Source organism: Mesoplodon bidens (assembly GCF_964165515.1).
Source record: "Mesoplodon bidens genome assembly, chromosome: 1".
NCBI classification, from domain to species: domain Eukaryota; kingdom Metazoa; phylum Chordata; class Mammalia; order Artiodactyla; family Ziphiidae; genus Mesoplodon; species Mesoplodon bidens.
Window position 1 is genome coordinate 138,162,213 of NC_138176.1, and position 72,089 is coordinate 138,234,301.

At 36.3% G+C, this 72,089-nt stretch overlaps 1 protein-coding gene across 1 annotated transcript; it reads left to right on the plus strand.

The window, feature by feature from the left end:
- Positions 1-7,846: 7,846 nt before the first annotated feature.
- CHIC2 (cysteine rich hydrophobic domain 2) lies at positions 7,847-56,525 on the plus strand. The gene is made up of 6 exons (XM_081248328.1): positions 7,847-8,246; positions 31,451-31,505; positions 31,647-31,802; positions 51,616-51,672; positions 51,839-51,898; positions 55,110-56,525. Exons 1-6 carry the CDS (start codon positions 8,128-8,130, stop codon positions 55,158-55,160), a joined length of 498 nt encoding a protein of 165 aa, XP_081104454.1. The 5' UTR covers positions 7,847-8,127; the 3' UTR covers positions 55,161-56,525.
- The last annotated feature ends 15,564 nt before the right edge of the window (positions 56,526-72,089 follow it).

Consider the following 72,089-nt stretch of genomic DNA (forward strand, 5'->3'; position numbering starts at 1 on the left):
GGATATGGCAGTTAAGCAAGGTGTAGGCCTGGGGCTTTGATTTTTCACCAGAGATCTTTATCTCCTCAACCCAGAATTCCACGAGAAAAATTTTCCATGTTGCTTCCTTGGCCCATGGGCAGAGTTCTTCTGGTTTCTCTCTTGCCGCCCTTCCTGGTTAGATGCCATGGTCCTGCCTTGAACCTGCCCAGGGCCAGGTCTCCTATCACAGCATATTGAACCTCCTGCCTTTAGCTGCTGGGACCTACTTCTGGTCCAGTGATTCCCCCTAACCCTTCCCCTCTCAGCCCCATGATGTAGTCTATGAGTCTATCACTCAAGCTTTAAGCTTCATCTTTGCTTCTGGCACTAAAAAGCTTTATCTGTCTCTCTTTTAAATTCAGTATGTACTATATTACTAACTTTTAAAACTTAGACTTTATTTTTTAAGAGCCATTTTAGACTTTAAGGAAAATTGAGAAGATAATACAGAATGTTTCCTACACTACTGCATGCAAGTTTTCTCTGTGATTAGCATGTTACAGTATGCTTGCTAAAATTAATGAACCAACATCGATACATTTTTGTTAACGAAAGTCCATAGTTTATTCAGATTTTCTTAGTTTTTATCTCAGTTCCTTTTTCTGTTCCAGAATCCCATCCAGGACGCCACATTACCTTTAGTTGTCAGGTCTTCTTAGGCTCCTCTTGGCTGTGACAGTTTGTCAGTTTCCTTGCTTTTGATGACCTAGGCAGTCTTCAGGAGTACTGTGGAGGTATTTTGTAGGATGCATCACTACTGGAATTTGGCTAATGTTTTTCTTATGATTAGAATGGGCTTATGGGTTTTGGGGAGGAAGATCAGAAAGGTTAAGTGCCATTTTCATCATATCATAACAAAGGTACATACTATCAACATAATTTATGGTCAACGTAATGTTGACTTTGATTAGCTGGCTGCAGCAGTGCTTGTCAGGTGTCACCACTGTAAAGTTAGTCTTCCCCCCTTTGCTTTGGCAGGAAGTCTCTACGTATGGTCCACACTTAAGGAGTGGGGAGTTACGCTGCCCTTTATTACTGTTTTTTTTTAATGGTTATATTTAATCAAGGGGTTCTGTGTTGGCACTGTCTATCAAATTGCTGGTTGTAGAAATTGAGTCCTTCCTCAGGATTTGCTGTTCTCCTTAATACAGTGGACACTGGTTTCTTACATTATCTCTGCAGCATCTCACATGAACAGCTACTACATCCTTCTTTTACTTTTTTCTCTCCCTTTACTTGTAACACCACACTCTCTGAGTTTGCCTCTCACCACTTTGGCTAGTTTCTCTCAATTTCCTTTGTCAGTCCTTCCTCCTGTCTCCATCTCTACTTATTGTAATTCCTTCACCCTACATCATCTTGTCTTCTCACTCTCTCCCGGGGACCTCACCTCTTGGCTTTTGAGCCATCTAGGGCACTTCTATGGCTGCCTTTACCATCTATGAGTTGATGGGTCCCAAATGTTTTTATTTCCTGCCAAGACTTATCTTTTGAGCCTCTCCCTCTCCTCATTCTCTCTTCTCCCTGTCTTATCTATCTCTTCATTCATCTACCCACATATCTATCCATCTGTCTGTCTAATATCCCTGTCTATCTAACTATGTTCTACTGGGCATCTCCACTTGGTGTCCACTAAATCCATTATTCTCTCCTACAAACCAGGGAAATTTTTAGGAGTAGCTGAACTCAGGGGACTCGGGCCATGGTCATCAGGAAAAGTCATGTTTGCTTCATCCCTTGGTTCTGCTTCCCCCAGTGTTGGCATCATTCTTAGACTGTTTCTACTACTGTAAGAGCAACATGGTTCCTAGTAGATTCATAGAAAAAGAGATCCCCCTGTTCCCAATAGTTATGTTAAAAGTTCTGGTATTGAATCTCATTGGTTCTGTCTGAATCATGTATCTGTTCAAACCAATTACTCTGCCCCAAGGTATCCCATGCTCTCTGACTTGCCACCCTAGGTCATATGCACACTCTTGGAATTGGGGATGTGCTCAGCTTAATCCAATCATCTGTACTGAGAGTAGGGGAGATATGATTTACCACAAATTGTCCGGGGAGGGGAGGATGAGTGCTGTTTTCAGAAGAAGTAGAGTATACATGCTGGGTAAGTTGGACTACTGGTCTCCCATTTGGGGATTTTAAAATGCACATCTGATAATGTCATGGCTTGGCTTCACATCCTCAGTGTATCTTCCTTACTTTTAGGATGAACTTCTGGCTCTTTATCAAGGTCTTCAAGTTTCTCTCAAACCTCTTTTATCCCATTGCATTTTGGCTCTGCCTTCCTTGCTATGGTTCAACCACACTTTGGTTTTTACCTGATTTGGGTCATGTGCTTTTCTGCCTCAGAGTCTTTTTTTTTGTTAATGAAAATAAGCTTTATTACATCGAGTAATAAATACAAAGATGCAAACAGTTCCATTTTCTTCCAGATGTTTGGATCAACTTACAGGAAAGGCAGAAGTGAAATCTACATACAGTCTCAGGAAAAATTTCGGGGATCCTTGTTGGGTTTGGTTTGGGAGGTTGCTCTTCTGTATGTATAACTTGTGCATTTTAAAAATCGACTTCAAAGCACTAATAGTCATGCAAATGCTTAAGCAAAAAAGAATTTACGTTAAGCAGAATCTATAGTGTATGGGAAACGAGGGGACCAGCTACTAGTTAAGTGTGCTGTGAAGTCCGCACTACAAAAAAAACCCTTCAAGTTGTATCAGCTTATGAAAAGGAACAAAGAACAATCCGGGTAACATAAATGTATTCAAAAGAGGAGAGCGAGACACTGGTATCTTGGAGGCAAACTAGTTTGCTGTAAGATAGGTAATTTTTACGTGCATCTTTTGAATCAATGCTTTAAAAAAACAACAACAAACACCTGAGTAGTTCCTAAATATTTAAAATGTAACTCCCAATCAACTGCAAAATCTTTCCTCAATCTTACAGGCTGTAGATTCGGAGCCTAGTGAACCATGGGAGGGGTAGGGGGAGGAGAAACCAAACTGTTACCATTTTGAAAACAAAAGTTTCATCTGAACAGGGGAGATGAACTGTAACTTCTTCTCTCCGAAGGAGATGGAAAACCGTCCAGGGTCACAAGGCAGCTAGGACCTGGCATTCCGTTCCGTCTCAGCCAAGCACTCCAGCACCAATCCTCGAGCGTGGATGATGCCTCGTTTTAGTCTCTCCATCGCGCTCTTGCTGCCCGCATAGGTGGGTCTGATCTCTTTCCCCAGCTCTTCGATGATGGCCAACAGCTCAGCGTATTTGCTCTGGGGCACCTACCTGGGTGTTCCCAGTTCCCTGGGTGTAGCCTAGAGATGGCGGCCCGTAGTCACTCAGCAGCTGGCGGAGCTGTGAAGACGTCGCCATACTGGTGGAGGGCGGGTGGACACTCCCAGCGGCGTTGAGGGAGGCGGCGGGCATGTGCGCGGTCAAGTTCGGTTTGTAAGACCTCCCCCCGAGCGGCGGGGTGCGCCAGGGCGCAGCGGGGCCCGGCCCGCGAGGCGGCCCTAGCGTCTGTGCGCCCGTCCGTGCGCCCGCCGAGCTCCCGTGCACTTTTTGTTGTTGACGGCTCGGGCCGCACCGGCAAATATGGCCGTCCCTCACCCTGACACCCGCTGCAGTATATCACCCATACATCGGGCGGGCGCGCGGGCGCAAGGGCCTCAGAGTCTTTAAGTATTGCTATAGATAATGTTTGTGTTCTCCTCAAATTTCTATGTTGAAATCTTACCCCCCAATGTGATGGTATCAGGAGGTGGGGCCTTTGGTAGACGATTAGGTCATGAGGGCGGATAAATAAATCTCTGTTGTTCATAAGCCACCTAGTCTGTGGTATTCTGTGACAGCAAGACAAACATGCCATTTTCACTGCCTTAGAACTTTCTCCTCTTTTCGATTTCCCCACCCTCATACTTTTGCTTAGCTCATTATCTTAAATGTCATTTCCCCAGAGGAGAATTCCTGATTTCTCAGGATAAGTTAGGTCCATTAGCTCTCATGGTCCCCTGTACTTCTCCACAGGATTGATCACAATTCTGATAGTTAATTATTTTTATAGTTGTCTGTCACCCTTCCCACATGGACTTTATGCTTCATGAAGGCAGGGACTGTGTTTCATTCACTACCTTATTGCTAAACCCTAGTTCCTGGTGCAGAGAATGGCACACGGGAGTAATTCAGTGCATATTTGTTTAATGAAGGAATGAGTGAACAAATGAGGGTTTACATGCTGTCTTAGCTCAGGCTGCTGTAACAAAATACCATAGACTGGGTGACTTAAACAACAGAAATTTATTTCTCACAAGTTCTGGAGACACTGGAAGTCTGCAGAAAGATCATAGTCCTCGCCAATTTGGTTCCTGGTGAGAACCAGCTTCCTGGCTTGCAGGTGGAAGTCTTCCTTCTGTGTCCTCACACCAAGGCAAGAGTGGTGGGGAGAGTAAGCTCTCTGGTGACTTCTTATAAGGACACTAATCCTGTCCTGAGGACCCCAGCCTCATGATCTCATCTAAACCTAATTACCTCCCAAAGGCCCTATCTCCAAATACCGTCCCCTTGGGGGTTAGGGCTTCTGTATATAAATTTTGGGGAGACACGATTCAGCTCATAGCACATGCATTATCTCATTTGACCCTTGATAACCCCATGACATAGGTCCGATTTCAGGATGAAGAAAAGGAAGCTTAGAAAGTTGAAACTACCCAAGGCCATTCAGCTAGGTGATGACAGAACTTGGAAGTTTTCAAATCTAGGGATATTTGCCTTAAAAGCAACTGCAGATTTGCTGCCTCATGAGGCCTCTGAGGCATCTTCCTGTTTGGTTTTGAGCCTTTTGGTGTGAGGGTAAATGTGAAAGTGTGTGAAGCAGGAATGTAAAGGGGAGCTCAAATGGAGGGGAGTCCATACTGCAGAGCGCAGGAGAGCACCTGAATGCTGAGGGAAAAGATACTAAGAAGGGAGATTTGTCCCCAGTAAGAGACTGGAAAAGGAGTGTGACAGGAAGCTGGACCCTGGAGGGCTGGAAATGGAGTTTGGGATTATGATGTAAACCATCATCAGGGAAATTTTTTTTTTTTTTTTTTTTTTGTGGTACGCGGGCCTCTCACTGTTGTGGCCTCTCCCGTTGCAGAACACAGGCTCCGGACGTGCAGGCTCAGCGGCCATGGCTCATGGGCCCAGCCGCTCCGTGGCATGTGGGATCTTCCCGGACCGGGGCACGAACCCATGTCCCCTGCATCGGCAGGCAGACTCTCAACCACTGCGCCACCAGGGAAGCCCAATCATCAGGAAAATGTTTGACTCATCTTCCCTTACCCTCTTGGCCTTGTTCCCAGGTCCTACACCCTTTTGCTGGCTCTGACAGGTTTTTCAGAACAGGAAAAAGAAGCGTAAAATAGGAGGAGCAAAAATAAGGCAGCCCCCGCCTTACACTGAGGCAGTGGGAGTTACAAAGTTCTCTCTGTTGAATAGATCTTAGAATAAGAACATTTCTCCCACACAGAACCAGTGTTAAGATAAGGGTGAGATTCTCACAGTCCTCAAAAGCCTAATTAACTCATGATGTTCTGGAAATAGCACCAGGAACAATATATCTCAATTCAGAAAGCATTTATTGAGCTCCTTCTCTGAAGCAGGAGCTATGGAAAGTGCTGGAGATTTAAAGGCCCATGGGTGACTTCCCCTGCCCTTGGGAAATTGTCAGGTGTGTGACGATTTAGAAACTTTGGGGCACCAACCCCTTATCTTTGCCACTATTTCTACAGAAAGGTGAATTCTTAGTCACGGCACACAGGGTGTGGGCCATGTCTGGAACATACTGACCTTTCTTTCTCTGGTTCCCTTCTCTCACCCTCCCATTTGCAGCCATTCCTTTAACTGAGCGCAGCCACTTGGCCTCCTAGTTCCTGCCAAGAAAGAAATTCAGGAGCTTGGCCTACCCAGTGCACTGAATTGAAGCCCTGAGTTTGACTCTTAGATAGCCATTTGGCTGTGGGGCAGTCACATAGCATCTTTGAAACTAAGGAATCAATTACATCCTAGATTACCTCACAGAGTTCTTGGGGAATATTAAATAATATGTATGTGCTTCATAAACAGTAAAGCATTACATAATGCAAAAAATTGTGCTGATCCTCATAGAGTTGATTAGTTGGATGGGGCCTTAGAGATCTCCTATTGCCATCCAATATTTACTGTGTGCCTGGCTTTCTTCTACGCATTTCACATGTAGTAATCTGTTTAATCTGCAGAGCAGCCCAGTGGGGTAGTACTATTATTATCCTCATCTTACACATGAGGAACAGAGAAGTTAAATGACTTGTCCAGTGTCACATTGTAAGTAGCAGAGCTGAGATTCAAAGAGAGGCAGGCAGGCAGGCAGTTAATCACCAAACCAAGCTGCCTCCTGTGTGCTGTATTACCACCCTCTGATACTCCTCTGGGAGCACTCGACAGGATTATGATTGCTTGCCTTAGTGATAAATAAGCTACTGGAAGGCAGGAACTGTACCTCATTACACACACACACACACCCGACAGTGCCTGACACATGGTTGGAGCTCAGTAAATGTTTGTCGAATGAATAAATGTACTCAGGAGAGATACATAGCAAGTCTGATACTATCTACTATGTCTTTCCTTCATCTTTTCTTGGCTAACTATGCTCATTTTCTTCAGCCATTACCAGTAGGAGGTTCTCTGGCATTTCTCACTCACTGTCCTAATTGCCCTCCCCTGCACTTTCTCAACTTTAACAACGACCCACCTAAACTGGTAGAAGTGAACACTGTACTTGGAGAATATTCTCACCAGCACTGGGTATGACTACCCTTTCCTGCCCGCACAGTGTATGTTCCTTGTCCTGGACTCTCTCAGGAGCCCACTCCTGCCCCTGAACTATTTGCCTGGGCAGGTTCTTGACTATGAAGCCAAGTGCCCAGTGTGAACCTTAAGCCTTTACTGGTAGTCTAGACTGGTAAGGGGAATCCATTAAACTGTACCTCCCCTCTCCTTCCTTCACTTTTCCTTTCCTGGGAGGAGCTTAAGAACTTAGGGAATCTCTAAGTTCTTAAGGGAGAAAAGAGGTTATGGCTGGTGAGGAAGTTGGGGCAGGAAACTTCTTCTAATCTGGAATCCAGAGAATTTGTCAATTTTGCTTCATGGCATGACTAAAATGAGTTTTCTTGTAGGAAAAAAAAATCAGCAAAATTGGCCTCATCTACTGGACTATATTTAACGGGATAATGGGATAAGATGTTTGATTTTAGACATTGTTTTGAAAAATCCTGTATTATAGTGGACAAAACATATTTGCAGTGTGTCTGTTGGGTTCCTCAAATTGGAAAAGTACAGACTCTGATTCTCATCACAGACTAAAAAAAACTGACGAAAAGTGAGATTCGATTATTAGATAAACTGGCAACCACATACACAATAAATTCTCTATTCCAACCAGGGTTTTTTGTTGTTGTTGTTTCGGTTAGACATTACTCTGGGGAACTAAGTGCCTCACTGGACACTCAGAGATCTGTTCTTTGAGTCGGGGTCAACGCCACCAGATCCCAGAGACACTCCCCCCTGTGGGTCCGCGACCCCTCTGCTGGGGGGCGGTGCCGCGCCTGCGGGAGCGCGTGTCCGAGGAGCCGTCGGCGGCTGGAAGTGGAGGAACGAAAGCGACCTGAGGGAGCGAGCGAGGCCTCACGTGCGCGCTCCCGCCATCCAGCCCGCGTGCTCGCGCCCCCGCGCGCCCGCCCGCCCTCCCGGGAAGTCTCGCGATGCTGTAGACCGGTGCTCCCGCTGCAGGAGGCGCAGGCTGTTGCTGTGGTTGCCTGAGTTGCTGCTGCTGCGGCGGCGGCGCTGGTGGAGGTGTCGGCTCTTGGGCGGATGTTGACATTGTGTTGTTGTTATTGTTGACGGTAATGGCGGCGACGACGGCCGGGACCCCATCTCCTCTGTAGCCGACGCCGAGACAGCCTAGAGTGAACTCCGCGGCCTCGGAGCCCGCGGCAGCGACTCTCCTCAGCCTCCGCCGCCTTGCCAGCCCGTATCCCGGTCTCAGCCCCTGGACAGGCCCCTTCGGGCAGGGGGCCTCGGAGGCTCAGGATGGCGGATTTCGACGAGATCTATGAGGAGGAGGAGGACGAGGAGCGGGCCTTGGAGGAGCAGCTGCTCAAGTACTCGCCGGACCCGGTGGTGGTCCGCGGCTCCGGTCACGTCACCGTGTAAGGCCCGGAGGAGGGCGAGGGCGAGGACGGGAGGTGCAGGGCTGGGGCGGGCCCCTTACTCCGCGGGGGCCCTCTCGCCCCGGTGTGCGTCTGGGTGTCGGAGGCCTGCGGGAGGAGTAGGCGACCAGGAAGTGAAAACTTGCTTTATTTTCATTGGTTTCGGGCTCTGAAGTGGGGACAGACGCTGCCCTCCCTCCCCCCGCACCCCTCTTAGTAGGCCCTTCGGGCCTGGGCGCCTTGACGGATCCCAGAAGGAAGGTTGTTCTTCAGGGTCTGCCCTTCCGGCCACCCCTTCAGCTTTGGGGTGGAAATACGCATTTCTGAGGTGTCTCCCCCTGTTTTCTTATCCAGTTAACCCTGTGCTTCTGTCTCCTCGTCTGTGCCTTTGAGCCTAGTGACATATGGCTCAGAGAGGCCAGATCTGGGCCGGGTGAGACCCCAGTGATGATCGGTAATGAGTGGTTCCCTGTTCTTGTGTATTTCACACACCCACAGGTCTTCCCAGTTCTTGCAGAGTCAGTTTCTGCGGAACTAGTGCAAGTTCCTGTAATTGTATATGATTAAAAAAAGTATAGATGAACATATATATTTAAGATGCCGAACGATGTATGCTTACACATAATTTTTTAAAAAAATCTATGTGATGGGCACACACCGCTCAGTTTACTGAGGGTTCTCAGTAATCTAAGTCCCTCCTTTGGGCATGAACTCTGGGATGGCTTCTTCATTTGATAAGGGTTCCTGTAAGTCCAACTGGCAACATTTTAAAAGCGCAATATTATTCAAACAATAAGGAAGGAGAGCTTTCTGAAAGGTCATGACTAATAAAGGAATGTGAAGACTTGAACCAAATAATGAGCTGTCCGGAAGCAGGAAGTTTTGTAATGTTTCTCTGAGAAGTCCAGAGTTTTGTACAACTTGAAGTATTTATACTGTTTTTCATTTTAGATCTCTGTTCAAATCCTAGGTCAAACTTCAGGCTTGTCAGATATCTCCCCACTTCACCTTTTTAGTATAATAAAAGGGCCAGCAAGTCTGAGACTGCCTGGAACACTTTTCATTATATTTTTGGTTTAGGGTGAGTGGGTCTTGCAGTGAATAACTTTTAGTGAAACAGTAAGACTTTTCATATAAGATCGTCAGCAAAACCCTTGCATTTCTCAATACATGATGTGACCAGCCATATTGTTGTTTGGGTGTGCTTATGTAATGCTTTGATTTCTTTAGCACCTGTTAGTTTATATTCAGGTGACTTAACCAGGGTGAAAACTCTGCCTAAGTGCTGTCATAGTGCCATAAGAAGACAATGGAATTTATCACCACAGTAACAGTTACTTAGTATTTTAACTGTCATCACCAGCAGAATTAAGAAATATAACCAAATATAGTGGGATATTAAATCTTTTTTTAACATATATCACAAATTTTTAAGTCTTTAGAGCCTGCCATTTAAGATTTGTTTGACTATTAGGCCCTTTTTACATTCTTTTAAACCTAAGGAGTGCTTAAAGAAGAGTTCTCAAACTTTATCATGTTGTCTGGCCACCCTGCCCCTTACCTTCCTCTTGTCAAAAAAAAGCTGGCAATATTTTATTTGAAAAGGTGCAACTATAGTTATAATGTTTCCTCTGTTTAAGGAAAAGAAAACTAAGTACTTTCTTGGGCATGATGGAAAATATAATAGGCGAAGTGCTCAGAACCAAATAGGTGATTAGTAAATTTGATTTTAGTTGGCTGCTTAGAGAGGTTAACAGAGTGGAGAGAATTATTAGTGGTTCTAAATGTTAGTTGCCCATTAGAATCACCTGGGGAGCTTAAAAAAAAAAAAAGCCTTGTCTTTGCCCCAGTTGAAAGCCAGTTATCTGAGTGAGTGTCCCAGGCTTGCATAGCTTGTTTAAAAAGTTCCACAGGTGATTCAAATATGTACCCAGGATTGAAAACCACTATTCCAGAGTATAAGAGGAACTATATGCCACCAGTAAACAGTATGCCTTTCTATGAGGGGAGTTAATTTTTCTGCGATCTCCCTCAGCAACTTCCCTTTCTTTCCTGTTACCTTGGTTCTAGGCTCTGGGTTCAGATCTATCCTCTGCCACTTTTTGGGTAAATTATTTATCTAAGACTCTTCATTTAAGATGGGGATAGCTATAGTCCCTCACTGTTAAAATTATTAAGGATTAATTGAGAAAATACATGCAAAGAATTCATCACATTGTATGGTACTGTGCTCAATAGATATTAGCCTTTATTATCATTCACACACACAGTGTTCCACTTTGAGAAACATAGGTGTAAAACACAGTACTAAGAAATCTGAACTGCCATTTTCAAACCTAATAGTGATTCACTTTAGTCTTGTTTTTCCATTTCTAGACAATTTGTATGAGGTTAGATTATTGTGTGAAATATTTCAGTGAAGATTAATAAGAATCTTTCTGCATTGAAAACCTAATCCTGTTTTGTGGTGCCATATATAAATATAGTAACAGTAATGCAAAACTTTTTTTACATGACTCTGTCATACAGAATTTACAGGCTTACTGTGCCAATAGGAACCCAGTTAACACCTATAAAGATTTTTGAAATTGGTGTTTATGGGTTGCTATACCTGTTGAGCATATTCAGTTTTTCTTGCCTTTAAGTATAAATGGGGGGACTTCTCTGGCGGTCCAGTGGTTAAGACTTCACCTTCCAATGCAGGGGGTGTGGGTTCGATCCCTGGTTGGGGAGCTAAGATCCCATATGCCTCGCGGCCAAAAAACCAAAACATGAAATAGAAGCAATATTGTAACAAATTCAATAAAGACTTGAAAAATGGTCCACATCAAAAAAAAATCTTAAGTATAAATGGGAAGAGCTATTAAACTAGTTATAATAAGACTGGTTAAGCTTATCACTGCAGCTGCCCTACCCCCTACCCATTTATTTAAACTAAGGAACTGTTCAGAGCCCTTTTCCCTTGAAAGTCAATTATAGTGTAATGTATAGAATCATCTGTAATACAGATCAATCTGAAAAGATATAGATCCATCCATATGCGTTTTTCACAGATTTCACTTTTGAGTAGACCCTTATAGTTGAATATTTCTACTCTTTTTCCCCCTATGATTTACTACATCGTATTATAATATTACTCTAATTTTAGACATCACTATATTCTCATATGACGTAATTTGGCACGTCATTGTAGTGACGTGAGAAATTAAGTCACCTTCCGTTTTCTACTACACAGGCAGGTCTTGGTTAGTTTTGTGGCATAATCAGATTTTGGGAACATAAGTATTTAAAATGTATAATTTGCCTAAATGAAACCTGCTTTAATGTAGTTTCTAATAAAATATTTTCATGTTGACCCCAAATCAGGCTTAAACTGTACCTCCATTAAGATCAGTATTCTTTCTTGATATTCTTCTAGGTGAGTATAATAGTTTCCTTCATTTTTGGATTTGCATGTAGCAATATGAAACAAGGTGGCAGCTCCAACAGGAAGAAATCTTGTGCAGAAGCATATTTTGAGGAAAGTGGCATTTGAAGGAAGAGAGAGAAATGATAAGTTCCTGTTATTGCATAATGTTTATGTACATGTAATTTAAAAGACTTGAACTCCCACTTCAATTAAAAGTAGATTTCCTCTGTGTGTGTGTGTGTGTTTGTGTGTGTGTGTGTGTATTTCTCTTTTTATTATGTAATGAAGATGAGGGGAAAAAAGTGATTAACTTATTAGGTGGTATTGGCCAAATTGGTTAATATTTTTAAATTATGATGTTCTTTGCCCCTTAGAATAAATTTGTGTAAAATATAATGATCATTTGTTGAAGAGTTTGGTTTTTCACAATGATGATAGCAATGTGTTAATATAAAAATTAGAATTTAAAACTAGTTTTAGGCCAGTATTTCCTATCTAAACTATCATTATAACTGACATTAGTTCCTGTCTCATTTCATGCCCTCCCATATCAGAATCAAACTTGGAGCTTTCATAGGGCGTGTATAATCTTTGATTTCTAACATAAGCCCTGTCATAGAGCCAACTTACTTTACTGGGGTTTGTTTCTAATTTCACTAAATTATTGTGTCTTCGGGTACTTTCTTCTGAGGTATAATCTTCCTGTCATGTCCACAAATAATTTCTCATCCTTTACCAGTTTTTATCAATGGCTGTGGGACATCACACTTTTTGTCTTCGTCTCAGGTAAGCTGTGGAAAATGGAAAGATTTAGAAATGTGACTTGAAAAAATATGGAAACACTTTGGGATACAATAGGATCTTTGCATAGGAGACATCACAGGAACACTTTAGTGTATACTGACCTTTCAGATGGTAGAGTTAAAAAAAAATTGTCTTGAAATGTATTGGACCAAGACTGCTACTAGATGCTGTGGTTAGCAACAAGAGACCTGAACATGATTTGCCCAAATAACAGATTCACTTTAGTTTAACAGTTTGTTTTAAACTTTATAACTCCCACCTCCTTTCTTCCACCCAACATAATTATTCCATTTTTAAAGATTAAATTTTTTGTTTGGAGATTTTTGAAGATCTTATTGATATTTCTGCACAAAGCTGGATAGTTCTTTGAGGGCAGGAATTATGCTTCTTGTTTTTTATTTCTCCATTGCTTAATATAGTGTCTGGAATGTTATAGGTCCTGAAATGTTCTCTAAATAAATGAGGTGATTGCATACATCTTTGGATCTTGTTAGAATTGTCAAAGGAATAACTGTTTTCTTCTTTTTTCTGTACCTACTAATGAAGGCAAACAATATTTTACAATAGAACTCTTATGAAATCACATTTATAAAATAAGTGGCCTGTCTTATTTTATTTATTTATTTATTGGCTGTGCTGTGCCGCTTGCAGGAGCTTAGTTCCCTGACCAGGGATTGAACCCATGCCCTTGGCAGTGAAAGCACAGAGTCTTAACCACTGGACCGCCAGGAAATTCTCCGGCTCATCTTTTTTTTTTTTTATTGTATATATTCGTTTATTAAAAATCCATGCACAAATATATTAATTTTTGTAAAAACACATACAAATGAAAAGATACATGTTAAATACATTTAATTGATTGCCTAAGAGGAGAGGAAGAAAATAGGAGCAATGTAAATAGGAATAAAAGGAAATTAATTCCCGTGTCATGTACCTATCATTTTAAAATAACAATAAAATAAGAATGCCAGGGAATTGAGAAGCCAGGGTACCAAAGGCAGAGAAGAATAGGGGTTAATGCCTAAGTCTGGGCTTCTGTTTGCTCCACATGATTCACAGGGCAGGCTGATGTCTTTTCTTAAAAAACAAAGTTTGGTGAATGTGAGGAAATTGTCAACTTAAAGTGGATATTTTTTTCCCAGAGAATTTTCTTACTCCTTATAATTTGAGAGGAAATTAGTTTGATTTAGAACATAGCACTGACTAAGGAAATATGAATACAATATGGACTTTAGTTAATGTAACAATGGTTTAATTGTAACAAATGTACTATACTAATGTGACAAATAAAAGGGAAAATCAAGTGTGGGGTAAAAAAAAACAAAAAACATAACATTGAATGTATCTCTGATAATATGAAGAAAAAAAATGCTAAATGTTCTAACTGGATTAACTGCCAAAAATTCTCAATGGGTAAACTTTCTTGAAGAAATGAGAAATATGGTAGTAAACTGAAGTTTCAAAATTTTTACTGTATTTGAATTTGAAATTCACATGATATTCCAGTCCAAACAGTTGAATGTGGGATTTCTGCCTGCCAACAGATGTGAAATTAACTAGTACTTATGATTTTATGTGTCTAGCTAAGTGGAATATAGGAACTAAATAGTGGGATGTAAATGATATGAAATTATTTATGACGGTAAATAATCAAATACTAAATATTATTATTCTAAATAACATTACTCTAAATAATAATGTTATATGAGAGCTGCTCTTGAATTCCAACTTGAGTTTATATTCCTAGCAGGTTAAACACCTAGGATATTAGACTAACTATATACTCAGAAGGGAATCTTTTTTTTTTTAAATTTATCTATTTATTTATTTTTGGCTGCCTTGGGTCTTCGATGCTGCATGTGAGCTTTCTTTTTAGTGGTAGCAAGCGGGGGCTACTCTTCGTTGCAGTGTGCAGGCTTCTCGTTGTGGTGGCTTCTCTTGTGGCAGAGCACAGGCTCTAGGCGTGCAGGCTTCAGTAGTTGTGGCACGTGGGCTCAGTAGTTGTGGCACGCAGGCTCAATAGTTGTGGCACACGGGCTTAGTTGCTCCGCGGCATGTGGGATCTTCCCGGCCTAGGGCTTGAACCCATGTCCCCTGCATTGGCAGGCGGATTCTTAACCACTGCACCACCAGGGAAACCCCAGAAGGGAATCTTTTAAGTCTCTCTAGTATCTATGTCTGGCTTAGCTTTCAAATCTGTTATAAAGCTACTTAAGATTTCATTCTCAATAAAATTAAGCTTTAAAATATAAGAGAAACAGATGCTGTTAGGTATCCTTACTCCAGTACCTTCTGTATAAGATTTGTTGGTGACTTTTCATAATTTGTTTCAGAATCCACTTGTAAAATCAGATCTTATACCAGTGTTTCCATGTTCATTCAGTCTAGCTTAATCCCAGTACAATATTTTTTAAACTTGCCTGATTATCAGAATCACTAAGGACATTTTAAAAAATATACATTTCAGGTTCTTACCCAAGACATCCCCAATCAGAATCTTTAGGGGAAGACTAGGAATTTTTATTTTTAATAAGACCTTGGGTGATTCTTATATCAGATGTATTTGGAAAACAATAGATGGTACTGTGGAAAGAGTGTGGTCTTGGATGTCAGGCAGATTGATTTCAGTTCTCAGAAACTTCCTAACTGTAACCATTAACCTTTCTGAACTTTAGTTTTCTCATCTACAAAAGGGATATCTACCTCAGAGATTAGGTGTGACAGTCAGAAGTAATTTATCTGATTACCTGGACCCATAGTAGGCATTCAGCAAATGATTACCATATATTTTGATATTTATCCCTTCATGCATATTTTTTGGTTAATCTTTACTGTTTTCTTGGAAATCAGTCTAAAATGTGACATATGCTTTCCTGCTTTAAAGCAAGATCCTGAGCATAAATCAGAATTATCTGATTGAGTAGGGGAAACATTTAATCAAAAGAAGATATTAACAGATTGGTACACAGTGATGTTCTTCGAGGCTGTTGAGGTATTTTGGGGTTTGAGGATCTTCTCTAAATGGCACTTACTTTTGAATTTCACATGTGAGAGATTTTGCTTTCTGTTTACGTTCTTCTTTCTAATTGATCAGCTGTAGGTTGGAAATGAGACAACCAACCTTATTAGAGCTATGTGTAAAGTAAGAGAAGTTGGTTCTGAGTGCTAGATTTAGATGCTTGAATTTTAATACTTGTGTTTTAAGATACTTGTTTGCTCAGAGTATTTTTGACTAATCCTTCATTATCAACTGTCTTATTGAGGTTTCCTGATAAGTAATTTAACAAGTATTTATTAAATTTTATGCTAAGTATCATGTGAAGCTCTGGGTATATAGTTACGAATGAAACATGTATAGTTCCTCTGCCCTCCTGGAGCTTACAACTAATAGACAAATTATGTCTGAGAAAATTGCTGTGAAGGAGACCATTAGAGTCTCTGATAGAAAATAATGTGATTAGGGAGAACCCCTCTGAGAAGGAAACATTTAGGAAGGGTGAAAGAGTCCTGTGAAGAGCATTGCAGGTCTGGAGAACAGCAAAATAAGTGGCTTCCCTGAGGAACTGAAAGGATACTACTGTATTGTGGCTAGACTGTAGGAAACAAAGGAGATAGTGTCTTGAAATGAGATTGGAGAACTCAGGTAGGGGCCAGAAAGGATTGCAGAGAGATTAGAGTGGAGCTGGGAAGAGTAGTTAGGAGCTCTTGGAACAGTAAAGATGAGATGCTAGTGGCCTGGTCTAGGGTGATGGACTTTAGCTAAAGGATGTATTTCAGTTCTGGCTGTAAACCATCAAATTTAGCAACTTTCCTATGAGGTATGGCAGAACTTGCATTGGCCACTTTTGCCATCTCATTCCCCAGTTGTGGTATTTTTTGTTTTGTTTTTGGGTTTTGTTTTGGCTTAGTGGAGAGTGAGGTCAAAGAACTGTGGCTGCCCTTACTGTTGCCTGGAGACTGTCTTGATGACATACCTACATTTCCTGTTCTGCTGCCACAGGGCAGCTAGGATGCCAAGAGAACAGCATGCGCCAGAAGTGGAGAGGGGCTTTCCCACAAGATCGTGGATTTTGAAGTGAGGACCTTTGTACACTTTAGCTACAAGATGTGTGATGTTTGACAATGTTCATTAGATTTGAGGAAAACACTGTGCTTTTTACATTTTTACACTTAAAACTGAATTGTCTACATAAGGATTGAAATTTTCTCAAAGATCTGGAAAAATGATTTTCTTCTTCTTGGGCTCTTTTCCATCCTACATCTAGTAAGTGAAGTTTACTTAGGGTAGAGTTGGTTGGACTTTGTGTTAACTTACCTTTGTTCTTTTGATTGATAAGAAGTGAATGTTTGTGTGTATCTCTGTTTGTCTATCTGTCTTGTCTGTCTGTATGCTTCCTGCAAGAGCACCTTGTTTTATTCTCTTTGATCTTGCATTGTATTGATAATTACAATGGAGTCCTTGATTAGTGCAGTGAAGGAGTTCTGTGTATCCAGCCTTCTTTCTCTGCCCTTTCTAAACTATTCAATTATAAATGTTACTTGAAATTGATATGTTGGTAGTCTGTACTATAAACCAATTCAACTATATATTATTTCTTAAATGAACATAATTTATCATTGTATTACTCATAGTATTTATATAAATATGAAGAATATTCTAGAGTGTATATAAATTAGATATATAAAGTCTTTTTTCCTTGGTCTGGTACAGATAATGTAAAGTAGTTGAGTTGGATTAGTTGAATCTCTATATCATCAGACGTTAATACCATGAAGTTTAATCAGTATACATTTACATAACATTATTGCTTAACGTATGTAATTGTCTCTTAATAGTTGAAAATAGCTTAATAATTGAAAATTAGTAAAATTCTAATGCTAGGATATTATAGAATTGTGTATAATTATGAGGTTATGATAGAGTGATTGTAATACATGATTTAAATAAATTTTTGATTTCACTAGTTTATGAATGAGATTATACTTTCACAGAGCTGGTTGAACCCAAATGTATAGAATTTGGTCACACAGTTAAAATTTTTAGAGTTATATTATGAGACATATATATGTCTCCAACTCCAGGGGTTCTGTATCTTTTGGGTAAATATAGTACACTTTCAGTTCTATCCTTCCATGAGCCACATTGATATTCAGATGTGTATTAAGGCAGCCAGATGAATTTAAAGCGTGATTTTTATGCATTGAAATCTGTTAATTTCTTCTATGGTTATGACTTAATCTCCCAAAATAGTGAAAAAGCTGATTCCATTGAGCTCAGAGTTCAGCATTAGGAAATAAGTGTTGTCTTCACTTGCCATTTGTATAACCCATGTGTTCAGGTTGGATCTGAAATTTCTAGTTCATATTTGTTGTCATATCGACAGGAAGATAAAGTTCTCTTAGTCTATAGATTTGTACAGGTCAAGTGTCTCAGAGTCCAAAATATCCAAAACTGAATTTATAATCTTCCCCCCAAATCAGCTTCTAGTGCAGCCTTCCCATTTTCAGTTGATGACAGACCTGGCATCCTATTTGCTTAGACTAAAAAATCTTTGACACATTCTTGATGTCCCTGTTTCTCTTTCACTGCCTCTAATCTGTCAAGAAATCAATCTCTTGGCTCCGTCTTCAAAATATATCCAAAATCTGACCACTTTTTACCATCTGTACTGCTGGTGTGAGTTATCATTTTCTCTCTTCTGCCTCTGCCTCAATACTTTTCTTCCCCCTGCTCCCACCTTTGCTTCTCAACCCTTACAGTCTCTTTGGTATATCTGGCACAGTGATTCTTTTAAAACATAAGTCAGATCACGTCTCTTTTCTGTATCAAGGCTCCCTGAAGCTCCCCATCTTCAGAATTAAAGTTCCTTTTAATGGCCTGTAAGACCCCACCTGGTCTGGCCCACTCCTCTGACTTCTACCATTCTTTCACTTGTTTACCCCAGTCTATACACACAAGCCTCCTCTCCATTCCCTGAGTTATTATAGGCACACTTCTGGCTAGGGCTTTGCACTGGCTGGTTCCACTTTCTGGAATATTCCCCCCCAGGTACCCAAATGGCTAACTCCTTCACCTTCACATCTTTCACAGTTACCTTAATGCATCCTACCCTACTTTCTACTTAAAATGAAAACTCCTCTACTTCCCCTTAACTCGGTGCTTTCTCTTTTTTCATAGTGCTTCCTCTGTCAGAACGTGAGGTGAGTCAGGCTTGGTAGAGTACAAACTTTAGACAACCTTCTCTTGCAAAGAGGAAAACTCTCAAACTTTTTTGACAAGAATAAAGGTTTAAAACTTTCTTCCTTTTTTACAGCAGCTGTTCCACCTATAAAATGTGGACCCAGAAAATATTGCTTTTTTTTTTTTTTTTCTTAAAAACGTTGAGACTGCATTTGACTTTCGGGCCATAAATGACCCTGAGAAGCATGTTGTCTTACCCGAGGCAAATAAAACCAGAAGGTAGATTTGCTTTGTTGAGATAATATACCTAGTTGATACCTGAACCAGGGTTAGAATTCAGGCATTCTGTCTCTGCATTGTGTTGCTCTTATATTTTTACCACAGTAACTTCTTTGTGCTTTTCAAACTTTGTCTCACCTGCCTGGATTCCTGGCCTCATGCTTGCCCATGATGGGTACAACTGTTTAATTTTGCCTGGCTTTCCTGAACCCAGCACCTCTCTATGTACCCTGTTTCCTCCACATTACCCCGACCTTGAAGAGGTTGGCAGAAAGTTGGAATATCTTTGACAGTTAACAGTAGCCAGTTTTATCATTGGCTATTCTATTTGCTAAGCTATTTGAAGAGGATATTTGTGAAGTCATTGAGATCTGGACATTCTCTAATTTAGCATTATCTATAGTGGACATTAAACGATAACATTGTCAACTTTATTAGAAGGATGATAACCGTAATAAAAACTAAGCATACATTTACATTGTTTTATAATAATGAGAGCAGTTAAACATACAGAGTTTATGCTGTGCACTGTTGGTGCTTTATGTATATGAAATCATTTAATGAATTAGGGGTGATTATTATCCCTGGTATATAAATAGGGAAACTGAGGCTCAGAAAAGGTAAACTTGCTCAAAGTGACACATCTAGAAAAGGCAGTATCAAGATTTCTATCAAGGCATTCTGGCTCCAGGGTATTGTTTGCTTAATTGCTTTTATTTTATTGAACCAGAGCAACAAACTTAAGCATTCTCTATATTATTCATCAACAGAAACACTTATAACAAAATCCTATACATTTTGGGATTTTAGATACAAATGTGAAAAGCTCAAAAACAGATTTTTTTCCCCTAGATCCATATGAGAATTTTAACATTTGTTATGTGTTAGTTTTATAATTTCTGTTTGATGGAAAAAGTTTTTTTCCCTCCAATTCTCAAATATTTTCTCAATTTAGAGTTTTAATTCAAGGAGATAAACATTTTCTATGCTTACAGAGAAAGTTATTAGACACATTGTCCTGTAGTAGAAATTGCCCCGGGCTTGGGTTCAGGAGAATAAGGCTCTAGGCTAGATCCTACATATTAATTAGCTATGAGACCCAAGCTGTTTGCCTTTTATGCATCAATTTCTTCATCTGTAAAATTAAACGTTTGGACTAAATGATAGTTGTGGTCCTTTCTAGCTCTCAGATTCTGAGATTCTGTTGTGGAATTAGGAATTATTTTTTTCTATTTAATTTTAAAATTCTTTACAGTATACTTAATATATATTTAAATATACTTTAAAAATCCTTAAAATATACACTAAAATATACTTTTAAACTAGTAGAATTATCTTGAAATCTAGACATGTCAATTGCACATATATTTCCTTAGGCTGAGTTAAAAGTAAAAACAAAACTCCTTTAATCATCTACTTTTTCTTCAGGTTTAATGCTTTTTCTAATTATAATGAAAAACATAAAGATTATTAAAAATTGGAAAGTAGTACTTCCCAGTGAAGCAGAAAATAGACCATCTGTAATCACCAAGAGGAAAAGGTCATTTAATATTTTGGTGTGTTTGTTCCTAGTCCTTATTAAAATATTTTGTTTAGTTTAAAATACTAATATATGTAATTATTGAAAATTTGGAAAACATGAAATTATGAAAATGAAACGTCACCCATAGTATTTTTGCCTAGGGTTAGCCACTATTAGTATTTTGATGGATAAACTTTTTCTGTTTTTCTGTGTATATATAAATATTTTTATTAAAAATTGAGACCATACTTATAAAGTATTTTGTACTCTGCATTTTTCATTTAACATTGGGAGCATTTGCCAATATTATTACAGGTTCTTACATAGTCTGAAACATTAGGCTCTGTTAGATTTCAAAGAACAGAACCACCCAGGGGGCTTTAAGCAGTGCACGTTTTTTGTAAGAATGCATGGAGACTAAAGAAGACAGGAAACTTTGCCATTGTATAGCCAGACTTCAAGGAGACTGGAATATTATTATTTTGGATAATTGAGTGCAGCTCTGGTGATGAAGTTATTCTGTCATTTTTCTCAGCAGCATGTGTCCTTTGGTCTAGTGGTCTGTCACAGTGACTTACCTTCTTTCAGTTCTAGCTTCTGCTGTTGCAGTCGTGAACTGGCAGACTGCTTTTTCCCTCTGTCTCATAGTTTCTGCTTACTGTTGGCTTCAGCTTATTCTTTTTTTTTTTAATTCTTTTTAACCTCTACATATTCATGACTTTACTATATCTCCACTTCCGCTTAAGCTTCATGTTACCAGCTATTGTCTCTTATTCAGATACCTCAAGAAAGAGGATCAGATTGAGTTAGTTAATGTTGTCCAAGTTGGGTAGGCCCTGCCATCCCATCCATATGCTGCTAGCCAGCCCAGTAATTAGCTGTTCTTAAAGCAGATGCCTGTTTGTCGTCTAATTCACCAGAGCTTAGGGAGCTCCTGGTCAGGCATGCAGAGTAACAGGCTACTCTCTAGTGTACATGGTTTTGAGCTGTGTAGTATCTTTCAAATTGGTATATCATAATTAATTTCATACAATTGTAGTCTTTCTATTGTCTTAAAACCTTCACTGTTAAAAATAGCACTGCAACTCAGAAACAAGGAAAATAAACATAGCACAAAACAAAGTTGAAGAAATCAGATTCTTGTACTTTTGTATTTAAAAGACAAAATTTACCATGAGTTCAAAACATATTTTAATTCAAAATAACAATGCATTAGTGAATTGTAAGAGACATTAATATGAGGAGATACAAGGAACACAGAAGAATTAAAAATCGATGTTAAAAAAAAAAAAGGTTTGGGGATTATGTAGACTAGAACTATAGAAAAGGTTGAAATGCATTCAGGAAAGCTATTGATTAGTGAACCCCAAACTTGTTTACTTATGATAACATACCTAGTTAATGCCAAATAAAAGATTCAAGTAGAAAAAAATTATATTGATGTTATTGTATCTTATAAAATGTGTTTGCTTAGCAATTACTGTACATCTGCTGAAAAACAGATCCTATTTTAAGAAACAACAAATGAAACAAAATGTCTTTAATACTCCCTCACCAAAATAACACTGAATACTCGATTATTCGTGAACATATCTGTGCCACTGTAATTATTTTCTTCTAATACATTTCTAGAAGTAGAATTATTAGGTCAAAAGGTATGAATTTTTTTTAAGACTCTTTTTACATACTGTCAAATTGTGTGCTTGAAGGGTCTTTCATTTTGTAAGTTTTTTTCCTTTACATTCTAGATCATACGTTACATGTACGTTTTTGTGTTTTCTTTTTATTTAACAGTATATGTACTAACCATGTTATTAGTTTGCAAACTTCATTTTTAATAGTTGTCTAATATTCTATTATGTTGAGATACTGTAATTTACTTAACATTCCCATTATTTTATTTTATTCTTCTCTATTGTGAATAAAGTTTCAGGGAACTTGTTTATGCATATATTTTTATTCACTTTTCAGATTCGTTTTTAGGCAGGATCCCTAAAGGAGAAATTACTGTGCTAAAGATATAAACATTTTTAATGCCAAATTGATTTCTGGAATGGTTGTAATAATTTATAGTTCCACCGACAGTACATGATATTTTCCATCTTAAGACCTTCTTGCCAACATAAAGTGTTTTTTATTTTTTTATTTTTATTTTTTTTGTGGTACATGGGCCTCTCACTGTTGTGGCCTATCCCATTGCAGAGCACAGGCTCCGGATGCGCAGGCTCAGTGGCCATGGCTCACGGGCCCAGCCGCTCTGCGGCATGTGGGATCTTCCCGGACCGGGGCACGAACCCACGTCCCCTGCATCAGCAGGCGGACTCTCAACCACTGCGCCACCAGGGAAGCCCTGTTTTTTTATTTTTATTTCATTTATTAGTCTTCGTAGATAACTAAGATGCCACCCGTCTTGAATTATATCTTTTAAAATTATTAAGTGCTACTTCTAGTTTTTTGGATTAATAGAATGTTAGGTTATTAGGTTTGAAGGGAGTTTATAATTCCAGCATATCGAATTATTATTTTAAGAAATTTGGCCTTTCCATTACTGTCCAGGGCCAACTGTACTTTGACTTAGAATAAACTAAATTATTATTATTATATTTTAAAACTTTAAACTTGAAGGAACATAATGGTTAAAAGGAGTAATTTATAATGCTGTCCAGTTAAACTGAAACATACCTCTCATTTTCATTGCTAACAAACCCCACCTCCCGCCAAACTTAAAAAAACAAAACCAGCACCACCACCCCCCAAACTGGAACTAAGGTAGTATCAAAACTAAGTAACTTATGTCACATCAAAACCATCAAAGGGCTTCCCTGGTGGCGCAGTGGTCGAGGGTCCGCCTGCCGGTGCAGGGGACGCGGGTTCGTGTCCCGGTCCGGGAAGATCCCACATGCCGCGGAGCAGCTGGGCCCATGAGCCATGGCCGCTGAGCCTGCGCGTCCGGAGCCTGTGCTCCGCAACGGGAGAGGCCACAACAGTGAGAGGCCCGTGTACCGCAAAAAAAAAAACCCATCAAAGATGATATTTTGTAGTTATATCAACAAACATGAAGTGTGTGGCTTTTCTTATCCATTTAATAAAAAAGGATGGTTTTGTTAAAACTTTATCTGACAGTATTGTTTGGTTGGCACAGCAAAGGAGGTATTTGCTGTAGCCAATAACAAGTAAAAGATTTGCCACTCTGGTACTCAAGCTCTTTGCTAGGAGAAAGCATGCTATATGAAGTGGGACTCACTGAAGAGAGTGTTTTCGACTGTTCTGTTGAGAGCAGTCTCATCTGTAAAGAAATGTGAATTAAACCCTGGATTGTAGTGGTTTGAATAATGAATGGGAGGTGAGATAAAGAGGTGAATGTGGAAGACTCTTTCAAGACCCTGGATGAGGAAGGAGAAGAGATGGATGCCATCATACCTTGAGGGAGAAGAAAATAGGGGTTCAGATTCTCAGGCTGGGTAGACGTATGCAGGATTGTAAGCTATGTGTAAGGAGCCAGAGAGAGGGAGAAACGAGTGAATTGCAGAGGAGACTGAAGGAGGTGCAACCAGGAGCAAATGATTAGTTTGCCTCCATTGAGAAAGATGGTAAAGATACTGAAGACATAGGTAAATCTAAAAATGAAAGGGAGAGAAGGCAAAGCAGTTTATGTTCTTGATCTTTTTTCCTCTGGTTGGAGTTAAGGAACCATGGTTATCTGCAAAAAAGTGTGTTGGGAGGATAAGGCTGAACACATAGAGGAGCATTTGTGAAGTATGGAAAAGGGAGTTGATGAGGAATGAATAAAGATTGCTATAGCATTAATCTAAGTGAAGTTGGAAATAATTTGTGTGATTTTTTTTCTATTGTAGCTCCAGGCAGTGGGAATTGAAGAAAGTAAACGTTTCAATTGAATTGGATTGGCAGGAGACACTCTAGAGGTGCAGAAAATAAAGGGTTTTGTTGGAGTATGGTTAAATGATTGTGTAGTTCTGGCAGGTAAAGGAGGAAGTGGAGTCATAGGGAGCAGATTTGGAGTAGAAAAGCAAGGAGGAGTGGTAAGGAGTAGGTTACAACCAGAGACAAAAAAGCAAATTTGATAGGGTGGGAGAAATGAAATGATTGATGGTAGTGGTAAGAGGAGAAATGTACAGTTCAGAATTTCAGAGGTGATACAGTTCCAGATGATGGCGTGGGTTGCTGAATTAAATAGAGGTGAATTTCCTCAGATGAGGTCAGTTAATCAGTTAGGTTTTGGTGCTGAGTATTGAATTATTTGGGATGAAGACAAGAGTTCTTGTAGAAAGAAAAAACTGTGATGTGAATGTCTGTGTCATTAGAGAGTGTGAAGTTGTGCCAAAAAGAGCACAGCAGACTTGAGACTGCTATCCTTAAAAAGCCTTGCTTGCTGTGTCGGCTTTTGGTTGGTTGTCTGAGAACTTGGACTTTGGAAGCGTTCCCAGTATGCCCAGAATTGATAAGAATGGCTCACTGTGCCTAAACTGTTTGTACAAACAGTATGGTGTATACTGAACACCTGCTTTCCTTCTGGGAGTCTGGAATTTTGGTACATGCTAAGTAGAGGGGGCCTACGTGACTAGTCCATGGTAAAAGCTTTGGCACTGACTCTCTAATGAGCTTTCCTGGTAGACAACATTATACACATGTTGTGAAAACTAGTTGCTGGAGGAATTAAGCACATCCTGTGTTCTTCACTGAGAAGAGACTCTTGCATGCTTGCTTCTGATTTCCTCTGGATTTCACCCCATATGCCTTATCCCTTTGCCGATTTTGCTTTGTATCCTTTTGCTGTAGTAAATCTAGCTGTGAGTATAGATTTATACTCACAGAACTGTATGCTGAGTCCTGTGAGTCCTCCTAGTGAATCATCAAACCTGAGGGTGGCCTTGGGGACCCCCAACATGGAGTGACATGGAAAGCTGAAAATGACAGTTGGGCTTGGAACAGTGTGGAAATCATGTGCATCAGAGGAAGAGAGAGCAGTGGTGTGGAAGTTTGCAATGAGGAGGTAGTGGAATGTAGACATTTCTTCTTGCTTGGAAATTATTTAGCAAATATTTCATGAATATTTATCAGGCATTGGACCAGACATTTAGGATATAAAGATTATTAAGATATCGTGCCTACCTATAACCAACTCATTGACTATCAGGGTAGGGAGTTCGGCTTATGACATAATTATAATGAGATATGATAAGGACTATGCAAGAGAGAATATAGTCAAGTATTATGAGGACATGGAAGATGGAGTCTGGCAGATGAACTCCAGGGAATGAGCTATAGTTGAGAATTTCTAAGGAAAGAGTATCATTTCAACAGGATTTTTGGTTAAAGTGAAGGAAAAAAATTTTTTTAAAGAGAAGACGTAAATAGGTATCCAGGTAGCAGATCAATAGATCAGGGGTTCCAAAGTTAAATATTAAAAGAGGTTTGGAAGGGGAAGGATCTATCAGGAAAGGGAGGTTCTGAATTAGATGAAGATGAGAGTGCAGGGTAACAGATTAGCTTACTCTTGGAATTTTGGCTATAGATTTAGGAACGAGGTGACAGTGAAATGGAAGTAAGTGGGATATGAGTAAAACAAGCCTATTTCAAGATTCCATTTAGATTTAGGTGTAAAGTTGCAGTCCCTTTGCCGAGCTTTACCAGGTGTTAGAGCTTTGAAAATTACCTCAATTTATATAAAAGTAAAAATTGGGGGAATTCCCTAGCAGTCCAGTGGTTAGCACTCTGCGCTTTCACTGCTGAGGGCCCAGGTTCAGTCCCCGGTGGGCAAACTAAGATCCTGCAAAAAAAAAAAAAAAAGTAAAAATTGGCCTCGTACGTGCTTGCTTCCTTTCTTTTTTTTTTTTTTTGGCCGCACTGTGCAGCATGTGGGATCCTAGTTCCCTGACCAGGGATTGAACCTGTGCCCCCTGCATTGGAGTGCGGAGTCTTAACCACTGGACTGCCAGGGAAGTCCCATGCTTTCTTTCTTAAAAAAATTTTTTAAAGCTATATAAGCCTTCTGTTGTAGGACTTTGTGATCATGAAATGTTACATAGAAGGTGCTCAATAGTTTGATTTGAATGAATTTCTCTTTTTCTCCAAGTACTAGTAGACTTGTAAACTTGTAATAGGTAAGAGTAAAATAGGTTGTTTAATGTGTTTTATCTTCTTGTCATATATGTCATTCTTTGAAAATAGTTTAAATCGTTTATCAATTATAAAGCCGCAAGTATTTTAAGAGTGATTAAGGACAAGGTCTTTCAGGTCATAGGAATAGATGTAGATGTAGCGCATGTCTACATTTTTCAAGCATCTAATGGACTGACAGTTCATAGGTATTGAATGGTAAATAAGACAGTTGTTGGTAGCACTTTGCCAACCCTCACTTTCTTCTTCATTTCTTCTCTCCCTCTTTCCTTCTACTTCCCCTTTCCAACTTTTCCCTGTATTTTTCCTTCTCCTGCTTTTATTGCTTATGCATACCAAGGACACCTATTAAAATCCACAACCATTGCCTATCTCCATTAGTAACATTCAAAGCTAGGAAAAAAAAGTCATCTATTTTTTTAAAATGTATTTTATTGAAGTATAGTTGATTTACAATGTTTTGTTAATTTCTGCTATACAGCAAAAAGATTCAGTTATACATATATATACATTCTTTTTCATATTTTTTTCCACTATGGTTTATCACAGGATATTGAATATAATTCCCTGTGCTATACAGTAGGACCTTGTTGTTTATCCATTCTATATATTAAAATAATATGCTTTGAAGTTAGTTTTAAGGTATAGGTGGTAGCTCAAATTAACCATTTTTTTTTCTTTTGTTTATATAGTGCCGGTTAGTTATCATTCAGCCTCTTTTTTTTTTTTTTTTAAGTAAAGCAAGACTATCACTTCAAGTAAAACAACTGATAGCATTTGTTGTCAATAATTCCAGCTTTCAGATGAAAATTGGAATTTGGGAAAACTTATATCTGCCTCTGTGAGCTTGACAGGTTCTCAATACTTACGATGAGATCAGTGGTCATATTAATGAATGTGATGATTCTGATATCACACGATGAAGTGTGTCAACATTTGGAAATCTGCATAACTCAATCTACCAGTATTTTCCAAGGGACAAACATATGAAGTTGTAAAATCAGGTATGGGTAAGAAAAAAAATCCATTTAAAATGCAAGGTATACAGTGGATTTTAATTGAACAGAGTATTCAGAGTTCATTGATACAGCTTGTTTCCTCCTTACAAGAAATCCTTAATAAGGTAGCACTTGTCAAGTTTTGTTATAGTATCAAATAATATACACAATTTTCCAACTATATATCTGGTGAAACTCAATTTTCTTTATAAACATTAACCAAAAGAGCATATCAGTACAGATTGAATGCAGAAAGAGATGTGAGAATTCAGCTGTCTTCCATTGTCTGACATTAAAGAGATGTGTGAAAATCTCACTAAAGTTTTTTTGTTTTGAAAAATATTTCTCATAAAAACATTATTTTTGTTAGCGTAAAAATGAGCATTTTGGGCTCATTTATGAATAAAAATTTTAAATGTTTTAGATGTCTCAGTTCTAATGTATAATCTGAAATAGTGATAAATCTAAATCACATAAACTTAAGCTCACTGAGGTCCTCAAGGATTTAAGAGACCAAAGAAGACCTGACACCAAATGTTTGAACACCCCTTGTTCACCCAAATGTTTGAATATAGTAGAGTACTATATTCCAAATGGAAATGAGGAAAGGGTGCCTGGGTACCATGGCTCAATCTGCCTGTAATCATGAAGTACTTGATTTGAATATAAAATGTCTTTAAACATTTTTAAAGTGAAAGCAGATTGCAGTTGGGGTTCACTCCTGTGGGCTGGGAAGACTCCAAGGCCTTCAACAGCAACATCTTCTTGCCCCTCTTTACAGGTATTCTTGTTCAGCAGGTGGGAAACAGAAATGAGGGGAAATGGGGCTTCCTTGGTGGCACAGTGGTTGAGAATCCACCTGCTAATGCAGGGGACACAGGTTTGAGCCCTGGTCCGGGAAGATCCCACGTGCCGTGGAGCAGCTGAGCCCGTGCGCCACAGCTACTGAGGCTGCGCTCTAGAGCCCGCGAGCCACAACCACTGAAGCTCGCACACCTAGAGCCTGTGCTCCGCAACAAGAGAAGCCACCAAAGTGAGACGCCCTTGCACCGCAACAAAGAGTAGCCCCTGCTCGCCGCAACTAGAGAAAGCCCCCGCGCAGCAACGAAGACCCAGCACAGCCATAAATAAATAAAGGAAGAAAGAAAGGAGGGAAGAAGGGAAGGCTGGTGGCAAAGCTTAAGCACACCCATCTATTGTGAACCATGTCATTCTTTTTTTTTTTTTTTTTTTTTTTGCGGTACGCGGGCCTCTCACTGTTGTGGCCTCTCCCCTTGCGGAGCGCAGGCTCCGGACGCGCAGGTCCAGCGGCCATGGCTCACGGGCCCAGCCGCTCCGCGGCATATGGGATCTTCCCAGACTGGGGCACGAACCCATGTCTCCTGCATCGGCAGGCGGACTTTCAACCACTGCACTACCAGGGAAGCCCAACCATGTCATTCTTTTGGGGGTGAGATGAAGAAAGAGAAAGTATTACTGTCTGTTGTTAAGACACAACAAAATTATGACTGAAGAGGAGAGTGCCTAAAGAATGTCCTTGGAACTCCTAGTTCTTACTCAGGAGAATAACGGCTAGCCTGACTTAAAAGGAGCCCTGACTTGCAGGAACAGCAGGGCAATTAGCTGGTAGTGCTCCCTGGGCAAAGCATCAACACTCAGCCTTATTATAAGGAAGTGTTTAGGCTTGGAAAAGAAAGGAAATTAAGGTTTATACTCATACTGGATTGCTCCCTCTAAATTAGCATATTACTGGCAAACTATAGGTATTTGATAAAATCTGCTCCAAATATTTAATGGCTGAAGATGGAAGGGGAAGATACTTATCTTTAGGAGACTTGGAGGTATCTGGTTGTTGCTTTTCTAAAAAACTTTGAGGACCAGTTGGGAGGAGATGGTTAATTGCAATAATAAACATGGTTGAAATGAAACCTATTGCTTGAAGGAGAAGATCTTCAGACCAAGGGAGATAACACAAGAGATGGAAGTGTGTAATCTGGAAGGTCCAGTATTCTATAAACATTTGTTGAATGGTATCTCCTCTAAGTGAAATAGATGAAAAGGGAGTGCATTATCTAGAGACCTCATAGAACTGTCAGCGAGCACTGCATACCTCTTCCTCATGCTAGGGCCTTTACAGTTGTAGGTGAGTTATCTGTAGGGGCATTTTCAAGTAGAACCACATTGCTCTGAGGCCCCCACAGAAAAAAAACAGGTTGGGCCTTTACAGTTGTAGGTGAGTTATCTGTAGGGGCATTTTCAAGTAGAACCACATTGCTCTGAGGCCCCCACAGAAAAAAAACAGGTTGAGCTCAGAGTCTTAGAAAGAGAATATCACCAACGCCAGAATTATATTAAACAGTAATGGTTGCCAGTTTACGTTTAGTGTCAAAACTTTTTTCATAAATAGTATCCATTGTTTATAAAGACATATTGATGTTATTTCAATGCTGCTATTAAGTAATTTTTGAAAGTACTTTAAGATGATGACAAAATGGTCTCAGATGCCACCATCTCCATGTTGTAAGGAAGTCTAGATCATGATGCAAATGACAACCTGACCCACAGAAGTGTTGTGATTGACTTGCACAGTATTATAAAGGTGGGAAATTTTGCAGAGAAATCTGGTTTGCCAGCTCCTCTTAGAAGAAGAAAAATACAACCTGTCAAAGTGGGCCTGCATTCTAGTGTGACAGTAATCAGCTGGTTCTGACTCATTACATTCACACACACACAAATTGTATACCTCTACTTGGCTGGTCTCCACCACTCCTTATTGACTTCACACAGCCTACCTTATTTGATTTCTCTCTCTAGCTCCACTGATGGTTGAGTTAGAAACCCTTGACCTGGCCAGCTGTTTCATACAGAATATCTTAGGGGATCCCTCTTACCAGTGCCAGCTACCCAAGATGCAGTATTGTGTATTCAAGGGTTGCTAAGAGAGTGAATTTTAAGCATTTTCTTCACAGGAAAAAAGAAAATGTAACTGTGAGGTGATGGATGTGAACTAAACTTACTGTGGTAATCATTTCACAATGCATGCATGTATCAGATCATTTAAGGTTGTACACCTTAAGTTAATGCAGTGTTAAATGTCAAGTAGATCTCAATAAAACCAGAAAAAAAATTTGGCTCCAGAGTCCACTAAAAGTCATCATATGTAAGCATCTCAATTTTATTTCCAGGGTGCAATCTGCTATTACCAATGTTGTCTATGAATGTCTTATTCTTTCCCACTAACTTATGCAAAGAAATAGTCAAGTGCCCAGTCAATCCTCATGATCTTTGAAGACACTTAAAAGCTTAAAGATGTTAAAATGCACTACCTTGGTTTCATTTCTTTGGGGGTATGTGTAGCAAATGTCTTGGTATTTGAAAGTTGAAGTAGCTGTTTTGTTCCAGGCGTTTTTAACATTCTGTAGCTGTAATAGCAGTGTAGATATGCTGATCTCAGAAAATGTAATTTGCATTCTTAGACATGTTATCACTTTTTTGAGTTAACAAAATGCTCTTGACCTAAAGAGTAATTAATAGCAGAGATTTTAGCTTTCTGTTACTTAATTGGAAGAATCTTAGTAATTTTGACAAAATTGGACAGTTGTGTTGTTTTCCACATTACTATTTGGCTCACAAAGATAGCTCCAAAGAAGTCATGTCTTTGTATATTCTCAGCCTCTTGTATACAAGTTTTGATTCAGCTGCTAAAATTGCTTGTTACATTTCATAAATTGCTGATGACAGTGTGTCTCAAACTTCCATTGTTATTCTGTGTATAAAGTTACACTCTATTTACTTGACCTTTGATTAAGTTAAATGGTGTATTTGTTGCAACAATGACATGTAATAACATATTTTTCTTTTTTTAAAAAATAGATTTGGACTGAGCAACAAATTTGAATCAGAATTCCCTTCTTCATTAACTGGAAAAGTGAGTGTCATTTATTTAGGTATTATTTATATGCCTTAAAACTAAGGTCTTTTCCTAAAAAATTAGAAAAATTTATGCTAATGAGACATGTTTATTGACATTAATATTGCAGTGTTGTTATTTCTTAAAATTTTTCTTTAGGTAGCTCCTGAAGAATTTAAAGCCAGCATCAACAGAGTTAACAGTTGTCTTAAGAAGAACCTTCCTGTTAATGTACGTTGGCTACTTTGTGGCTGCCTTTGTTGCTGCTGCACACTAGGTTGCAGTATGTGGCCAGTTATTTGCCTCAGTAAAAGAGTAAGTTGAATTATATATTTTAATTTAAATATAGAAGTTGACAAGCCAAATCTTGCATTTACCTAGTTTTTATTTTTTGTATTGAATGCGTCACACTATTCTGAATACTATACAGAAATAATTTGATCCAATAGAGGAGTGATTAAGTTACGTCCACATGCTGTTATATTAAATAGCAATCTAAAAATTATACTTTTTATGACGTAGGACATGACGTTAGAGTAGAATATAGCATTCTCTATGTATACATTGAGGTGGTAATTGAAAATTTGGGTTCAGGTCTGCCACTTATCTCTCACCTTCTAAGCATGTTTCCTAACCTATTTATTTATTTGTTTGTTTGTTTATTTATTGCTGCATTGGGTCTTTGTTGCTGTGTGCAGGCTTTCTCCAGTTGTGGTGAGCGGGGGCTACTCTTTGTTGCAAAGCTCAGGCTTCTCATTGTGGTGGCTTTCTCTTGTTGCAGAGCACGGGCTCTAGGCACGCGGGCTTCAGTAGTTGTGGCACGCGGGCTCAGTAGTTGTGGCTCGCGGGCTCTAGAGCACAGGCTCAGTAGTTGTGGCGCATGGGCTTATTTGCTCTGTGGCATGCGGGATCTTCCCGGACCAGGGCTTGAACCCATGTCCCCTGCATTGGCAGGTGGATTCTTAACCATTGCACCACCAGGAAAGTCCCTTCCTAACCTCTTTAAACTGTAGTTGACATATTTGTAAAATGGAAATATTAACCTCCCTACTTGAATAGGACTGTTATAAGGATAAAATAAAATAGTGTTTGTAAAGCTTTTAGTTGAATAGCTCAGAGTAAGAGTCTAATATATATTAATTAATAGCATTATTACTGATATGTAAGATAGTACCCATAGAAGAAATAAAATGGTAATAGTGCTTATTTTTATTTGGTGAAATTATGGGGAATTCTGTTTTCTTTTTTTATTTAAAGAAATTTTTTTTGTTATTTTACAAGTTTCCTGTGATGAGTACATAGTAATCCTGTAATCTGAAAAAATGATCTAAAGTGTAATAATTTTGACTGCTTATAATAAAAAATTTCCAAGATGTGGGTAGAGATAAGGCAAATTAGTATAGATTGAATGTGTTATATTTTTGTTAAAAAGCTTTAAAAAATTGTGGTAATTAAATGTATAAAAATGAAATACCATTACATTGAAATTGAATGTATAGTTTTGTGTGGCTACATTTCATCTTGTCATCAAATGATAGGAAATATAGAAAAGCAAATTTTATTTGTCCTTTTTTGTTTTACATAATAAGATGTATATTTCTACTGGAAAAATATTTAACTAGTGCATTTTATTAATAGGAAGTAGATATTGCCTTCGTAATAAAATTACTATTGTAATATTTACTGTAATATTTACTTTTTTATATTCCAAGAATATTTCTTTTTCCCCCCCATAGTTCTCACCAGATCATCTTCCTACGATAGATTAAAAGGGAAAAAAAAATATGGTTGTCCCTGCATCCACAGTTGAATTTGTAGCTCTTATAGTTTAGAGCCTCTCACTCCCTCCTACTGTTTAGGCATTTCCATTGTTTAAGTGACTGCTATATCTTACTTGGTTGGCCATTTGCTGTTATTTAACCCAAGGAATCAGAGAGTTTTATTACTGTAGAAACCTTTGTGACCTAGTTATTTTTATTTTTTTGAGGTTTTGAGATTCTGTTTTTTACTTCTTAAATGAGTAAACAAGATATTGCAATGTGCACACAGTGTAGGATTTAGAAAACAAAAGTAAACTTCCTACCCTTCTCCATGAATTCTTAGTAAGAAGATCATATTTCAGATGCTTTCATTAAATTCCTTCCTATTTGAGACATAAGGTAGATTGACTTTTTTAGGTTATTTCAGTCTGTAGTTTCAGAAAGTACATTTCATTCAACTGTGTATTATTACATATAAGGTCTTTCTTGTATTTATATGATTTAATTTTATATGGACTCTACTGTCCAGTGGGCATAAAAAATTTGTCTACTGCTTAAAAAACTGTGCATTTCCCTGTCAAGGGTTTAAACTATTATGTAATTGGAGAGAGGGACCCTTCATGCATGTATGAATAGTATTAGAGGCCCTGAAAAAGGGATGCTTTGTAAGATGGGGGCAGGATGATTTGGAGCAGGGATTTTTAACCTTTTATTTATCATAGACCCCTCTGAGAGTCTGGGGAAGCCTATGAACCCTTTCTTAGAATAATGTTTTATTTGTATTTGGAAAGATTTGATGTATCTTAAATGTGTAAAATCAAATATATTGGATTATTCAGGAAACCAATTACATAGTTATCAAAATACTAAAACCCCTCAAATGTGTGATTTATAAACATTTATTAATGCATGCAAAATAAGATAGCAGGGGACTCATGGTAGTATGATGTGATAGGAAAAATTTGTGATTTCTATGAGTGATAAATATACAGGTCCTATTTAAACTACCACAGTTAGTTGTATGCATTCATAGCCTAAGGAAATACACTACATTTCAGTTAGAGGTTAGTGAAATTAAAGATGAATTTTTGTTCTGTCCACTTTCACAGACTGCTGGAATTCTATCTAGGTATTCCATGTTAAGAACCCTTGATTTAGAGGTACTAGTATAAATAAAAGCTAAAACCCAGCCTGATTGCCAGCCTCTGAACCTCTGCTTTGTCCTCATTTGTGATGTAGAATCGTCTCATACGGTTAGAATTGTCTCACTCTAAGGCAAATCAGGACCAAAGGCACACTCCGCATGCAGCTTAGTGTTTTCACCTTCCTAACATTACTTAATAGTTTGAATAACTAGATTTCTGCCTTGCCTTTGAAACCCACCCCCAAATGAGTGATCCTTTTTATGACCTGGCCATGTTCCAGAGACCTGGTTTTTAATCTGTCCTATTATGATTATTTTTAGATCTTCCAAATTGCCTTTTCCTTTTAATTAATTTTTTTTATTAATTTATTTTTTGGCTGCATTGGGTCTTCGTTGCCGCGTGCAGGCTTTCTCTAGTTGCAGCGAGTGGCGACTACTCTTCATTGTGGTGCACGGACTTCTCGTTGCAGTGGCTTCTCTTGTTGCAGAGCATGGGCTTTAGGTGTGTGGGCTCAGTAGTTGTGGCTTGCGGGCTCTATAGTGTAGGCTCAGTAGTTGTGGTGCACGGGCTTAGTTGCTCCGGGGCATGTGGGATCTTCCTGGACCAGGGCTTGAACCCGTGTCCCCTGCACTGGCAGGCAGATTCTCAACCACTGTACCACCAGGGAAGTCTGCCTTTTCCTTTTAAAAAAACTACCTTAGCTTATTTTTGAAAATTATTTAATATACAGTAAAATTTTCTCTTTTTGATGTACAGTTCTATGATTTTTGACAAATGCATAGAGTTGTGTAACTACTGCCACAATCAAGATACATTACAGTTCTTTCACTTCAAAAAACTTCCTTTTTCTGTCCCACTGCAGTCACACCCTCTTCAGTTCTTAAACCCTGGCAACACTGATCTGTTCTCTATCCCTATGGTTCTGCCTTTTCTAGAATGTTGTATGAATGGAAGTATACAGTGTATATAGCCACTTGAATCTGGCTTCTTTCATTCAGGTAGTGCATTTTAGAGTCATCTATTTTGTTTCATGTATCAATAGTTTATTTTTTTTTATTGCTGAGTAGCATTCTATTGTATGGATGTATCACAAGTTGTTTATCCATTCACCAATTGAAGGACATCCCTTGTCAGATATATAATTTGCAAATATATTTTTGCAGTCTGTAATTGTCTTTTCATCCTCTTATTGTCTTTGGCAGAGCAAAAGTTTTTTATTTTGCTTAAGTCCAATTTGTTAATTTTTTAAAAATTGATTGTGCATTTGGTGTCATATCTAAGAATTCTTTGCCTAAATTAGGGTCACAACATTTTTCTCCTATGATCTCTAATGCATTTTACTTTTAGATCTATCACCCATTTTTAGTCAGTATTTGTATAGGTATGAGTAGATCAAAGTTCATTTTTTGCATATGATTTGAAGTTTTCCAGGATGATTTGTTGAAAAGACTATCCTTTTTCCAGTAAATTGCCATTGTATTGGTACATTGTCAAAAGTCAATCAACCATATTTATGTGGATCTATTTCTGGACTCTGTTCTGTTCTATTGACTTCTGTGTGTCCATCTTGATTTCAATACCATGTGGTCTTATTTATAATATTTTATAGCTGTATAGTATATAGTATATATATATATATATATATGCTATACTGCTGTAGTACCTACTCTAAAACTATAAAGTACTATATACAAGATACATCTATATATATGTATATATAGTATCTAGTGTGTGTATATATATACATATATATGTGTGTGTGTGTATATATATATGTATAGTTTAGTACCTTATAGCTTCATAGTAAGTGTGGAAATCAGGTAGGGCAAGTCTTCCAAACTTCATTCTTCTTTTTCAGGATTGTTTTGGCTATTCTAATTTCTTTCATTTTTCATATATGTTTTAGAATCAGATTGTTGTGTCTAAAAATATATGCTGGGATTTTGATGGATTGAAATTATAGATCAATATGGAGAAAATTGACATCTTAACAACAAGTCTTCTAAACCATTAATGTGGCATACCTCTCTATTTATTTAGGTCTTCTTTGATTTCTTTTTCATCAGTATTTTGTAATTTTTTTCATCGCATACAGATCATGCACATATTTTGTTAGCTTTATATGTATTTATTTCTTTGGTTTTGGTGCTATTAATGGTATTTTAAAATTTTTGATTTCCAGTTGTTCATTGCTAGTACATAAAAAATACAATTGATTTTTGTATATTGACATTGTGTCCTGTGATCTTATTATATTTCAGGAATGTTATTGTACATTCTATGGGATTTTCTACATAGATAACCATGTTGTTTTATTTCTTGATTTCTAATCTGTATACCTTTTATTTCTTTTTCTCTTTTTTCACTGAGTAGGATTTCTAAGGAGTGATGAGAGTGGACTCCTTTAGGCCTGATTTTCTCTATTTTTCTGTTTTCAATTTCACTGATTTTTTGCTCTTATTTTTATTATTTCTTCTCCTTGCTTTGGATTTAATTTGTTCATTTATTTCTAACTGCACTGACTAGACTCTCCAGAAAAACACTGATTAGAAGCAGTGAGAACATATGTCCTTGTCTTGCTCCTGATATTAGGGGGAATTCATTCTCATTTTCATCATTCCGTATCATATTAATTACAGGGTTTTGTAGATGTCCTTTATCATCTGAGTAAGTTTTATTCTACTAGTTTGTGGAGAGTTTTTATCAGGAATAGATGTTGGATTTTGTCAGGTACCTTTTCTGCTTCTTTAGAGTGGCTATATGGTTTTTTGTTTTTAGTTTAGAATTGATTGGAATTGATTGGATTTGATTGGAATCAAATTTAATTGGATTTGATTAGAATTGATTGGAATTGATCAATTGGAATTGATTGGATTTTTGGATGTTAAACCAACCTTGCATTCCTGGAATGAACCTCACTTGGTCATGTCTGTTTTTCTTTTAATATTTTTGTTGGATTTGATAGACTATAAGTGTGTTTAGAAGTCTTATATCTGTGTTCATGAGGGATATTTTTCTGTAGTCTTTTCTCATAATGTCTGGTTTTGGCATTGGGGTAGTGATAGCCTCACAAAATGAGTTGGGAAGTGTTCCCTCCTCTTCAGTTTTCTGGATAAGTTTGTGCAGAATATGCATTATTTCTTCCTTAAATTTTAGGAGCATTCATCAAGGTTCCTCTGTGTTGTAATGTGTATCAATTCTCCATTCTTTTTTATGGTTGAATAATATCCCATTATGCATATATATCACAATTTGTGCTTAACTTCTCGAGGAATCAGAGCAGTGTTTAGTCTAGGGCTGAGCACTAGTGAGGCAAGACCTTCCTGGTTACTTTACTCAATAGCTTGTTAATTGTGATGTTCTCTAGTCTGGCTCATGGAAAGAGGCTTTGTGCTGGATATTCGTCAGTTTTGGATACTCTTCCTGTAATCCTTTCTAGTAGTTCTTTGCTCTAACTTTGGTACTTTCCTTACCCACATGTGCTGCTCAGCACTCACCTTAATACTCTGTAGGGACTATCTGCAGATCTTTGGAGTTCTTTGCAGCACTTTCCTCTCTGGTACTCTGTTCTGTGGCTTCTAGCTGCCTTGGTTTCCTCAGATTTTCAGCTCAGTCTCCTTAACTCGGAGTTTCCAGGCGTTGTTTGGGCTCTCCCTCCATTCACTGTGGCCTGGAAGCTCTCTGACATCAGTAGTCATGGGAAATCATAGAGCCTTTCCCATTTGTCTCTGTCCCCCAGGAATTTTGGTCTTTCGTTGTCTGTTGTCCATTGTCTTGAAAACAGTTTCATATGCTTTGAGGGGTATTTTGGGTTTTTGTTTGTTTGTTTTGGTGGTTTCAGGCCAGAGGGTAAATCTGGTGCCTATTGCTGCATCGTTGCTGAAAATGAAAGTCTGAATGTCCTCTTTTTATAGAAGTGTTTTGACAAATAACTACTGTGCTGCGGATTGAAAGATTTATATTAACGCTATACTCAAAGAGCATGTAGTCTATTTGGAGAATTGGCTAGATGAGTGCAGAGGTAGTTTAAGTTTGTAAGTACTTGTCATGTTTTTCATGAAGTAGCTCTAATAACAAAAGACAATAAATATATGTCCTTAGGGTCTAGAAATATGAAGTAGCCACCTGCAATCACAAAATATGTTTGAAGTCTTGTGTTACATCTCAGACACTCATCTGAATTTTACGTTCTATTACATAACATATATTTGTTTTAATAGAAAATGTTTAAAATGACTTATTGAATAAAGTTGATACTCTTAGAATATAAGCATATCTGTCTTATGAAATTGCTGGTTTTAGCTACTACTTCTTTATGCTGCTAGTATGCCATTCTCTGGAACTTACTTATTCATTAATTCAATTAATATTTCTAAAGCTGCACTGTGGGCTTGGTACTGTTTAAGATGCTGTTTAGATACTGTTTAGAGGTTATATGTTTCCTCTTGTAGACTTAAAAAGTAGACAGAAAGCAATGAGATAATTACAAATAGTGATAAGTGCTTGGAAGACAATAAAACAGAAAACCTCAGCCTTTTGGTGTTCTTTGTAAGAGCTTGAGGGGCTTACAAGCAAATAAAATGCTTCAGCTTCATTAAATAGATTTTATGACCTTTACTTTGCAAAAGCTTATTTTTGTTGATACTTGTGATTATACTTTGCTTTTTGATTGTGCCTTAATTGTAATATTATAGTTTTGAAAATTGATGTCTAAGTAAGTGAACTCTTTATGACTTGTTTTGCTTTCAGCCTGGCTCATTTATTGAGGAAACAAGTTTCATAATTTTACTGTACATTGTGTTACAGTATTTTTTGTTTTAGTTTGTTTTCCATCCTAAGGTGACTATTAGTTTCAGTCTTCTAAGATTTTGCATATATATATATATAATATCCCACATTTAGTGGTTTTATAGACTTTGTTTATATATGCTCTCAGCCATTATCCTTTCTGACTGAAGAACTCTTAAGTTTTAGAATGTTTATACACCAATTTCTTAATCTTATGAGTTGTCTTACCTCCTTTTTTTAGTGCTTTAATCTCTCTCTTACATATGATGACCAAAATTGTGTGGCTTTCTAAAAGTGCTCTCTATATGGATTTGTTGTAAATAGTGTATATTTTCATTCCCTTTATACTTTTATTTGTATGTCGTCCTATATCAGGGAATCATTTCTTTAGGAATAGGGAAATAGGCTGCAACATGTGGTAGCTGGGACCTACACTTTGGTGCTAGAGGAACTGGTTTGGAAAGTGGTACTTACTCAGAATGACTGATCAGTTCACTATCTCTAAACCTCAGTTTTTACCTCTCTAAGATGGCATTAATCTCTTCTTTGCAGTGTTGTTTTAAAAATTAGAGCAAGTGCATGTAGAGTACTTAGTATAGTATTTTGGCTATAGTGTGTGCTTAGTTAACGGCAGTTGCTATTAATATCATTTTATTATTATTCTTCCCAGTGTCTGTCTTGCTAACTACTATATCCCCAGTGCCTCTCACAGTGCCTCTCATCTACTTTATGTTCAATAATTATTTGCTGAATGAATGTGCCTTTTGGCTTTTGAAATTCTTGAGTAGTAAGAACGCAACATTTCAGAAGATACAGTCCTCACTGTTCAAAATAAGATTCCTAAGTAAATAAAAGCATCTTGTCTTTTAGAGTAAATAACCTTTTTTTTTTCCTGCAGGAGCAGTGTGATAAAGTATAAACAATAGTAAATTAGTGTTTGAAGCTGAGTGACTTTGAGAGAGTCGCTTAAAACCTCTCTGAGCCTGGACTTTCACCATCATCCCCCCCACACCTTCTTTTTCTTTTAAACTCAGAAGAAGAGAGGCTGACTGATCTCTCTAGGTACTCTCCAGCCCTAAAAATCTATAATCCTTTGAAAATTGAGCTGTGTAGGTCTACAAAACATCGCTATTTCCAAGCTCTAAGTAAAGAAGTTCTCAATATTGATTTTCATTTCAAATCTAAAGATTTAACATTTTAGTAAAATATTTTCTTTCTTTGGTTTTTTTTTTTTTTTTAGTTTTTCTTTTACTTTTTTGGCTTCTCTGAGTTTTTTTGGATAATTGCTATTTAGTTTTGAAACTTTGATTAAAAAAAAAAAAGGCCTGTATCTCATTTAACTGTATTTCTTTTACTTTAAGTTGTAGTATGCTTAGATTTACTTCTAGATATCTTTTCTCTCAACCTCAAGTTTAGTTATCCAATAATTGTGAGTTACTTTGGTTGGGGTATAGAAGGGGTGGAAAATCCAAATGGAAGAGGTCAAGAGTAGAGGGTTTTGAGTGAGAAGGCAGCCTTGTAAGACTTAAAAAAAAATCAAGGGAAAGTGAACCTAGGACAGTCATAACCAAAGAACTGCAAATATTTGTATATGAGAGGAATTTGAAGTATACTTACTCAGTTATACTAACAGTATTAAAAGTTACCCAAAACTTTTAGAACTCTAATTTACTCTGTGTTTGGGATTTGAGCACTTGTATTCAGTAACTCTGAATCATAAGATGAGAATGTCAGTGAACATTTGGATGAAGAATTAGATAAAGAAAAATGCCTCTAACATGTTTCAGGTAATGAAAGCAAAACAAACTTAAAAACATCATAATGAAATTTTAGTGAAGGGCGATCTTGAAAAGTTTCTGGTAAACAAGAGATGATGAATTAAATGTATTCTTATGACAGTCATTATTATTAATAGAAAGTATAGGAAAACCAGTGCTAACTTTTTTTAACGAATGCTATCCAATTGCTTTATTCCTATAAATATAACATATTTATAAGGGCTTTCATATGTTCAAGATAAGTATACGTCTGTGAAACCAACATTATAAGCGATGCCGTAAACCCAACCATCACCTCTAATTAATTCACTCCTTTCCTCCCTCTTTTTTTGTGTGTGTAGGCGTGACAAGAACATTTAACGTAAGATCTACCCCATGCATTCTTCCCCTACCCCCAGCTTTACTGAGATGTAATTGACACATAACATTGCTTAAGTTTAAAGTGTACAACATGATGATCTGATACACATATATATTGCAAAACCCATACGTTCTCTTCTAATCTTGAGTGTTCACTTTATGCCAGGGTCATTGAGTTAATCAATTTACTTGTATTGTGTCATTCAATCTTCCCCAAATTCCAAGAGTAGGCATTCATATTATTCCTATTTTAAGGATGAGAAAACTGAGGCTCAGAAGTTAAGTAATCTATTTGAGATCCCACAGTCTACAAAGTAGGCCATAATTTGAACCCCAGGCTTAAAGCCTCAGATATGCTTTTTTTTCACTCTTTGATAAAGATACAAAATCAAGCTGTTTTTTATTACTTATCATAATTTAATTTTATACCTGGAAGCAGGGGGATTTTAGAGGTTTGGAAGAAACGTAAAAGATCATTATTTCACAGATAGGAGATCCAGGCCCATTGAGTGTTGTAAGTTTATCCAGTTGATTTATAAATGGTAACAATGTTCAAGCATTTTATATTAGCTTTTGCAGTACTTTAGTTTTTCAGCAGACTTAGCTTTCCAATTATTTTTTCCCTAATATTTAAACAAACATGTATTTCTTGAAAATGCAAACTAACAGTAAAGGAAGGAGGCCATAAAGGAGGTAAAGATGCAGGAAAACAGTATATTTTAATCAGATTTTATACAAAGTTCCAGTTGGACAACTAAGAGTTGATATATTGCTTTTGCTTCTATTTTACTTTTATAAAAACAAAAATCAACATCCCTGTCTTTGAAAAATTATCAGGTTCTCACTCCCTAATAAATAAGTACACATTATTTCTGGTAAAGTTTTTTTTTTTATAATATTACACCCTTCCTTAAAACTTGTGTATTTACTCTTAGAGAGACTGAGAATGTCATGTAAGGAGTTAATGCAAAGTAGGAGGGACAGGGACTTGGACTGAAGGTAGAGTCGGGTATTCTAACACCCATTTATCCTTAAGTGTTCGGTTTGCAGTTTCTTGCCTCTTCTTTAGTATCTCCCACATTATAAGGGTAAAGAAATAGGTTTAACCTCTTTGAAATCTTACTTCAATTGCTGTGGAAAGGGGATCTCATGTAAAAAATTTCTTAGGACCAGAAGAATATGTTTATTGCTGTTTCATTTTAAAGAATACTTTAGGCTTGAAACTTAGAAAACTGATTCTTACATAAGCTAAATAAATTACTGCCGTTAGTGTGAATGGCACTGACGATTTGTTTTTAACTGGAGTAAAAACATGTTACTAAATTAAATTCTCACTATGAAAGAGGATATGCAAGAAAGAAGTGTAAACTTTGAGTCTTAAATGTGCAGAGATGGCACTGGGACTTTAAAGATATGTTAGGCTCCTTTTAAAATGTGTTTTGCCTAGAGCTGACTGACATTCAGTTCCCTCTGAATATTTAGAACATAGTATTGGTGTGGTGGTTTATAGAAAGATTTCCTCATCTTCTTCAGTGTCCAGTCTGCTGTTATCCCGTGCCATGAGTTCTTAATTTCAGATAGTATATTTTTCAGTTCTAGAAGGTCCATTTGATGTTTTCATAAAGGCTAGTCCTCTTTTGAAATTCTTCATCTTTTCACCCATTTTGTCCATCTTTTCCCTCTACTTAATTGAACATACTAATCATAGTTAATTTAAATTCCTGTCAACTAATACCAATACTTGGATTATCTGTGGATCTGTTTCTGTGGGTTTTTTGTTTTGATTGTTGGTCATTTTTTCCTGGCTCTTAAAGTTTTTAATTTTATGCTAGATGTTATAAACAGAATGAAGTAGAAACTCCAGAAAAAATCTTCCAAAATCAAGGGTCCCATCTGTCTTGTATTAGGTAGATAGCTTGAGGAGAACGATCACTTTGATCTAATCAGAGATTGAGGTGGTTTGGGCTGGGTTGCAAGTTTAGTAGATTCAGTCCATCTCTGGTTTTCTATTTCTTGGGTATGACCCTTTCAGACTTTTGATTGAGGCCTGGCAGGTCTTTGTCTCCTCTTCTCAGAAGGTTGTATCCTTTGGATATTTTGAGTTTAGCTTTCCATCTTATGCAGGTTCAGGTGTTTTGAGGGGGAGACCAATCATGAGTTTGTTGCAGATCCTCCTCCATCTAGCAGAATTTTGTCTCCTAAATACTAGGAGACTGTGAGTAATTTTTCTCTGCCTTTTTGTCTTGGTCCCCCATCCTTCCATGCTGCCCCGGAATTCAGTAGTGTCTCTAGGGAAAACTGGCTTTGCATTTTAGGGTACATCTAATTTCCAGTCCATTGGGCCAGGCTGTACAACCTACAAAAGCTCTGTTGATTTCCCTTTTCCCTAGTAGAGTCCCACTGGTGCCAAGCCTAATCCTCAGCTGAACTCTCTAATCAACAAAGAAAGAAAATGGCCAGTACATAATCATCAAATGATTTAGAAAGGGCTCTTTCCTTCTCTGGATTTTATTTCATGTAGTCCTTGTTGCTTCCAGAATTTTCTGATGTTTTAAAAATAATGTTTTTTTTTCTTCTTCAATTTATCCATTTCTATTTGTGATGGGAGTGTTGGCTTGAGTTTGACATCCTACACAGAAATATAAGTCTCTAGTTACCTTGACTTTACATAAAGATTATGCTGTTCTTTGCATGTTGGGAAGGAAAGAATGGTGTGATTATCACTATCTTGTTTTTTAACATTTTGTTTGAAATTTCTTCATATTTGGAATTGAAGAAATCGTATTTTAAGGACATTGTATTCATTTTATGTTTGTGCCTTGAATGGGAGTATTTGTAAATTGATGTCTCTTAATTCAGTTGCAAGTAAAAATAGTTATGCTTGCTGATCCCAAGTAAAAAGAATGTTGGGTTTAAAGTTTAGAGATCTGAGTTTGAATCCTGTCATTACCCTTACTGGTTGTGTGACCTTGGGCAAACTATTTAACTTCTTTAAGCCTGTGTACTTAATCTATAAAATAATAATATACCTCAGTTCATGTTTTGTTGCACAAAGCAAGATATAAACAAAAACAAAATACATTTTGGATAAATCTCATTGAGACTTAAGAATAAAGTAGAATGAGTACGTCTAGACCTTAGAGCTGGAGAAAATTTAGTTTTAGATTAAGGTGGCTGTTCAAGGCCGATAGCCTAGTTAGTGGCTTAAGATACCTTGCGTGTCATAGACGTGTTATTCAACAAGTTACAAATTCTTTACAAATTCATAGTTCGTTGAATAATGGAGGGAGCATGATGTTGAAAGCCATACAATCCCAGTTTCAAATCGCAGCTCCACCATTTCCTAGTGTAGCTTTAAGTTTCTTAACCCCACTAAGACACAGTTTTCATATGTAAAATAAAAGTTATACAAGCTGCCTTCTAGGTTTACTGTGAAGATTAAATAAGGTAACAAAGGGGCTTCCCTGGTGGCGCAGTGGTTGAGAGTCCGCCTGCCGATGCAGGGGACACGGGTTTGTGCCCCGGTCCGGGAAGATCCCACGTGCCGCAGAGCGGCTGGGCCCGTGAGCCATGGCTGCTGGGCCTGCGCGTCCAGAGCCTGTGCTCCGCAAGGGGAGAGGCCACAACAGTGAGAGGCCCGCGTACCACAAAAAAAAAAAAAATAAGGTAACAAAGGGAAGACATGGCATGGGGTCACATCCAAAGTGAAGATCAACAAATACTATTCCTTACTTCTTTTTGTTTCTGTTTCTCCAGTTGTCCATTATAATTAATCAGCAGTAATATTTTTTTACCCCACCTGTTGGTTCTAGCCAGTGATTCTTCCTTGTGTAGTTATATAGATTTTTAAAATCCCTGATAGTAATACATTTGACTGTATTAGCTTAGTGAAATTCATTTGTCTTATGAATAATTTTTCTAATTTTCTGCTGTCAATTGAAACTCAGTTTTAGTTTTTTGAGATGTTATCAGTATTTTCTGAAAAGTTATCAGAGGTTTGTGGATAACCCCTTAAAATTGTGTGCAACATTTTACATATTGGTGCATAAATGCCTTTTTCATCATTCACAAAGTAGTCAGAGTAACCTTAAAAAGTTAAGAACCACAGGCCTAGTCATACACTCTTTTTTTAAAAAATATAAATTTATTTATTTATTTATTTTTGGCTGTGTTGGGTCTTCTTGCTGCACACGGGCTTTCTTTAGTTGCGGCGAGCAGGGGCTACTCTTCATTGGGGTGTAAGGGCTTCTCATTGCGGTGGCTTCTCTTGTTGCGGAGCACGGGCTCTAGGCTCTCGGGCTTCAGTAGTTGTGGCTCGTGGGCTCTAGAGCGCAGGCTCAGTAGTTGTGGTGCACGGGCTTAGTTGCTCCGAGGCATGTGGGATCTTGCCGGACCAGGGCTCAAACCCGTGTCCCCTGCATCAGCAGGCGGACTCTCAACCACTGCACCACCAGGGAAGCCCTAGTCATATACTCTTGATTAAATTGTATTTAAGCATACCTTGTTTAAGATTAGTACCTGTAAGTCACTGCTCAGTACTAAGTTAAAAGGGCATTTTTGATACACAAAATATTTGCAGTTGTTTAGTTTATCTTCATCTAAAAATAGTACTTTTAACAAACAGTATGAAAAAGATTGTTCTGAATATACTTTAGTGGATATTTAGTTTATCTAGGTTACTTAAAAGTTAATATTCACATAAAAATTTTAAAAGCGGCCTTTAAGTACAGGAAGGGAATTTGTTTAAAAATCCTTTTGAGGAATCTAATCATATTCTAGCTTGTCTTTTGATGAATATAGATTTTTCATGTATCATAATACTGAGATATGCCATTTAATTTTCTGCACATAACTGCAGTATAAGATTTATATTAATCCAGAACAGACAGAGGTGAATCAAGTAATTTTCTCTTAAGTTAAAATAATTATTTAAAATTTTGTATGGTTTCTTTCTAATGACTTATAACTAAGAACATTCTTGTTTCACTTATTTTAATGATTTGAATTTGCACAGATGTCAAAAGATAAGTATAGTTCTTATTTGAAAATACGTAAAAGTTAAAAAAATTATGAATACATTCAAAGCATTATTCTAGCTAAAGCTTTATAAATGCATTTATAGAAGCTTTATAAATGCATTATAAACTTAGGAGTTTAAAACTAAAACTTGTTTTAAATAAGACATTGAACATTTGAAATTGCACTTTGACCTTCTGTGATGTTATGAATAAGTCCTATTCAAATAAGCTTTAATTTTAAGTAGTTGGACTTTTACAAATAGTTATTAGTGAGCTACCCTATTTATACATTTTGTTAACATATCTTAGCATCTTATGTTCTAAAGACTGATAAGAATGCCATTTCTTTGAGAAAAATTCAGAGAAATTTTGTTACAGCTTCCACATTAAACATTTTTCCTTTGGTTTTAAGTACTTTAAAATCTATGAGATTTCTGTTGATTTTATTAGCAAGTTCTAGAAAACTACTTCTTTGAAAAACCGTTTTTTCAAACGATTGTGAATAAGTGAATCATTGGTAATGAGTATGCTGTTAAGTAATAGTGGTAACAAAGTAGGGAAGTAATACATTGAAGATTTTCTAAATGATTTCTTGCTGTCCTGAAAGACTTATTTATATCTAGTGGCACATAATTTGTTTAAAGGGAATAATAACATATTCCTTAGAAAGTATGATATTAGAAAAAAATTACAAAAATGTTTCTTCTAATAATAAGTCAAATTTGAATTTTCAGGAAATCCTAATTTTCAATTGCAGTAACTTAACTTTATCTAGGTGTTTCATATGTATTTTTCTATTGTAAGCTTACTCTAGATGCTTCTTTGGAAATTGATAGGGCTATATCATACCTAATATTAATTGTTGATTAATCATTATTTAATTAGCCTCCTATGTGAATTATCCAGGCTATTTTACCTCTTTTGCAGTTTGCATGTTTTGACTTATTTCCACAATTCTACCAAAAATGTAAAGGAACCAAAGGAGTAGAAGCCAAAATTTCTATCCTCCTGTTATTACTACTTACTACTCAAGTTGAGTCTATTTAATAAATAAGTCTATTTATAATTGTAATGATGTTTTTAAACCTCTATTATTTTTTACTTTAACATTGCTGAACAGCTATATTAGAACTAGTTCACCAGTGAGAAAAATATAATTAGCAAGGTGCTGAAATGAGGAAATGTGTTAAAAAAAAAAAAAAGTTAAAGTGAGAGCTCTGATGAGGGAGATGGGTAGGAGTCCAGATGCTTGGAGCAGTCCTTTTCCCAACCAGGTTAGCTGACATGATGTTATTCTCATAAAAAACTTGTTTTGATTACATGGTCTGAGTTGATGGTCTTGGTGCTTTTAATTAAGGATAAGAATCCATGATAAAATTAGATTTCTTATTGATCATCTTATGCAGAAGGACTGAGGATTCATTGGTTAAGAACCACTAACCTGTCCTCTCGCCCCCAGGGTGTGAGCACTGAAAAGGATTAAGGCCCACTGTAGGGAGCTTGCACTGAAGCCTGCACTGCCCTTTCCCCTGTTCTTTCAGTTAAACAGAAGGTTTTTAGTTCCCATGACTGTCAATCTGGTGCTTTTCACAAGCACCAAATTCTTTTAAGAAAATTAAGATGACTTATTTTTAGATCCACTGGCCTAGAATACTGAAAGATGATTTTATTTTTTGGTACTTCATGTTGACAGACCCTATACATATTGGTTTTTTTCTGACGCATATTAGTTTGCTTTAATTTATATTGAATTTGGTGATCGATACAAACTTTTAAAAATCAAGGACAGATTTTTATATGGTTAAGTTTGTCCAGTAGTAATTACAGAGTTTGGCAATGTTAAATCTTATATTTCATTAGAAATAGCTATCTGACAACCCTGTGGACATAAACTCTTAACTTTTATTTCTAGATTACTGCAATAATAAGGTACTTTCTTTTCATGTTGAAAGGCTTTAAATAGCTTTTATAAATGCTGAAGTGTCATATATTTTTTCAATATCTGCCAAATTGGTATTGTATTTAATTGTGAAAATATATTTTGATTTTGTTAACTAAAATAATTACAAAGTATTAAACATTCTCAGTAGTTAAAGCTTTTTTTCCCCCATTTAATTTGAGCTTTTGTTGTTACTAACAAATAATTTGTGGCACAGTTTCTTTTCTTTTTTTCTTTTCTTTTTTTTTTTTTTTTTTTAATGACTGTTACAATCTAGATACTTGTCACCTTAGTGTGCTAGAAATGTTCCACTCAGATGAAGGGTTCCTTTCTGGTTTTGTATGTTCTCACCTGCTCCTCACTGTAAATCATTGAGATGTCAAGTGCAATGATTAATTAAGCTGCACGTGCAAGTGCTTTTTTTTTTCACCTGTCAAGCAGGAAAGACGTCTTATAGCAAGATTAGATGGTGCTAATTCACAGCTATTACTCCAGACTGTCAAGTGTGTAAAAATATTTTATATTTAGATGCTTACTTAGAATATGGCGTAGCACCGTTTGTTTGGTTTAGAATTCTTAAATATTGTAAGATATAATTATTATATCAAACCTTGTCATTAAACTTCCAATTAGAGGCAAAGGATAAATTCAGAATTCCTACATAAATATCTTGGAATTTAAGGTTCATACTTTATAATTACCTTTTATTCAAATACTGGTAGTTGATTTATTTAAAGTAAATATTTAAGTTTCTAAATTTATGTGTGTGTGTATGTATCATGCACCATGAGATCCATTCATAATGAGATTTATTCTTGTTATAATATAGTATGGGTTTAAATTTGTGATGAAACGATGATTGTGGTAACTACACTTTTTTCTGTGAGTAATGAATATTTGCAGAATGTAATGTTAAACTTTTAATTTTTATACATTAACATGAAACAAGAGACTTGGAAAGCTTGTTCTCCCCACCTTACTTCTTTCATACCCCCTGCCCCCCTTGTAAACCATCAGTAAAAAGTAAAACCTCAAATTGTATAGTAATCTTAATCTATTATTAAAAGGTCCTAGAAAGGAAGATTACAAGGTAGATTCAGGTTTTGAATCGGTTTTGCCATTGGTTTAGCAGCGGGTGGGCAGGCAGATGCCTGCTCAGAGTAGAACCTATTGCCATTTTTCACCATTGATAGAGTAGCCTTTCAGAGTCAATGAGCTCTGTCAATGTGAGCTTGTCAAGGCTACAACTTCATAGACCTGAGAGGCGGTTTGAGAGGTCAGCCCTTTTCAGGTTCGCTGTGATGCAAATGAACTTTAATGCTTAAACAACTATTGGAATTTTTATGTCTGCTCCTTGTTCTTTTTTCTTCACAAAGTCATTGACGAGACATTCAGTGCTTTTTAAATTGGAAGTTGCATTGTGCTAAAGACCTAGTACAGATTTACGGAGGGCTGAAAGCAGTTAGATCATGTTCTTTTCATGGTGCGATTAGAATCAAATCGATTTCCCTACAGCCTTCAGCATTCAGATGGCAATTTTAACAAAGCTTGGGGGCTAGACAAGGGACAAAACGACTGAACTGAATGTTAATTACACTCTGCAGCCTTATTTTCTTTTGATTTGGGGCTGACTGGCAACTAAATTAACAAAAAGTGTGACCATAACTGCTGCCCTATTTTCATTTAAAAGGAGAGCTGCCTCTAAAAGGCTATCTTTACAAAGAAACAAGTGAGGTTTGCTGATCATTGTTAACAAGGGCACTTTTTTCCTTTAAAATTCTTGCCAAAAAACTGTTCAAAAAAAGTAATGTAATAAATTAGTCATTGGCATATTATTATCCAGGGAGTTAGTTGATTTTCTGATTTTTATGACATAAGCTTAGAAATGTAAGGCAGTAAGTAGTAGTTATGAATTATAATTGGCACCTCTGTGACTGTGGTGTGTCTTTAGCATGTTTAACATGCTAAGAGGTAATATGGTAACTAGCTTATAGTAGGTACTTGAAATAAATATTAAACATTTTATTATGTAACATTCAAGTATTCAAAACCAGCTTGATCCTAACAGTTTTTCACCTAGCTCATCCTTGTTTGACATGAAGATTTTCATATTTGATGATTAGTACTTATTTAGTTGTGCCACATTAATGGAGCTGTATGCTTTTTTCCTTTCCTTGCAAGGAAGCTGCAGCTGCAGCAAGTTGCAGTTGCTTCTTGTGGCAACACTGTCCTGTTTGCACCTGCAGCTGTATCAGTCTCATCCTAACACCTGGCACCATGAATTATCCTCCCCTTTTTTCCTCCTAAGCAAGAAACATTTCATGCTGCATAGTATATATTGCAAAAATCAAGTGATCTTAAATATAAAGTTCTTAGTTGATTCCTTTAACAGTAGTATTGAATAAAGAGTTTGATTTTCAAATAAAACCAATTTTGTTTGAAAACCAACAAAAATGATTGGAGACTGAATGAAGCTGCAGCTGCAGCAAGTTGCAGTTGCTTCTTGTGGCAACACTGTCCTGTTTGCACCTGCAGCTGTGTCAGTCTCATCCTAACACCTGGCACCATGAATTATCCTCCCCTTTATTCCTCCCAAGCAAGAAACGTTTCATGCTGCATAGTATATATTGCAAAAATCAAGTGATCTTAAATATAAATTTCTTAGTTGATTACTTTAACAGTAGTATTGAATAAAGAGTTTGATTTTCAAAAAAAGCCCACAATTTTGTTTGAAAACCAACAAAAATGATTGGTTTAAATGCAGTTTTGCCTGTGTTTGAAAATCTTTATCTGTGGACTAATAAACTAGCTTTTAAATTTGGACATTATTTTTAAGTATGAGGTAAAAATTAGTTTGATTTGTTAGCAAATTGATTTTTTTATTAACTTTTAATTATTTCCTTTTTAAATTTACTATAAAGGCCCTTTTCATTTCGTTAACTAATGTGTTAATAACCTTTGTTTTAAAATATATATATTAAGGTATTCTTGTTTTACTACTTAAGTATTACAAAAATATTTTTGAAAGAAATGGGGATTTAAATTTGTGTCATTTGGTAGATAACATTAGCTGTTTAGACTTTGATGGTTTTAATCAGAGGCTAGCAAGTTCGAAACAGTTAAAAAATACAATGCCAAAAAACAGAACCATATCTTTATCAAAATAGAATACTATTTCTGTTCAGGCTACAATTTAGTGCTTGCATATTGATAGTGTTATAGACCACCCTATACTCTGTCACTGTCTTATACCTCTTTCCTTTTCACACAAAAAGCAGCTGCAAAACAAAGTTTTTCTAAAACCAGTCAAGAGTAAACTTTTTTCTCATTTGTCTTCCAGACACGAAGATCGATTGAGAAGTTATTAGAATGGGAAAACAATAGGTTATACCACAAGGTGAGTACCACAGGGAGCAGCTTCGTACCGTTGGGATCTGAATTGCACAGTATGGAAACAGATGCTTTTGTTGAACTAAAAATATGAAAGGTGGACAAATGGGTTAGCCTGTGTGCTGCAATAAAATAGAGCTCATTTTTCTTCTTTTACTCTCCTTCTTGTCTAGCTGTGCTTGCACTGGAGACTGAGCAAAAGGAAATGTGAAACGAATAACATGATGGAATATGTAAGTTAAAGGGCTGTTTTGTGAGTTTCTCTATTAAATGATCATTTATTTTGCTTCTGATCTTATTCTTTCCATGATTATTAATCAGCAAAGGTGTCAGGAGCTTAATCTCCTGAGCGCAAGGATTTTCTACGGTTCACAGATGCATGGTTTCATGTGCAAGACTGATTTATAAAGTTATGAATGACTTGAAAACAAGGCTTCACTGTGTTCTGAAAAATAATAAATTAATTGCCAAGATAAAATAGGCTGAACATGTGTTGATGGAGTGTGAAATTTTAGATGCTGTATAAAGAATAACCACAACTTTGGTTACGCAGCAAGTCAGATATGGCTTTTTTATATAATGCTAATCAGGTTTCCAAGTATGGAAGAAGACCTTTCAGTCAAGCCGCTGGAGCTTAAGAAACCTTTAGCCTTTATAGATTTTAACTGCCCATACCTCAGTGGCCTTTAAAGAGTCTTTTAAAGTGTTATTGGAATATTATTTTGTAAAAATTATCTTAAAAGTAAACAAGAGATGAGATGTTGCTCATCCTGTGTTTATTCTTTAAAAGATGTCTAATGGGCATGTATATACAATGAATTTTAGGGCTTAGAGTAGGATTTAATTTACTGACTACTTGATTTACTTGAACAGTTTTTCTCCTTCTGAAAAGTTCAGAATACTATAGAAAATTATGAATCTTTATTTATTCTCCCTCGAGCTTGGGTGTTTTATTTTAAATATGGAAAGGTAATATACAAAAATAAAAAGATCTGAGAAAGAGTTAAGTACCTGACACATCATTTCTGACAGATTTTGTCTATTCTTTGAAACAGTATAAACATCATAGGTTTTGTGTTTGTGTATGTGTATATGTGTGTGTGTGTGTATAAAAGATTGATGAAAACAGTGCTTAGATACTGGAAATAGTTGGAAATTGTCATAAAATTTTTTTCTCTGTAGCATTTTCTCTTTCTTTCATTAGCACACAATCAAGTCCCATTTCTAGCCTTGAACATAAAAGATATCTTTAAAATGTCTCTTCTTTCATAGAATATCTCTATTCAGTGAACCAAATAATGTAGATTTTATCATTATCTATTATATTAAACATGTTAATCTATGATGATAAAAAGGCACTTGATACTTCTTTATAATAATAAAAGCACATTCAAATAACTTGTTTTGAGATTGACCTATGAATATGCTAGTCTTATATTTTCATCATAGATGGTGAGAGAGTTTATGTATTTTGTGAGGAGGGATGGATATGTAAGAGATTTAAAGGATTTTGTGAAAAAAATATTTGCTATATTTATAAACCCAAACACTAAGCTTAAAATGGAGCTTTTTATTTATTTGTTTATTTATTTTGCACATTTCTAAATTTACTTTGGAAAGCAAAACATAAAAGTTACTCCCAATACTATTATATCCAGATAGAACTATAAGAATGTCATTCATTCATAAAATATGCATATTATATTCATGTTTATTTTTATGATGTTCTATTATTACTTAAAATAAAATAATTTAATTTAACCTTCCAAAACATTCTGAACTTATGTGCTGTGTTTGTAAAATAGTTTCCTTTAATTATCATAAATTTTTAAATAAACACTTCTACTAAGAAGAGTCATTTAAAAAACAATAGAAATTGCTTAAAAAATGTATTTTTCTAAGTTTTCTTGGAGAGAGAGAGTGTGTGTGTGTATGTATATGTATATGTTTGTGATAGTTGAATGGGGGAAAAACATAATTTTAAAAACCCCCTAAAAATAGTTTTGAAAGGTTAAAACAGTAAATAATCTACCATGTATATCTATTTGACCTCAGATTTTATTTGACTTACAGAAATTTCATTTGTTAGTTAAAGGGAAGTAATTCTCCTCGATTATATTTTGAATATTGGAGTAAATCTATGAAAAATACCAACTTCTTTTTGTTCGGATATGGCAGGGCAGTATGATCTAGAAGAAATGAGACAAGTGGTTAATTTTTATGTGTGGCTTCTGAAGGGAAAAGTTTGTAAGATATATTCTTCAAAAACTAGTAATAATTCAAGTATAGTCAAAGATAGCTTTTATTATTCATTATGTAGTATATACTGTAAAATGTAATTTAATCATCAAATTTTAGAGCTACAAAGAATCTTGTCATCTTTCCAATACCTTTATTTCATAGATGAGGAAACTGAGAAACAGAGGAATCTAGCTCAAATAAAGAAGCTGGATAGGAAGCTAATAAACATTTTGTAGGCAAATAACAAGTCAGGAGAGTGACCCAGGGGGCACCAAAGGGTAAGTCAACTAGGAGAGGAATATTTTGGAGCCACGTATAGAAATACCTTCCTTATTGAGACAGATCAAAAGCCAGAACTGAAGAGTGAAAATGAAGGTTTCTGGCCCAGGTGGCTAAATGTAGAAGAGTATCCAAACCTGGAGGTCATATCAAGACACAGTTTCTGAAAAAGCATGAGGAGTTCATCAAACTTGGAAACTGTTCAAATAATTTTTTGTTTAACATCTATTCCATATAGAGTTGGAACAAGAGGAAGAATTGATTGTAATTTAAGACAGTTCCAGGTTTAGAATAAAAATCAGCTCTGGTCAACTTGTGTCTTTCTGTGTTACTGTGTTTTGTATTTGTTGATTTTCCTTTAGTTTTCTTGTAAAAAGTCTTTTGGAACAAATTTTAACCTTTAATTTTGCTAACCTAAAAAGAAAAGACTTTTAAAAAAATTAAGAGAAAGAGGACCAACTCTTTTTCTAGAGATCACATATCCTGGTACAATAAAATGAGAACAACTCTAGGTAAAAGGGAGGAAGCCCGAGGAAGTGAATATTGGGTCAGCTACAGCCACCATAGGGCAGTAGAAAGGGCAAGGCTTTGGAGTTAAGACAGTCCTTTGTTCAAATACTGACTCCACAATCCATGGTGTTACACTTCTCGGATCATCAATTTTCTCATCTATAAAATGAGTATGACAATACTTGCCTCACAGAAAATTGTTGGGATTAAATAGATCCATATAGTGTGAAACACTTGGTATGTAGTTAGTTCTCAGTAAATGCTAGCTTCCTTTTCTCATTCATTCATGCATGTACTCTCCTTCTGTCTATCAGAGGCACTATCAATCATTTTAAGTGATGGAATATAACTGAAGTTTTTTTAAGATAAAATTTTTTTTAAATCTTTTTAAAACTTTTTTTTCTCCTTCTACAGGTCATCCTCATAGAATTTTTACCAAAGACACCGATTTTTCGACCAGATTAGCATTTACTTTATTTATAGAGACTTTCCAAGTATGTTGTCTTTCCAATGGTGCCTTGCTTGGTGCTCTCCTGGTGGTGACATAACATTGGTTCTACAGAATCGTGTGGTGTTTTTTCCGTTTTTGTTTTTTTAAATAGCCGCATGTTCTAAGTGTGCATTTTTGTCAGACTTTGCAACAGTTATTTCATACAGATGTTTAATACTTAAGTTATTGTGCTCTTTTATGTTATGTATTCTGATTTTCAAGGATTACTTTTTTGTATTATCAAAAAAATACATTTGAACTTAGCATAAAAAGTGGCCAGCCTTTTTTATTTTACCACCAAGGTACACACGGTCCTTTATTTATTAATTCCTTAATATAGAAAAAGACCTTTGTAAGACTCTACTTATCTGTTCTAGCAAGCACCCTCTTTGTATTATTTTTCTTGCTTTTTAAATTTATTGTCATTATTTTAAAATAGTAAATTTTCTTTCATAGCTTTTTGAACCCTAACATATTTTCTCATACAATTCCTAATGCTCTGTTTACAGCAGAAATATCTGTAACATTATGAAGACGTATCAAAAAGTTTTGAAGGTATTTCTGTCTTCAAAAGTAGTAAGGCAGGATTAAATTATTTTCATTAGAATAGACAAATCCCTGAATGGTATGCATGCATCTAATGGTTACTAGAGCTCAGGATCACAAAATATAGTAGCATTACAATCTGTATATTTTTGATCAAGATGATATTAATAATGGCCTTATTTGGGTTATTTTTAATTGTTTATCAAATCTTGTATACAAAAGTATAGAAATACTCCTTTAAAAAATTTCTAAGGAAAATATTTGTCCCAGTCTAACACAATTGTAGAATGGATATGTGTTTCTGAAAAGTTTTTGAAAGAAAGCAAAAGTTGTAGAATTAAAGTAAGCTGGTGTTTAATACCCCATTAATATTTAAAACAGATTATTACTAAGAAATGAAGGGCATATTTAGTACTGTTTTAGTCCACTAGTTTGCTTTCAGTCCAGTTATGTATACTTTTTTGATTGAGAGTGTGACATACAAGTTTGAGTCAGATCACTTTGTTTCTTTCAAATATGTACAGACATACATTTTTTTCTCCTTTTGGTTGTACATATCTCCATGCATTTTAAAACTTTCTAAACTTCTGAATGGCCTATGTATAAATTTTTGTTTTTATAAACCTGAAATTATACAAATTTTGTGTGTGTCAAGAACTTGTTCCGTACAACTGTGGTATCGAGCAATAATGTGAATAACTTTTGAAATTATATAAACTATGCTTAATTTGTATTAAGAATTGGTACCACTATATAATACTTTTTTTTCCTTGTATTAAATCTTTTAAATACCAGTTTCATTAATTTATATACCTGTATTTTTAAAAAGTATTTATTTATATTTCTCCAAAGTACTACTATTCTATGTAAATTTGGATAGTTGAATGCCAGTATCTTATATCCTATATTGGACATTAGGAACTGTCTTAAAAACTAGGATTTTTTTTTGGTCTGAGATTTATTTGTTTTCTTTGCCTCCAAAAACACCAACTTGAATTCATAAAACACTTTTCCTATGAAAAGCTCAAAGTACAAAGGATTCATACACATCTCACTTTATTTACCTTGTGTCTTGGATGTGTCCTATCACCTTAAAGTAGTGCAAATTAAAAGGTAATGCTGTTCGGAAACTCTAGTATTCCTCTGTGGTTTCCCTGTGACAGATTATTGAATGGAGAATGCTAATTCTGCCTTAGGATTCCGAAAGAACAGAAAAATATGATGACTGTGTAGACTATGCAACACAGTTTTCCAAATCTAAAATTTTGTAAATTTGTAAAGCACCATATTAATCAGCTTTATAGGAAGAACTATACCTATTTGGCATATTTTTTTCTCCTATTATTCTTCTATATATTGTAATTTTGACATTATTATATTCCCATAAGAATATTGTTAACAGTAAGGTAGTTTTCATACTTGATAATGTTAAGTATAGGATTTTTTAAAACTTTCCTAATTTTATTGAGAAGTATCAACATGTCAGTTGCTTAAAGATTCCCTAGAAATGGGCACTCTTATATTTCTAATGAATATATAGAAAAGAGCTGTGAATGCTTAGTATGTGGCATTACCATAAGCCAGTGATGCTTTGAGGAGTTAGATTTTCACGCTTGGGTTTTCATTAGTACCCCTCAGTGTAAGCCCTCTGGTTTACCCTTTCTTGAATCATGAATTTAAGTGCCCATGTTACTGGAAATTAGGAATGTCAGAGATGCCTGTGTTATATGAACATTAGTCCAAAGAAAGTGTTTTAAGTGATGATCTTTAGTTTCTGTTTTCTGACTTAAAGTTTGTGAGACATGAACCATAGTACTTGTAAAACTGGCCAAGGAAAGGTATTAGCAGAAAATCTAATGTTTAGATTATACTTATGATCTTTGTTCATATATTACTGGCATTTTACAATTAGTCCAGTATCCCTTTGTAGAAACATTCCTTTATCAAATAACGTACTTTGCAAACTTTATTATATTTTAGTACATGACTTTTATATACCTGAGTTAAAATATGTACTCCAAAACCTAATGACTACAGTAAAACTGAAGTGACACATTTAGCTTTTAAGGTAGATATGCCTCTCTCTCACAACTTCACCTATATCAAATGGTCATCAGATGCTTTTTAAAGACTTTTTAATGACTAGGTTTCATCCATTTAAAATATAAACATGTAATTTTAGCCTAAAATCAACAAGTGTTCAACCTTGAATACTAGTAAACAATGATATCCTTTTCTTACTAGAGAAACTAGTTTTGTAACAACTTTCTCCATGGTTGTATTTTCAGTGTTGTATGTAGAGAGCTTCTGATTGCTTCTTTATGTTAATAGACACAGGCTAACCATATATAAAATCTTGACAGCATTCCATATCAATCTTGGTTATAAAAATGATATTAAATAGTAACATGTGGGCTTCCCTGGTGGCACAGTGGTTGAGAATCTGCCTGCTAATGCAGGGGACACGGGTTCGAGCCCTGGGCTGGGAGGATCCCACATGCCGCGGAGCAACTAGGCCCGTGAGCCACAACGACTGAGCCTGCGCGTCTGGAGCCTGTGCTCCGCAACAAGAGAGGCCGCGACAGTAAGAGGCCCGCGCACTGCGATGAAGAGTGGCCCCCGCTTGCCACAACTAGAGAAAGCCCTAGCACAGAAACGAAGACCCAACACAGCAAAAATAAATAAATAAATAAATAAATTAATTAATTAATTAAAAAAAAAAAAAAAAAAAAAAAAAAAATAGTAACATGTATAGTTGGATCCATAGTTACATGAGTTCAAACTACACTGGTTTAATATTTTGTATATAGACTGTTTCAACTTTTATGGTATTTGCTTCACAGTTATAACCATTAGCTGCTTGCCTGGTGTTTCACTGTAAATATTTGCTTTGGTTCAGCTCTTGGTCAGTAGTACTAAATCAAAAGTACCTTGTGTTTGAAACTGTCTTCAACTGAATTCCAGCATCTAGTCCTGGACTCTATTTCCTTCTCCTATCCCACTGAAGTACTGTGGGTCCTTTTGCTGCCCTCCTGATGTCCAGAGTCTTCACCCAGGCGTGGACATAGTTCAGAATTGCCTTTCTATCTTCCTTCCCCAAAGCTCCCAGGAAGAATGTTAATTTTTTGGCACTCTTAGCTAGGTGTTTAGAAAGCCAGTTAAAGTGAATCAGTCACATTAAGTGATGAATGGCTGACACACTGAATTCTGCTAAAGTGGTACTTGCATTTTTAAAAGGGAATTTTTTAACTTAAATTTCCAATTGGTGCAGTGGTACAATTGGTGTTTTCCTTTTCAATAGACCCTATCAGTCTGGACTTTCCAGGAAGGGAGTAATAGAATGGTTGCATGTGGGGCTTCTCAAACCACTGCTTCTGAAGAAAGCTGATTTATGTTAGTAATAGGGTGGAAAGAATAGGCCCAAGACCAATCCCAAACCAAACTGTTGGTTATCCCATAATAGTTTGTGTTTAAATAAATACGCTTTTTAAAATAAATAAAACAACTCTTAATTTTCCATGGATATAATAGCCAACTTTATGTTGTTTTTAGGATCATACCTTTTATATAAGTTGAGATTTGAAGGAGATTTGTCTTTAAATCTTGAGTTACCTTCTGTACTTTTACAAAGATTTTTAGATAGTAATTTAAGAGAAACTTAAATATTGTTTACATTATTAGTCATAATTTTGTGTACTTGTTTCTGTTAGAGGGAGCAATAGCCCCCCTACCCCTGCCACCTCCCCATGGTAAATTAAAACAACAGAGGTTGTTTGTAGCCTTAATAGACAAGTAATGAAAACAGAAATTCAGATTGCTGATCCTGATTTTGAATTGATTTCTGATGTTCTGCAAGATCATCAAGTTACTTGGCATCTTTGCTTTTCATTTCCACAAAAGGAAGATACTATGACTACCTCATATTTTTTAATCATTTATTTTGCTGTTATTAAGTCATATAGAAGTAAGTAGCTAGATGTTTAATAGTAATGACTGAGTAGCTTTTCTGACTTATTTACAATATCAGCAGAAATGAGTTATTATCAAATTTTGCTTTTAAAATTAAAGAGAGTGAGTACTTCCTATATATACTTATAGTAATGCTTTGCTTATTTAAGAGTCAGGTAAACATTAAATATAATACTTGAGAAAAGTTTCTAATAAGACCTTTTAAAATATAGTTACACCTCCAATATTAAAGTAAAATTACGCCTTTCTTTTGGTTTGTTTTTTAACGTTTCCTTTACTTCATAAACATGGTGCTGTGAATTTGAGAATTGACTGCTTTTTTCTCCTCATGAAATCTCAGAAATATTTCAGTGAACTAACTATACCAGGTAATACTTAATTTTGGCAGATAAGCTATCTATTCCTTTTTTTTTTTAAAGAACCATAATGTCAACCAGCCTTCAAGAGAAGATAAGTAACAGGTTGGTGTTTTGGCTGCTTTCCTCTACTGGACCGTGATGTACCCTCAAACTGCAGATTTTTCTCTCATTATTTTTCCTACTGGTTCTTAATTTAGTAAAACTGGTTCCAGTTCTTCTCAATATAAATGCCATATCGATTTAAAATGTTTTAGAAGAAAAGCACATTCTAGTTCCTCAAGAAACCTTTTGTACTAAATAAAAGACCACCTCCTCTTCCTTTTCTTCCAATAGCAGCTTGTTTAACTAGGTAACTACTACAATCTCATTGCATTACCATGAAGTCTTCATAAACAGGAGTTTGTTTTAACTGAAGTTATCGAAGCCTTTTAAAGTCTCTTTCTTTTTACATTTGTTAGAGCTAGTGACATTTTGACCTCTCAGAAGAGTTAATAAGCATTGTAAAACTGGCAGTGGAAAGCAAGGTAGACATGATTTGGAAAGCAATATGCTGAAATCTACTGTTGGAGAGAAATAACTGCATTGTTATCCTACACTTTGGTTTACAAAGGGGAAAGTTATGCAATGGCCAAGAACTGCACACAGCTTTCTTTATGTATTACAATGGAAATTATTTTTAAAAAGAAAAATATCGTTCTAGATAGAGTTTTCCTGTGCTATATAATGTCGTTTGAGAATATAGGAGGCTACCTTGAATACAGTATTCTTCTATTTATTTTTTGTAATTTAAGTGTGACAAACAATTTTAAAAAGTACCAAATAAAGGATTTTAGGAATTTCTTCCTATGTCCTTGATGAGCATGGAATAGTTTACAAATAAAATATCAATAATTCATCAGAAATTGTTGATGGGTGAGCAGTTATGCAGACCCAAGAGGTCCCTATTAATTATGCTTTCAGGTAATTCTAATTACATTCAGCTAAGTCTAGTAACATTAAAATAAAATGAATACAATTTTGGTAAAATATGCAGTTGAATTTTAAAGGTGTGTATTATATTTTTCTTTCATTATTGAGAAATTAAAGCCATTGTCAAACGAATATCATCTGTTTTTGTTAAGATGAGATTTTTCTTTTTGTTAGATAAACATTTGTTGGCTTGTATAATTGTGAGGAAATCTGTATTTAAGGTGGCTTAGTTTTTGTTCCAGTGTAGGTTGCAGTATATTTAGTCTTGCAAAATTAAGCCTTCACTGACGTGGTTTTTCTCGTAAACAAATGGAGACCTAATTTGAGCTAGAGGATTTTTTGTTTTGTTTTGTTTTTAACTTTTACTTCACTTGCTTGCTTCACCTAGTTGAGTTTTTATTGTTCTTAAGTGAGTCTGTTGTAACACATGACTTCAACACATGATTACATGCTCAAAACTGAAATATGGGCTAATTCACAGCATTTGGTCTCTAAAGACTATAATATGTCAAATAAAATTTTAAGCCAATTTAGGTGAAGTTGGAAAAGGGAGTCTGGAATTTAGAGATCAAATCACTTTAAAAGAAATTGACCAAACTTAATAGTGTCTGTTGAAATGACCATGTGAATGAATATACATACACATATTTCTTCTGTAGACATGACCTTTACAAATATCTGGGAATAAAATATTTGACATTATGAATATGAGTTTAGGAACTATGAGCAATAAACTTACTAAAGAAAATTTTATATTATTGTGTTCATGAACTTGCTTTAGAGTTGGAACAAAGAAGAGGAAAAAATACAACTTACATATTACCTTTTTTTCCTCCAAAGATCTTATTTAAGTTGTCCCTAAATTTTTAAAGCCAATACAGCTATTAAGGTTTAGCGTTGGTTTTTCAGTTTTTAGGGGGAAGCAGATAATTCTAATCACTATTTCTGTAAATATACACATTTAGCATTTAGCTAAAGTTTATCTGTTGCATTGTATCAAGTGACTATTTGTCATACAGACTTTTATTTTTTTCATGTTACTTGATTGACCCAGGTTCCAGTGCAGACTTTAACAAAAAAACAGTTCCATATATATAGGAAAAAGTGTATGTGTGTGCATATATACACACACAATTCTAAGATAAAGTAATTATAACTAAGACATTATAACTAAGAAATTCACTAAGACATTTCTGCAGTAGGCAGTAGAGATGCTTTTAACACTAAGACATTTCTGCAGTAGGCAATAGAGATACTTTTAAAACTCCATCACCTGGATTGTTATAGTTAAAATGCAAAATGACAGTTGAGTCTATTTGAAAAAAACTAAGGGAAATTTTGTGTTTGTGGATTATTTTTATGTTTCCTTGAATCATCTCAATATTGTAGTTTTAAAATAATTGATTTCTTATTTTCTGAGTTTTTATTCTTTTACTTATTTTTCTTTTCATCCTGACAAGAAAAATGCAAGAGTTCTCAGAAGTAAATGAAGTTTCCCTTTTCACAGGTGGAGACCTAAGCAAAAATGCCATTACTGCTTGCATTAGTTATTATCTTAGAATCCATCACAGAAAGCCCAAAAGATAGCCCAACCTTTTGTACCTACAGTCTTAGATATTGTTAGATAGCCATTCAGTTTTCTTTACATTGTGTGTGAGATGAATATTTCTTGAGACTTTTTTGTTTGCTTTACTAAAGAAATCAACGAAGGAAAAAAAAAGTCCAAAAAACAAAACAAACAAAAAACACCCTGTAACTCATGTGAAGCATGCATGGTGTTGTAATTTCAGTTTGCAAAGTGGCGTGATACAATGTTGCTGAGCCAAAAGCACATGATAGATTTAATGTAGCCAATTGTGTACTTTTGAAAAAAAGAGTAACTGTTCCCTGTGAGTTAATTTTGGATTTTTTCAAAATCTCTCTTTTAGGCTTTGTGCTGGATTCTTCCAGACAAATGCGTATTCCATGTGGGCCACTGTTCTGCTAAATGCTCTCAGTTCTCCTTTTGCAATCAAGATTATGTTGCTAAGGAGATTTTGCTTTTATTGGTGCCATTGATTTGTGTTAATACGTTTTGAATACCTCTCCGTATTCTTCCATAGACAAGGCCAAAAGAAAAACTTCCCCGAGTTTCCCAATTTACATTACAAATGGAGCGGTGGTGTAATGAAGCCGATATAAAGTGGGCAGTTGAAAGGGAACTAAAGAAGGGCACTCAAGTGAGAAATGAAGAAATGTGCTGAGTGTAGTCTGTGGGCTGCCTTTGGTCCAGCTGCAGGAACTGGCTCCGGCCATAGGTAGAGTGAGTGAGCACCTCCCTCTGCAAAGACCACCCACTTTTTGGAGCCCAAGCTGGCATACCATAGATTACCTCATTGACTAATATAGGGCCATTTAAAAAGTGAGAAACTCTTCTGAAGTGGCAAAGAGATTATTCTGTCTCACCCCCAAATCTCTTTTTGAGTCCTTCCTAGAGCATGACTGAGGCTAGACTTCCTATACATTATGACCTTAAGTTATCCTTTAAAGGAAGCCTTATCGATGATTGTGAGGACTAGCATGTTTAAGTATTGCTGGTATGTCTCTAGGTGAGAAGGATGTTAACTAGATTAAATTTAAGGTTTTAGTTATATGCTTCTTACTTTGTATCATATTCTAGACTCCAAAGACCGTCTTCTTAAAAAACTCAAATGTTCTGCTGTGAATGGAAGGAGAATCCAACTTGACAATGTCTTGAATCAGTGATTTACTTACAGTGTAGTACCTGAAGGTGCCAAAGAATACCTTTGTGGCACAGTCATACCTTTTAGTGGTTTACATTGTTCAAACAGTCTGGTGTTAACCCATATGGTTTTGTTCTGTTGGTCTTTTAATCAAAGCGCAAATACTGCACGGATATAACCTGAAGAATTTTTAGACATTTTAAATTAGAAATGTCAATATATTAGAAACTATGAAAAAAATTGCTACACAAGTCTGAAGAAATTAAGAATTGATCACAAGGAAAGCATCTCAAGTGTTAAAAGAACAAGCCTGCATTATTTAGAGGGGAAAAATGACTTGTTTCTGTCAAAATAATTTATTAATTACTTCAGCAAAATAAAAGTCTAAATTATCAGTCCTTTAATGTTGTATGATCTGGTCAAAAAGCATAAATTGCAGAGGCATTCTGCTACCAGTGGGAAATAAATTTATAAAAACATCTGAAAAGGAAATCTTTAATTCCTATATTTATAGTGTCTCCTCAGTAGGTTTTTTTCTCCAAAAGATACTTGTCAGCTACTGTGCTTCATGGTTAAAATCCCAGTTTTCAGACTAAATGTAAGAATTTTTGTCATATATCCCAAAATCTTCGTATACTGTACTTCTGGGGTTTTTTTCCCCGTAACTTTTTTTTTTTTTCTTTTGCGGTACGCAGGCCTCACTGTTGTGGCCTCTCCCGTTGGCGGAGCACAGGCTCTGGACGCGCAGGCTCAGCGGCCATGGCTCACGGGCCTAGCTGCTCCGCGGCATGTGGGATCTTCCTAGACCGGGGCACGAACCTGTGTCCCCTGCATCGGCAGGCGGACTCTCAACCACTGGGCCACCAGGGAAGCCCTTCCCCGTAACTTTTTTAAAGCTTTTAAAATTAACTACAGCTTAAAGACTAAAGTTGAAAAACATAGGGATGAACTTATATTTTCAACCTGGTATTTTTGGCTGTTTTTGTCAATTTCTATATTCATGATACCATTCTTCCATGGTATAATCTTAAATTTAAGAATTGTATTATAGGTAAAAGGTAATGAGACAAGTAACACAAATATTTCTGTACTATATATTGAGAGCTTTTTTTTTTTTTTCCAAATTGGAATTTAATCTATTGAAACTGACTTAAATTTCTTCAAACTTATGCTTGGAAAGACTGACCTGAAGAGGTAGGCAAACCTGTTTGTGTACATAAAGCATAAGCAATATAGTTTTACTCTGAGCATCAAACATGTAACAAAAACTAATGAAGCTATTTTCCAAAGACAGGTAAAGTTTACCAGAGGCATTCTAAGATTTATGAAGTCTGAAAAACCAGCTCTTCATAGTTTTCTGTTTATAACATTCTATACCTGCTGGAAGGTATTTTTGTAAAAGAATGTAAGTGTAAGAAGTCAACCATTCTGCCCAGATTGACCAATATTTCTTCTATCTACTGTTTAGAGCAAAGATGAGCTAGATGATCTATAAATACATGGTGTGTGTTTAAATACTATCAAACCCATCGACAATTAACCTGCACTAGGAGAGCCTTGCAGAAAGTATGTGTGCAGGAAAGCACTATCTTCTTTTCCAGTTCTGTCAGCACAGGGTCTTGCTCTTTAGCCATAGAGACCACATCCATTTTTAAAAAGATAGAATCTCAGAGCTGGAAGAAACCCCAGTGTTACCCAATGAGGATGTGCCTTGGAATCAACTGGGGAGCTTTTTTGTTTTGTTTTTTTCAAATACACTTGTCTGTACTGTCCCACCCCCTACCACCCCCATTAGAATTGGGAGGAAAGTAGAACATGTATATTTTGAAAGATTTTTCTCAATTATGATGACATCGTTCTTCCCCATTCTAACCTTATAATGACCTAAGGAGTTTGTCATTTATCTGTGCTCACAGATTGTTAGTGACAGAGCTTATGTGGGTGGGGAGGGGGGAGTCTTTCCTGCATTAAATACTATAACTAGAATCTTCCTTTTTGCAAACTTAGCAATTTTAGAAAAATCCTAAAAGCTGTCATTTGAAATCCAGAAAGTTATCAAAATTGATTCTTTGCAACTGAAAGACTATCACCTATGCCTAGAGCTCCTAAAGGCAAATTGTTGAAGAGAATCAACCCAAAATTGCTTATCTCGCTAAGTGGTGAAATTCTAGCTCTATCTACTGTCCAACCTGAGAACTGTGACTTAAACATTTAATTATTTATAGCTGGTCCGTGTGAAAACATTTAGAATGGCTGGCTGGCAGCCTACCAGACCCTGAGTTAAACATTCTACAGCCTGACTAGACTGCTGGGTAGCCAACTTCACATCAGATTAAACACATTCTCTTCATGATGAATAGCTTGGAACCCAAAAACTTGATTTCCTTACAAAAAAATGCAAGGGGTGTGTTGTTTTCTAAGTTAAAATTATTTTATGTTTTACTGCCACCATTCTATTTGTGATTGTCAGAAGTATTTTCCTTGGTGGTGGTGAGATAGAAGAGAAATGGACAATGAGGGACTTTTGGTACTAATAAAATGTAAAAAGGACTCCAGCAAGGTTGGACACAATGCAGCCTAGAGGTGAACATTCATGAGTTTTGCACAGAAAAAATTTACATTTCATTAACATTTTAAATTACAAAGGCAGGTCTACAAATACCGATTTGTGTGCATGTGTGTTCTCATTGCATTTTCCAAGCAAATGGTGAACAATGTAATGTTAACTATATTCTGTTTCCTTACATTAATTTCCCTTTTTATTTTAAAGTGTAAGCTAACTGTAATGTGTAGTAACATTAATTTCAGTGAGCCATACTTTACGTTATCTATGGATCTATGCACGTAAGCTCTGTGTAATGTTCCCTTATGTAATAAATGCTTCTTTGGGATAATGAAGGGTACTCTGAGCATCATTGCTCAGCTATGTAGTAAACCAGGTCTCCACAGACTTGCCATTCTAGTTCTGCATCCACATGAATAGAAATCAACTCTCTTGATAGTGAATGACAATATGAAAATGTAATATTTGATGATGAACTTTCACTAGATAGGATAGAGTTCAACTCCAGTTGCCATTCTTTCAAATATGTTTTCGGGAAATTTATGCTTTGGGCAAGTGTGAAATTACAAAGAATCTGAAAGGGTTACAGAGGAAATGGTGGCTAACTGTGTAATGAATTGAAATGTTGGAACTAAGAACTGTGCTCAAGGGAGCTGTCTGTCCAGCAAGCTGCCAGTTGAGAGTAATTGACAAGCAGGTGCCTGAAAAAACGACAGGAAAGGCCTATTTTTAGTTATTGGCATCAATAATAATGACATTGTGGCTTTAGGCCATGGTTGAAGAAGATTATTTTCTGAGAGTAAAGTAGTGTATCATGAATTTAAAGTGTGTTAACTGTTCCACTGCAGGAAGTTACAATGTCTAAGATTTTTTAATGACTGAAAGCCCTTCGACCAGAATCTCTCATTTAAGAACGTGTTCTTGTGCAGTTTGAAATTTTTAGCAGCTTAAAAAAAATTAGCTTTAGATATATTTTTGATAAAGGAAAACTGTAAAATATACTTTAAAAATCACAAAATGTTTACTACTTTTATGAATGTGTTTTTTCATTTATTGAATGTTTGGAGCACTCGCAGAAACTTACGTAGTTTTGGAGTTCTCAAGGAAGCAGCCATTAGTGAAGAATATTGATATTGCAGGATTACTGAACTCTTGACAGTTACCTTTCTTACACTGTCTTCTTCTAGCAGTATGGGGTCCCTATAACTATGCTTCAAATGTGCTATGATTCTTAAATGCCACATTTTCAAACATGAAAGTGTAACTATGAACAATTTCTTGATTATCTCCTTTGTTTCCCCATTGAACTATCCTGATTTACTCATCAAAATTGCATTCTTGAAATGAATTTGTATCAGGATCACAAAGAAATTTATTAAACCATTCAAAATCAACTGGAGAATGTTTTTAATTAAATAAGAAGATGAAGTACAGGAGTTAGCAATGTTGAAACCTAGATTCTTAAATAGTATGTTAAAATTTGTTTTAAGTATGCTTTTGGGATAATATTTAAATAACTTAAAACAAAAGGAATAAAAGAAAAATGATGTTTGCTTTTAAATAATTCAAAGTATTGGCCAGAGATAGAAAGTCAGTGCTAGTTCTGCCTTGAAATAATGCTTAGATTTCAAAATTTGAGTTTTATTTTTATTTTTTACAAAAAGTTTATTTTGCTTTCTTCACAAGAGAGTGTTTAAGACTTTGAACTTTTTGAAACTGCTAGGTGTAATAAGTTTTTAAAACAAATACTGTAGAAATAAAGAGAATGTCAAATATATTTCAAACAAGATAGAATTTACTATTATAGCAAATCTGTTTACTCACAAAATGGCATTTCAAAGATATCTCTTAAAAACAAAAGGGGAAAACAAATTTTTAAAATTTATTGTCATTTTAGTGCCACTTTAAGCATATGTTTTGACCCCAATTTTATTCTTTACAATTTTAAAATAGATGATGGTAATCCTTCAACAAAAAGGAATCCACCTCAACTTTTAAAATCTACGTTTAAAAGCTGCCCTGTTAATACACTTTTATTCATAGGATTGTCCATCACATTTAAGTAGATAAATAAGTTGCCTCTTAATTATTTCATACTAGCTATATGACTTTATTTTCATTACTTTCAACAATTACAACTTTAGCTTTAAAGAATACTTTTATCAATTTTTTGCATCAATTCAAAATTCAGAAGGTACAAAAGACAGTGATAGCTGGTTTCTATTCTCTTCAGTTAGCTTCCACAAAGTGACCGTTCTGTGGTGAGTCTTTTTGGTTTTATTTTTGTTAGTATTTATTTTCATTTTAGTTATCAAAGACATTTATTTCTGCACTATGTTCCCAAATCATGTTAACTGCTAATCCTGGAATAGCAGATGAAAACTTCTATAAAAAATACATGTTTAGTTCCAAGAGATAACACTGCTGTAACGTAAAGACCTGTTGAACTTCTGTTCCTGGGTGAGAAAAATAATCCAGTTAATATCTTCCAATCCACAATAGATCTAGGAAAACAGTCTGAATACCAGTTGTCCACCATCATGGGTAATGTGCAGATTACTAAATCATTAATGTAGATTTCTTTAGTACCAGGTAACAGAGCTAAACATATGTTACTAATGAAATTGGAGACATTTGACTTGTTCTCCTTAATAGTGCCACACTCTAAATTGGTTTGATTAGGGAAGGGTGTAAAGAATATGTGTTAAACTTGGCCTATTCCCCAGCATTATGCCAATTGCAAAGGCTATCAAGGGAAATAATATCACTCTACTTCTGAAGAGTTTAGGCTGGAGGAATAAACATGTAATGTGGTATATATAATACGTGCCAGTAATCAAGGGAACTACGTGGTATGGTGGGGCTACAAAGAAGCAATAAATTTTGTATTGGGTGAGAAGGTCAATGAAATCCTCAGAGGAGATAGTCATGGTGATTTTGAAGGATCAGTTGAAAATGGACAGGTGCAAAGGCAGAGAGGGATATAAATAAGTTGCATTAAAAAATGCGTTCTGCATGGCTGGAAAATAGGGAAAGACTATCTGGTATGTAGTAATTATCTCTTAACTTAATGAATTATAGGAAAACATCAAGAGAGAAGGCCAGAAAAGGGAGAAAGGGCATGTGTACCATGCTGAAATTTTTACTCTAACCTGAAGGTATTGAAGGATTTTTAGAAGGTGATTGGACCCGATCAGATCTCTCATTGAAGAACTCACAATTTTAACAATAAGACCAAATAATAGGTAAAATGGAAGGAATAAAGGTGTAGAAAAACAGTTTGTTTAACAGAAAGACTAACCTGACAATTCTGGATAATTACCTGGGACATTATCAAGGAATCTCTGGAGTCAAACCTGGACTGTAATTCTGGCTCTGCCACTTTCTGGCTATTTGACCTTGGAAATATTACTCAACAGTTTTGTGCCTCTGTTTTCTCATTTGTAAAATAGACTTATAATAGCACCTGTTTCAAGAAATGGCTGTGAGGATTAAATAATGTAATGCATATATTCTATTGACAATGCCACCCAACCTAAGATTACCAGGAACACATGAGGAGTTGAACAAAATTGGGTTAATTGTTGAAACTAGAGCACACACAATGGGCTATCGGTGGAGCTGTTACAGTCAGAGGGTGCTGAAAAGGCCTTATAAGATTTGGACTCGTGTTTGGTGATTTGGAAGAGTTCAAGGAAGCAAGAGTTTGGTCTGGATTGCATCCTCTCAGGAAGTGGGATCATTTTATGATTGGGTATCTTAATGCATCTTGTTTAGATGGTGGGAAGAATGAAGGGAAGTTAAAGCTGTAATTGGTAAAGAAGCAGCAGTCACCTAGTTTTAGGTGGAAGGGGGGATATTTGGTATTTTATGCTTTGCACTGTGACTTGGCTTTTTATCTGTGCTTAGACAAAATTATGAAGAGGTCTTGCCTGTTTGTCTTATTTCATCAGGGTCACAGAGTGACCTTGCCTGATATTGATGTTCTGTGAGATTAAATTTATGTTCAACAAGAGAATACCAAGACCTAGCTGATAGTAACAAGCCAGTTCCCAGGTGCCAGGGGGCTGCTTTCCTCTCCTCATCACTCAGCATAATGCCTATCATAAACTTAAAGCTTAAAAACTATTTCCTAAGGAATTGTAATATTGAACCCAACTCTCAAATGCATTCTGACCCAGTAGTCACTCCTTTATGTTACTCTGAAGCATTTAGTGGACCCTAGTTTAGTTTAGTTTGGTCTATTTTCGACCTACCCTATTGGCCTGCTCCTTTTCTATGTGAGTAGATTTTTCTTATGTTTTAGATTTTTACTTTGAGTTAGTATTTTTCATACTCAAAAAGTATAGATCAGAATGTTAAACTTTTTTTTTTAATAATTTATTTTGGGCTGCATTGGGTCTTCGTTGCTGTGCACGGGCTTTCTCTAGTTGCGGCGAGAAGGGCTACTCTTTGATGTGTTTTGCAGGCTTCTCATTGTGGTGGCTTCTCTTGTCGCGGAGCATGGGCTCTAGGCACGTGGGCTTCAGTAGTTGTGGCATGCGGGCTCAGTAGTTGTAGCTCATGGGCTCTAGAGTGCAGGCTCAGTAGTTGTGGCGCATGGGCTTCGTTGCTCCGTGGCATGTGGGATCTTTCCGGACCAGGGATCGAACCTGTGTCCCCTGCATTGGCAGATGGATTCTTAACTACTGCACCACCAGGGAAGTCCCCAGAATGTTAAACTTCTAACAACAGATTCTCTGAACGTTTTTATAAAGGTTTAAAATTTTAAAAATATAACCATTCCAACATCTCCATTTTATGTAAGTATAACACTGGTCAACCTTTATAGTGTTTCTCATGACTGAACTTTATTTACCAAGTGTAGTTATTTGTATAATATCTGTGTTCCATTATATACCATGAAACCTGTTAGTCTTGTTGTCTTATCTCTAGCACTAAGTGCAATGCCAGGTCCTATTTTAGGCATGTTGCAAAAGTTATAAGGAAATTCTGGACATAAATGTTAGTATGTCTATTCTGCAAAGGAAACTTTGACTTAAGCTGAAGATAAGTAACTTGTTCTTCTAGAAAGTGATAAACAAAGCTTGATTCCAGACCTGTGTCATGCATCAAACATTTAATAAACACTCATCTTGTATTGCACTGGGAATTGAATTTATCAAAGCCTATCATTAGTGATTGCTGCTTTGTAATTACATCAACTCCTTCAGCTCCTCTCCCTCTGTCACAGTCAGCTGGGAGTCTCAACTTGTTTTAATCACAGCTATCCCCCTACTCTGTGCTTGCACCTAACAGCTGAATGGGGCTGGAGAAAAACCTACAACCAGTGCTAATTTCATTTTCAGTCATTATCACAAATGTCAAATAGTCACCACCCAAATATCTTACCATACTTCACAAATATGTTTTTTCTCTTACTCTCCAAAATTACTTTGTCATACCTTCATTTCCCACTTCAAATGTTCAACACCAACCTTCTCTTACTACTGGATCTTTCCCTCAGCATACGAACATTCTCTTTTACTTCCTATCTTTAAACAAAATAAAACCCTCCCTGGACCTCATATTTCCTTCTGCCATGTCTTTCACACCTCACAGAAAGCTTCTCAAAAGTTTCCTCACATTTCAGCTTACCTCTACTGACCCTTACTAGGTTTTGGTTACCCACTGCCCTGAAGCTGCTCTTGTCGAGATTACCACACACTTCCACTTTGCCAAATCAGTTGTCACTCCTCTATGTAAAAGCATTTACTCAGGGCTTCCCTGGTGGCG

What these genes read in the sequence shown, in the direction of transcription:
- CHIC2 (XM_081248328.1), top strand. Translation starts at nt 8,128, where the DNA reads ATGGCGGATTTCGACGAGATCTATGAGGAGGAGGAGGACGAGGAGCGG. An exon ending in CTTCTTCATTAACTGGAAAA is followed by an intron (nt 31,506 to 31,646) that starts GTGAGTGTCATT and finishes ATTTTTCTTTAG; the next exon opens with GTAGCTCCTGAAGAATTTAA. An exon ending in CGAATAACATGATGGAATAT is followed by an intron (nt 51,899 to 55,109) that starts GTAAGTTAAAGG and finishes CTCCTTCTACAG; the next exon opens with GTCATCCTCATAGAATTTTT.